The 72,089-nt window shown below is 36.4% G+C and overlaps 2 protein-coding genes and 2 long non-coding RNA genes across 4 annotated transcripts in view; all 4 read left to right on the top strand.

The window, feature by feature from the left end:
• The first annotated feature begins 32,741 nt into the window (after positions 1–32,741).
• LOC121329070 (thioredoxin reductase 1, cytoplasmic-like) lies at positions 32,742–48,152 on the top strand. Its single transcript, XM_041274376.1, has 16 exons — positions 32,742–33,097; positions 35,263–35,323; positions 38,620–38,729; positions 39,966–40,073; positions 40,395–40,467; positions 40,797–40,916; positions 41,071–41,213; positions 41,803–41,918; positions 42,905–43,130; positions 43,658–43,750; positions 44,082–44,158; positions 44,847–45,003; positions 45,461–45,568; positions 46,651–46,746; positions 46,972–47,106; positions 47,396–48,152. The coding sequence occupies exons 1-16, from the start codon at positions 32,981–32,983 to the stop codon at positions 47,456–47,458; spliced, it is 1,803 nt and encodes a 600-aa protein (XP_041130310.1). The 5' UTR covers positions 32,742–32,980; the 3' UTR covers positions 47,459–48,152.
• Positions 48,153–59,297: 11,145 nt separating this feature from the next.
• LOC121328707 lies at positions 59,298–60,221 on the top strand. Its single transcript, XR_005951713.1, has 3 exons — positions 59,298–59,446; positions 59,894–60,055; positions 60,147–60,221. It is a non-coding gene; the product is annotated as an uncharacterized LOC121328707 (long non-coding RNA).
• Positions 60,222–65,871: 5,650 nt separating this feature from the next.
• LOC121328237 lies at positions 65,872–69,789 on the top strand. The gene is made up of 5 exons (XM_041272795.1): positions 65,872–65,920; positions 66,540–66,593; positions 67,274–67,412; positions 68,111–68,247; positions 68,986–69,789. Exons 1-5 carry the CDS (start codon positions 65,906–65,908, stop codon positions 69,247–69,249), a joined length of 609 nt encoding a protein of 202 aa, XP_041128729.1. The 5' UTR covers positions 65,872–65,905; the 3' UTR covers positions 69,250–69,789.
• Positions 69,790–70,180: 391 nt separating this feature from the next.
• Positions 70,181–72,089, top strand: part of LOC121329391 — a 6,155-nt gene continuing 4,246 nt past the window's right edge. The window contains exons 1-2 of the long non-coding RNA XR_005951768.1: positions 70,181–71,072; positions 71,544–71,659. This is a non-coding gene — a long non-coding RNA (uncharacterized LOC121329391). The remainder of the gene's footprint in view (positions 71,073–71,543; positions 71,660–72,089) is intronic.

Below are 72,089 nucleotides of genomic sequence, written 5' to 3'. Positions count from 1 at the left end.
TCATAGAGGCTGTTCTGGGAAGGGAATTAAATATCACTGGGCCAGTGTTGCCCTGAGTGCTCGGCTTCTCAGCTCAGCACATACAAAGCACGTAACCGCCCCCAAAGCTTCCCACTTGCTCGGTCTGCGGTTCTTTGCTCAGACAAGGACCCAGTCCGGCGGCTGATGCCCGGTTAGGTGCGGTCGTTCGCGGCAAGGGTGGGTATTGGTCCCGAGCCCCCGCTTGACTTCCAGGAGCCCCGGCTACCTTCCCACTTTTTTTTTTTTAATATACTTTTATGTTTTGATCTTTGCTACTGTATAAACAGCACACTGGTATCAACACTTGTGTTTGAGGATCTGACCATGTATTCACTGATCAGTTGCTTCAGTAAAAATGAAATTCTCTGATAATAGTCATTTTATGGGGAGGCTATGATGGTGGTAGGTGTAAATGTAATAGTAGACAGGTTTTTTTTTTTTTTTATTGTATTATTTGTTGTGGTATTATCAGATTAGATTACATTATATTTTGTTTTGGTTTGATTTTAGCACATATATTGATCTATTTTGTTCTTTTTGAAATGATATATTCCTTGCTGTTCATCACGACCACCAGGTTAAAGTTTTTATCTTGGTGTGTTAAATAACAAATACCTACATTTATGTATTGATGGCACCCTCATGCTTATCATTTCACTCCACTTTTGTAATATCTACACCATAAGATTCAGAGCATAACAGGCACTGATTTTATGAGAATTGATGTCTATTATATACAGGTTATGCATTATAGTATTCCATATTATCTAATATAATCTGTTTGCTAGTGTCGTAAATAAGAGGTTCGTGTTATTCAAAGATTTAACTCAAGCCTCCTCAGTCAAGTACTGAGTGCACATTGTAGTAATGAAAATACGGTAATGTAGATAAATTGGTGTAAGGCTGCTGTATACAAATCCAGTGCTGTTCACCATTTAAATAGGCCCCATTTGTTTCTGATTTAATACTTTTATAAGAAGCACCTGAGCAAAGCTTTTATTTTTAACATGGGACAAAAAACACCTTTAAGGAATTTATATAAACTTCTGCAAACATATGTTCTCAAAGTGCAATATAATTTTGTAGCTTTATATTGAAAATATATATCAAGTTGAGCATGTCTCTATTTTTTTTTCTATTTTGAATGTGTCTCAAACTGTGGCGTACTTGCAATGTTATCAGCCTGTAAATGTGTCTATTTCTTTTGTATCTAATCTCTAGGGTTCAATATACAGCTATGGCCAAAAGTTTTGCATCATTTTGCTTCACAAAAGCGAATGAAACCTGCAGAATAATTTTACGTTGACTTATTGAATTACATACCACTTTGTAGTTTTCCATATACTTACAAAAAACTGACAAAAATAGAAAAATGTGACATTTTGAAATATAACATGAAGTACTGTACTACTATTATGGCTTCCGGTAGACATTGGCAATATAATTTTGTAGTCTGTTTGATTAGTTATATGTTACATAAAGGATCTAAATTATGTTCATATCATTTTTTTTTTTTATGTCTCACTTTAAATTCTAGGTGATGCAAAACTTTTGGCTATAGCTGTACATTACTCTCAAATGTGGAACATCTTTCAACTGACCCTGAACAAACACAGAATTATGTTTACTTGCTGTCTGTTATCTATTCATTTGTATTTGACATATTTTCCAGCCATGGTAATTCTATGTGCAACATCCTTGCAATAAGATAACTCCCAAAACCAGGCTCTTGAAGCAATGGGAGTCTGGGGCAGAAGTATTCTCACTCCTCACTGAACCATGTCATGGAGCACTGGCAACAGATTAGCAACAGAGAAATCAATTTGCTTTGAAAATCTTACCTCAAACAAGCAGCCCAAGAGGAAGAAGAAATGTAAGTGCTTGGCACAAATGAGCAAATCTAATCAGAACTACGGAACAGAAACTTGGCCATTGCAATGTGAATATTCTATAAATCCTTCTGATTAAGAAACAAGATCCCAGCAACTAGAAAATACTCGGTATCCTTTAATTGTTTTTGACCCTGGACACAATAAATAGACACCCATAGTCCTGCAAACTTGGTGTGAGCTGGTGTCAGCAGACTTCTATAATAGCCAATGGCAAGTGTCAGTGGATAACTAGGATGATATTTGTATGTAATACAGCCTTTGGGTCCCCATCCAAAAGCAGAAATTAAGCACAACCAGAATTTAGACCAGCTCCTGGTCGCATGACTTACCTAGCACTTTACCAGGTGATCCTTTTTGGAAGTTGATCATTTCTAAAATATTGACAAGCTTTAGGAATGGTTGTCTACAGCAAATATCTTATCTCTCCCAGAGATACTAACCACAGTCGGCCCTTATTTGGATCTTATGGACGCTTCTCCCAGGCCTGCAGTTCACCAGGTCAGCTGTGACACCAAGGCTGTGTGTTAGTTCCAATGACATACATTTACCCCTCAACTGCCAGAAATGACCAGCAGAGTCTGGGCCATGTAACACTCGTACAGGGAAGGGTATAATTGCCTCCCCGGTATCTAAGCTCAGGGAGTATCTTTCTGGGCCTAAGGATCACTGATAATGTAACTTACCTGTACCACAACAGTAACAAGGTTTGTATGCACCCAGAGAGGTCCTTATTCAGGCTGTTTATTGGGTTGATTTTAGTGTCACTTTGGGGGAGAGTTTGTGCTGGTCTGCCAATATATCAGATCTGTCAATTACTTTAAACAACATAGAGCTTAGAGTATTACAGCAGGACACTTCCTTTTAGAACAATTGACTAGGTAATTAAATAGGATCTGCTGAAAGGCTAGATGCATTGACATTGCATGCTGGTGTTTTATAAGCTCTACTGTAGATTATATTTTTCAAAAAGGGCTACCCCCCTTAGCATCGCTCCTTTCAGATAGTGTTAAGTTACAGCATAAGGTAGCAGGGCATAAAATACATAATGTTCCACCATTCTGACTTATAATTATCTCTCCTCAAATTGAGTTTCTTTGTCTAATATATTTTCGTCAAGGATCTAATTTGATGGCTTGGATTTTGAGCAGCATGAGAGTCAAGCCTTCCACCGTCAAGGAGTTTTGAACACCTCATCTTTCCTTTCCCTTGCACACAGAACATTATTGATTTTAACGCAGCAGTTGTGGAGTGGAGCTTTTTGTGTGTGGATTTTTTTTTTACAGTTTTACAGATGTGAGCAAAGTTGGGAGCTGCTTTTATGTTTCCATAAGAAGGTGGGTGATGTTGGGGGGGATTAGCAGTTATGCAAAACTGGATTAGGTATATGCACCTCCATATAAAACAGTATACGGAGGTGTACAAAATTGATGACATATTCAAGTTTTTTTTTTTTTTTTTAATTGTTGTTGTTCAAGAATTGTAATTCTACATAAATTCTGTGGCTGGTGTCATGATTATTAGACTAGAATGTTCATTCCCAGAGGTTCCAAAGTTCCCAGTTTGAAGATAAACTCTCATTCCTTTTGTTTCCAAGCAACATTTATTCCATAGCACTGATTGATCATGCTGACTGTGATGTCTTCAGCAGTGTGATCATCAATGCTGAAGTGATGAGCTACAGGAAATGCAGTGGTGTTAATGCGAATGCTTCTTAAGTGTTCTACAAAGTGGTCTGCTAAACATTTTTTAAATGCAAAATATTTCAAACATTTGTAAAAAATTATACGTTTTATATTATATATATATCATCTATATATTTATATATCTATACATGTGTGGTGTGTGACTTGTATCATACATAGTATTTACATAATGACCTGGATATTAATTCAATATACATAACTGACGGACCAGTATACAAGGTCCAGTTACAAAGGATAATGCTATTAAGCCCATTAAACCCAAAATTTAATATATTAATTTATCTTTGCCTGTGATAGTGCCCTGCAATGAAACTTCCTGATTGGTGGATGAACGCTCAATGGTCTCTAATATACTTGATTAATTTACAGGTACAGGTACACTAGTTAAATGTAGTTACACTGTAGTTACCATTTTACCACCTTGGCTTGGCTCTTTACAATAATATGCAGAATTGAAAAACCCACCACATTAGCAGGCCTTAGCAGTCCTATTACACAGAATTAGAAGTGGGAAATAAAAATGTCTGCAGTTTTGCTATGATTAGTGAATTACAAATCTCTGACCGTAAAAACAAGGAACACAAGGTTTGTGGATGGATATGTTAACTATATGCAACACTTTGAACAGACTCTTTAAATCACCTCACCTAAAAGTATGTGTTTATGCATATTAAGTGTTACTATAACCAGAGTGTGTTTTTCCAAAAACAGTATACATTTTGAAAAAAGCACATTTATTAGGAACCATTTGTTCTGACAGTGTACATAGGAAAATATTTCAAAACTACACTGATTATTTAGTTATTCTGTACAAAGTTAAATGATAAATGGAATGGAAAAGACAAAATACCACCCATTAAAATGCCTTGAAAGATATTTAATATTGAGGCACATACTGGCACAGTAATTAGTTTATAATATGCTCCTGGATCCAAGCTTACAATGACAGAGTAATATTCAGGTACACAGAAAGAATGTAAAAGCAAAGAAGGCATGATAAAAACACTGCATGTCTTAAAACATTTCCAACCGCAACAAGGATAAACAAGGACCAATTAAAAGATTAAATAGCCTAGCTGGTGAATACAGACTGCTCTTTTGCATTCAAATTGGTTTCTCAATTGCAATTTAGTTTCCTGTAGTTGACGACAACTTGTTTTGCTGTTCATGACTCCGGTCCACAGGGCTGTAAATGTGAAAACGTGTTGCACACAAGTAATGAGAGAAGAGCCTGACAATTGATTTTCTGGAATATTACCTCAAGGGCCAAAAGGTGTTGTGGAATAACTGTCTCTGATCTCTGTAGTTAATCTAATTTAACCAACCTTTTAAAAAGCAGATTTTTTGATTGATATCTGACATTTCATTTTTCAAGAACCGGTTAGGGGAGAGAAGAAGAGACGGAACAGATAATAATTATGGAAAAGCCTCAAATGTCTGTTCCACTAGCTTAGAATTTTTTTTTTTTTTTTTTCAGTTACGCAATGTGCCTTTCTAATTCCCCCTTGGCTCAAATGTCAATTTTCTGCTATACTTGTGCGACTGCCTATGAATTGCTTATGTTAATAAAACACACAAAATAGCTGAGCAATTAAGCAATTAAACTGTTTTCAATTTATTTTAAAAATAATGGCATTTTGCTCATTTCTTAGGCAAGATTCAAGGCAGAGTCTAGGCTAGTGATTGATATATATATATATATATATATATATATATATATATATATATATATATATATATATTTTTTCTCTTTGCAAAATGGAAACTGAACCATGTTTAATTGTTGGGTCATCTGCAAAATACATTTATGGACATGTTTAATTTATGCTGAGCTGCTTGCATTAATGTTTGTTTAATTTAAAGGGAATAAACGGTAACTTGAGAAGATAAATTAATGTAGATGGCTAGGTGATGCAACAGGTTAATTTACTAGCCTTTCATTGGTTTGTATCACTACAGGCCTAGAATTTAAATACTGTATGTTTGGTGATTTATGCTTAGGAAGCAGTGCACATTACAAAATCCACATACAAACTGGCACTAATTGGAATTTTCAGTTGAGAGAGGTCCAGAACTCTTACTGCAGGGAGTATTCAGGTCAGGGTTAAGATGCACTGGCCATCATTTAGAAATAGAGGAATATTGCTCTAAAAATAAAAAGGAAACATAGATAAGCATGACCGTTCCTGGAAATTAATAAAATAAGGGTATATCTAAAACAGTTGTATATCTAAAACTGTAAATGTGATGATCAGAACTATTCAGGTCCATTTGTTTAAACATTGGCAGATCTCACTATAAATACAGTGGAAATACATCAGTGATCATTCAGTTTTCTATGTTTTATGGTATTATTATTAAGATCAGCCTCTTTTTAGGGTACTCATTAAAAAATGGGCACCCTTATGCTATGATTGTGTCTGTCCCTCTTTCAAACTTAACATGGTAAACATGACAACTGCTTTTGACCCAATCTTCACCAGACTTTGAGCATGCCCTTTAGCCTCTGTGGAAAAGTGTCCGCCCCTGTGTGTATTTTGTGTTATCTGTTGTGTGCTAATGTTGGTGTATAGTCATTGGTACACGGGATATAAACGGGTCTGTGTAACACGAGTGTTTAAAATGTATATTTGTATTTAGGCACGAGGATTGCACAGCACTTCACGTGCAAGTAAAATGTAATATGTGAGCACGGGGAATTGCACTTTATTAATTCACATGCAGTTGTACCGCGACTACAATTTAATGATTGATTAGCAATCAAGTCTCGGTACAGCTGCATAAAAGCAACATGTTTTCACATACTCGGGGTTGTGTGTTCGGTGAGTGGAGAATGGGATTGGAGACAGGGGTAATGAGTATAAATAATAAAATAATAATCGTTAAAGAAGCTCACCATGTTTTGTTTAGTGATAGTCCGTTTTGTTTATCTCTTTTGTTTTGACGAATGTGCCTTGTCCTTGTGTTTTTGTTTGTTACCACCGTTTATTTTCTGTTCTGTTTATTTATTAAATGCTGAGCGAAAGCATTCTCTCAGCTTCACCAAACTCCACATCTCTCTTTGATTATTTTTCTGTTTCTGGTCGATCGTCACCCACTCCGGTCGTCTTTGTGACAGCCTCCTATAGATATTTCAGATTGCATTGGGCTGGAATCCGATAAATTCTTGATTTTATACAAATATTTTGAACCATTCAGTTGCTGTGCAATTATCACGTGATTATAAGTCCCTGTGTATGTGCATGCACTGGTTATTAAAACAGAACATTTAAATATTCCATAGCACTTCATAGCCTTAAAAAGCTCCCTGATTCTGACAAGAACCTTTCATTTTCCATGCTGAAAATATAAAATTGTGGATCAGATTTGACCATTATAATTAAACTAGCTATGATTAACACAAGAACATTCCTTTGTCCTTTTTTATTTCCAATTATAGAAGAATATATAATTCTACCAGGATGATAATGCTATAATTACATACATTTAAAAGTATAAAAAAGAAGAGAAAATCAGTGCAAAGCCCTAACAGCTTTTTAAAAAGTTTTGCTTTTACATTACAATCATCCACAATTATTATGCAAGTATGCAGTTATATATCTAACTTAAGTGCCAGTAAATTATTATAATCTACTAAATTTGGGATCATTTCCTAACGTCAATGTACAGTATTGCATCCCACCACTCCTGTTGTATTTTTGCTTTTTAAATCCCAATTGTATCTACTTTTTTTAAGTAAAAATGTGTTCCCCATACTCTGAATGTAGTACACAGAGGGTTGCATTTACTATGGGGTACATAGCAGTTTTGTAAAATTGTAAGAACAGTAAACATTGAATATGGAGATTTGCATAAAAATAATGCAATGTCATGGGTCCTGAGTGCATTACCTGGTAAAAGCATAGCCTCTTGGTGTACAGGGTGAGTTATGCATTCAGGAGAGCGCAGGTTTGAGTCCTGGCTGTGCGAAGTTGCCGGCCTTCACTGGAGATTCCAAAAGGAGCATTGCATTGGCTCCAGCGCTCTGAGGGATTAGGGAGGCTCAGGCGGACACCTGCAGGGCTGGCTTTTGTCCCCCAAAGGCCAGTAGCTCGCTGACCTTAACTCTCAAGTTCCTGGGTGTAAAAGAGAAAGATGGTTTGATCATTGGATAAGAGGAGGGGAAAAAATAATTGGACATTATAAATTGGGGAGAATATCAGAGGCAAAATAATTGCAATATTAGATGTTTATTTTAAACCTTACACATGTACAGTAAATACAACCCTCACTGGTTTTCTTGCTGAATTAATGTCATAACAGTTTGTCCTGATCATCCCTCCCTAGTTTTATTTGAGAGCAATAATATTGACATCAACCCGACTGCACGCAAAAGCCTAATGAAATGGAAGCTCCTTGCAATGTGTTAAAGTGCATGTTCAACTCATGAGTTTTAAATGATTCAAAGGCTGAGTATAACTCTTTCAAATTCCAATGTTACTATAGGTTCACATTCTGAGCTTTGGAGTACTATGGCTCTACACACTTCTTATTTATTCATATCTGGTTATATGCAACTCACATATTTGAGTCATCAGATGAAGAGTCATCAGGTATGTGACTTTTTTTCTCTAATAAATATTTACCTATGGAAATGTATCTGTAAGTATGGAATTGACTCTTGAAATTCTTAGCTATATAACAAAATCATTGTATTTGTTTTTGCTTTGTTTTTTGCAACTGCCCACCATAAAACAGCTGCAGAATACTTCTCAGAGGTTAAGACCCAAGTTTCAGGGCTATTTAGACATAATTTTATTTCAGCTATTTCTGTTGGTTGTGAAGTTGCTTTAAGCTTTCCCTCAGGACACTATCCAGGTTTGCTTGCAACAAGGAAGCAAAACGCCTCAGTGAGAATGCTCGCCACAATCAGCTATTTAGTTCTGCTGATGAAAGAGATGTGTGCAGCTGAGAGGAAAAAATAAATCAAAACCCTTCTTTATAATTATTTTAAGAGGACAAACAGCAAACCAGATGGATAACAAACCTATTTATTCTGCACAGTTTGTCTTGCAATGTAATAGGCTGTAGAGTGGTTGTGGGTACAGGAGTTCCATTAAAACATAATTTATTGCTTGCTTTATTCTTTTCTGTTAGCAGATGTCATAATTGCTGTTAAACGCTCATTATGGCCACAAATGACAAGGCCCTGCTCCTGTCCCCTAATGCTCAGGTAATTGAAGCTCATATTTTGACAAACCAAATGTAAATCACTAATCATCTGACAGACCTCTACAAACCATTCTCCAATTATTGCGATTCATTTTTCACAGGGTCAGAAAATAAAAGATTTCTTCTGGTACCCAACGAGTCTCGTTTAAACCAAGGGAGCAATTATTTAATTTGTTGCCAGTAAAAAGGAAAAACAAATCTATCACTTACACATTGCGGTTGCAAAAATGGATAGTCTTTGCTATTCTTAATGGTGTTTGCAATACAGTACCTATTATCATGGGGGAGGTCTCTGACACACATTGTACTTATATAAATAAGGTCCCAAAGCCGACATACAATTTAGAAATTGCTTTGTTTATTTTCGTAATTTCTCATCTCATGTTTTATTTTAAAAGAGTATTCAGGAGAAAACTACAAGATTATAAATGGAAAAACATTACCCTAATAGAAAAGTCTGGAAGTCAATTCCATGGTGTTATCTTTATTATGCTGGTGTATTAAACTAAAGAAACCATATCGGAAAAACATGAGCAAACCACAGCGACAGCAGCAATTGCAATTGGAACAAATATGCATTGTTCCTGATGCTGAAACATACAGGGACATTTAAAAAAACCAATTAGATTCTGTCCTATTAAATGAAATCTCTTTAGTATGAGCAATGGCCTCTTCTCGGGCTCCTATGTTTAGTAAAATCTGACCTCAAACTCCAAACAGATAAGATAATTAGGTCAGCTGAAACAGCAAGCCCACAGTCAGTAAAGATACGTATCTATCTGGTCACAACAAAAGGTGGCAATCCCAGTATGGCCACAGACCAAGATGTGATTGAGTTTGTTCAACCTGAGCCAAGTGACTAGTGGAGTAACAAGTAATTAATTTGCAAGCAAATTTGCTTCAATGTACAGATCCCTGGTTACTCTGAAAAGGTCACAGCGATATATTGTAAATAGCCCAAGATACCTCATTAAAAAATGAAGAATAGGGAACTTTGCCCAGCCAGGAACAAACCGACACCTCTGCATCCTCGTCACATTACCGGGCCCGCAATAGGATGAGTAAGCCAGGCTTCTAAAAAGGCTGCTCAGAAAGTGTGTAGCTTATGACTGCACATCATTAACCTTACCCCCTTTTACAGGTAGAACTGAATGCATTATAAGATTAGAAATTCAGTTTGTGCAGATAATACATAATCTGTCCTAACCTAACAAGAGTTATCAGTAACTGTTAATAAAAAAAATAAAAAAAACATTTTAAGGGAAACAGTTTTACCACATTTCACATAGAGTATAGTTAAATTAGCGGTAAAGTTATACTTTGGCATCCCAGCTGAACTTAGAGGGAAGATACGTTTGAGAGGACCTTTGAGGCCACAAGGGTGCTTAAAACTTCTTAGTATACAGTACAAAGCGAATCTACACAAGCAAGGAATAGATCAGTTAAAGAGTAAGTAGCGGCATTCCGAAAAATATATCATTTCACGTCCCCATGTGTTGCGATAACTGTTTAAATAACGGACCTGTCATTTCTATTTTTATTGTTAACATCCTGACAACATTTACACTTTAAGTCTATTTCAAAATGGCAGCTGTAGTGCACTGATAGTGTCAGGATTATTGCCCACATTGTCAAACAGATAACACAGCAATAACGAGCCATGATGTGGTACAGAACAGAAAAACCAGAGCACTTGTTTTTATGTTTTTTTTTTTTTGTTTGTTTGTTTGTTTTGTTTTTAATCGCTCTGTAATGAGTTAGAGGACATATCTCAAACCCCAGTACACTGGTGCGGCCATTTTAAAAACAGCTCTGAAACAGACCTTAAAGTTATAATTGTAAAAAGTTGTCAGGATGTTAACAATGAAAAGAAAAATTACTGGTACTTTATTTAAACAGTTGTAGCAACACCTGGAGACTTGTAACACTATATTTTTCATTGTAAATGTTAATGATTGAGTCAACGATTGACAGAAAACATAAAAACTGCAATACAAAGTCCAGAGTTGTTTATGTCTTTACTCACAAATTGCTTATGTTTGAGTTACCCACCCATGGTTTGTTCTGTTTATCCCACTTGTTTTAAACTAGTTACTTGTGAGCATAGATTTAACTGTAAGTTATTTTTGATTTTGTATAGTAAACATTGCTGTTGATGTGGGGAGCTCTGCATTCAAAGTGTGACGTAACTGTTATTGTGACATCCCTGCTACCAGCTAGCCACCGAAATATGAAAAATAAAGAAGCTTTGGAACACCCACATACTATAAATCGCAGCTAAGCATCCAAAACAGTTTATACAGTAACTACTTGTGATGGTGTAACGCCCACCCCTGGGTGTATTTTGAGTTATTTTGTATAGTGTGAGTTATGTAACACAAGTGATTTAAAATGTGTGTTGGTATGTGGGCACGGGGAAGTCACAATTCCTTCACATGCAGACTGTGCCAGGGCCAGATTAGTAATCAAGTCCCGGCACAGCTTCTTAAAAGGAGCACGAATTTCTCACTCAGGGTTGTGAGTTCAGTGTGAAGAGAACAGAAGAGAGACTCAGCAGTAAGCTTTATAAAAATAGAAAACAATTGCTAGGCATGCTGGTTTAAACTAGCATGATACTTGTTTTGTTTAGTGTTTGTAGTGATTTCTATATGTCTATTTGTTTGGGCCATTGTGCCATTTTCTTTTGGTAAAGAGTTTTGTTTGTTCAACCTTTTTATTTATAATAAACTTGTGCATCAGTGCTTCATCACTTATAATACTGTCCTGCATGTCCTGGTCTGACATCACGCTTCAGCTATCCTCACTACCACTTCTGGGTTTCTGGGGTTAAAAAGGTAGAGAGTCCATGTTGTAAACATCTTGTTAACATGTACATTGAATGTATGCAGTACTGTGGAGAGATCATGCTCCTCAATGCTCTCTTTGAAGTGATTTACCAGTTTTATTAACATCAGTCACATTTGCCAGTGCTCATTTCCACTCTGGACCTTGTACATTTAATGTGTTTCTTCTTCTTCTTCTTCTTCTTCTTCTTCTTCTTCTTCTTCTTCTTCTTCTTCTTCTTCTTCTTCTTCTTCTTCTTCTTCTTCTTCCTTGACACCTTGTTGTCAGACCAGAAGACAAACTCATTTTTTTGCTAATTAGCTGAGAAATAGCTTCCAATTGCCTTTAGTCTATGAAGAGGGGTTTAATGAGCTTTGTCTACATTTAGGTGTTATCACACAAAGACCAGGGCAGCATCAATAACATTGACTCACTGCACTGTCAGAACAAAGATGTTAACAAAGCCCCACAATATTAGATAGTAATGCCAAGATCATGGATTTTTTTTTTCTTTTTGTCTTTGTTTAACTTCACTACTTCTTCACTCCTGTTAATTAATGGGTTCTGTTGAAGGATCATTATTAAAACTTGATGTCAGTGCTAGCCAATTGGAAAATAATAATGTGATTTTTTTCTAAAAATAGAAAAGCTGCAGCAATATAAGGCAGACAAAGGTTGTTTGAAAGAAACTATATTATCATAATATTTAGTTTTAACTTCCCTTTGAAATGTTTTTATCCCGCTACTTTTGTTCAATAGCTCCTTTTATGTCTGTATATAGTTACGATAACATATACGTCTGTGTGACAAGTGAAGGTCCAAACAGCATTGTACTCCCAAAAACATCTGTGTTTATTAAAGGCAACAGAAAAGGTCCGCCCCTCTATCAGCGATGGTATTTATGGGGGGGGGGGGGGCGGACAGCTGGCTTGCAGGCCACAAACAAAAACAATAATAACAGCGGGTAATCCCCAATTCACAGTCCCTCACACGAAAGTGTGTTCTTCAATCCGTAGGGTGGTGGTGAGTGCTGGTGTCGTGAGGTGAGGGTAGTGCTCTGTTGTTTGGGCTGGCTCCGTGGCTGCAGCCCCTGGCTCCTTACTCCTCTACAAAACACAAAACAAACAGCACGTAACAAAACAAACAAACACTCCGGCCGTAAGTTACGTTCTCAGCACAAGGCGGCATACTGATGTAGCTGCTTCACCTTTGTACCGATAAACTCCTACCTGCAATCAACCCGTCGCCATGGTTTCTCCAATAGAGGGCCATCACGCAGCTGACGGCAATGGTATTCTCTCCGGGTATGTGCAACTATGCCCTCCCCTTAATATGGTCACCTTCTGGTTTCCACCTACCATCAAGACGGCCCTTCTAGAAAGCAGCGTACCACCACCCTTACACAGCGCCCTTTCTGCTTGGGAGGGAGATTTTCAACATTGATCCTTTCTCTCTTTATCAGTTTGTCACTCTGTTTCATCTATATCTTGTGACCTATGCATCGCTTTTTACTATTTCTTCTTTATATGTTATCTTGGCAATAAAATATTGTGCACTAGATGTTGATGTAGCTGCTTCACCTTTGTACCGACAAACTCCTACCTGCACTCAACCCGTCGCCATGGTTTCCAGACTCTTTGGGTAATCTAGCCTGCATTACATATATCAATATAAGGCAACTAGAACTGAAGAAAAGCTCCTGAGCTCCTTAACACGTACTTATCAAAAACAAAAAAAATGAGGGATCTCAATAAGAACCCACTAGGAATGATTGCAAACAGCATAAAAATTAGAAAATGTGAATTGAAGATGCTTACTCTATAGAGAAAGGGAAATGGGTATGAAAAATACACACCAAATTTATATCAAAGAACTTTTGACTTAAGGTAGGCAATAATACCTGACCCATTCCACACAATGGTAGTCCAATCAATTGGAAGGTTATTTTACCATTTCTTTATTCACAAAGCATTTACCATGGTGCTAACCCTTATAAATGTTTACCACAGTAAAAGCACAGCACAGTGTAATAAAGCATAGTCAAAACATGGTAAAGCATAGAGAGGTATGGTAAAGTATATTAGAAACATGACAAACCATGGTACAGTAAGGTAAATACTAAATTTTCCTTCATATTTTCAGTGGTAAACGTCACAGAAGTTAAATCATTTTTTGTAGATGAAGAAAACAAAATGTTGATGTCAAAGGTTCAAAAAGCTTTAAAAAGAACTCATAGGAGCTCTTACATACCCCAGGGTGCCCTGGTAAAGGTATTATTTTTATGCCTCCAGGAATTTCTATTTAATTAGGTGAAGTCTTATTTTCTGTCACAATGCTATTATTTAAGGATAAACACTTCATTTCCTGTCCAAGATCACTTCCTGCGCACCAGAAATTGTGTCTTTGGTCCTGCACACAAAATGAGAGGCTTATATTTGGTCGTATGTCTGTTGCATAGGATGTAAACTTATGTAGTTGTGACAGGTTAAATGGGCAAAGTTTGGGGAACACATGCACAATACACATGCTACAAAAACAACATTGGTTACTATCTCTTTAAAAGGCATATTATAGAAAAGCAGACTTATGGGTTAAAAATAAACTTTATTCCTTGTCTGTATTTAGATAATTGATTTCTGAGTGTAAACATGGTATTGACAAAGCTTGGATATAGTCAATGGCTAACCATTGAGTTAGACGTTTATACAAAAAAAAATGAGCAAGGGTATTTTGTATTGAGGGCTTTGTGTTGAGCTGACTGTGTGATCCATTAAATCCCTATTAAATGTTTTAAAGATAGAAGGTCAGCTTAAAGCACATTCATTACCGCACTTGTCTGCCATTAGAATTATTTTTAAACGTGTAATTTGGTTTCCATCTTAATAACAGAAACAGAGACAACTTTACTGGCCATTTGCCATTTTGTGATTAAAACAAAAAAAAGTGAGGCTGTGTTTTTTATTGGAATGGGGCAGCGAGACTATAATTTATGTTAACAGCGGGACATCATGTTTTTTTAGTTGGCTGTATGTGCGTTTTTGTTTGATGGACCCCTGCTGTAAGTTTCAAAGAAAAGTGTTTTTTAGAAAACGGAAAATGTATCTATTTTTCCAACGATTGGTCTATCTATCATTTCACAGTTCACTTTACTTCTATATCTTATCAGAATCAAAAATGTTCACAGAAGCAAATAGATAAAAACTGCATGCAGGCCAAAAAAGGGTTGTAGCAAGTACAGGGCCACTATTTTAATGTACTTTTAGAAAACAAAAAAGCAGTGTATGCATGTTTATGAACTTATAGTAAAATAAATGTACTAAAACTAAAACAGCAGATGAAAAATAACTAATGTTTCAACAAAACATAATGTTTGATGTATTTTGACTGATTGTTGTTTTTTAGGGTTTTTTTTTTTTTTTTTTTTTTTCGAATCCACAGCTTTAACAGGGATGCTTACCCTCTAAATCAAATCCTATTGCAGAGCTCAATATTTCATATATGGCCACCTGTCGGATAGGCCTGTATAAGAGTCATATATAAGAGTTGTGTGCAATTGTTCAGAAACATTATGAGACATCACAGTGGGTGACCCTGCACCCCTTATCGTAGTGGCTAAATCAACAAGCGTGTCCATTAATACAGTCTTCTGGGTGTTCCTGGAAAGCGCAACTCCAGTCACTGGCAGATCATGACATGCACAGAAATATTCAACACTGGATAAGAAATAAAAATGTGTCAAATCAATTGTGCATGCCAGAGACAGAATCGAAACAGAATTGTGCACGATAGAGACAAAACCGAGACAGAATTGTGCATGACAAAGACTTCCAATGCCATCGCAATCCCCATATCTCAATAAAATTGTGCAAGTTCGGGATTAACTTGAGCAACGCATTCACTATCCTCATGCTTACCTCTCTGCAGCAATTGTATAAAATGTTAATGACTGAAAAAATGAACATCCCACCTTCCAGCAGCTTGTACCACATTGTGGTGACTAATTAAATGGCCAGGCCATGTACATGTAGCTTGAACTAACTCATGATAAAAAAGCTTCAGAGCTCATTTTATACTTCTTCAGTGAACTGGCTTCTTCCTTTTTTCATTTTTCTTAAAGGATAAACGAACACTATTTAAAAAGGCAATCTATACACTTCAACAATTTCAGACAGGCAAGACTAGAAGCTGAAATGTCTACTTCAGACACCCAGTGCCTTATCATGTCACAACTATCACGTAATTAACATTAGATTACTGCATTGTAAAGTATTTATTAATAAATTAAGTCTATTAATAAATTCGAGTCATTACTAAATAAGTGATTGGTAATTTGTTAATGAAATTATAATTTTTTTATGAAGTTCTTATTAAATGTTCATTGGAGTTTATTTATAGCCCACTTTTAGCTTTGTTTCTAATATATAATGTAGTAAAATATTATGAGGGGGCAGAGTGGCTTATAGAAACCGGAGTTGTGCGAGCCAGTGTGTGGAAGTAAGTTTCCAAGCTTAACCTGCAGAATCAATACAGGTTCTGCATAATGTAATGTTTTATTTTAAAATCAGCTCCAATCACACTGAAACCAGCACATGTGATGAGTGCAGAGGATCTCTGTGCAGATATGTATAAATATAATTGCAAATTACTTTTGTGAAAATACTTCACAATTACAGTCAGATTATATTTTTGATTTTAAGCAACACTGGCAAGAATCCCTGAATAGTTAGGTGTGGGGTGGGGGGCAGATTATGTTAGACATTCACGTTTTTAAAATCTTTACTTTTACATTCAATTGGAAGCACCATCTTTTTGTTGAAAAAATAAATAAATATGCTCAGGAGGAAAAAAAAAACGGAAAGCTTCTCCTTTTTAATGGAGCTGGGTGTTTCCATAGCAACAGGATGTACTGAGAAGTGATGGAAGCCTTTGTAGTTATCTGTCTGATGTGTTTTATGTACATTTATTGATAGTATTTAAGTTTGTCATATAGTCAGCACACTATGATTGAATCTCTCTCTCTCTCTCTCTCTCTCTCTCTCTCTCTCTCTCTCTCTCTCTCTCTCTCTCTCTCTCTCTCTCTCTCTCTCTCGTAGGGACAGGTAGCCAGACATGGTGGTATTAATGTAATGGTAAATTATTATTATTATTATTATTATTATTATTTTTTATTTAGCACACACTTATATAAAAAAAAGTATATCAATTGCAGGCATTAAAAATACAAAACAAACACATATATACAAATAGCAATTTACAAATAAAAATTGAATAAGTGGATTTTTTAGAAGATGGCAAAATGCAGTAAAAAAAACTGAACAGTCCTGAGGATAACCAGTAGCTGGATCCACCACAGGGGGATAAGGAAGAGAAGGAACGAGCACGGGAGGAAGGAGAGCGAAGAGAAGGAACAAGCATGGGAGGAAGGAGAGTGAAGAGAAGGAGCAGCACAGGAGGAAGGAGAGTGAAGAGAAGGAGCAGCACAGGAGGAAGGAGGGTGAAGAAAAGGAGCGAACACAGGAAGGAGAGTGAAGAGAAGGAGCAGCATGGGGAGGAGCAGCAGTGATAGGTAGAGTGGGAAGCAGAGGCCTGAGAGCAGCAGGGGTGGGAGAATACCAGACATGCAGTAGAATTTTGTGTAAGTTGGTGAATAGCCAAAGCAGGGAGACCAGTGAGGTAAAAATAAAATAATCCAATCTAGAAAGAACAAGAGCTTGGACCAGGAGTTCAGTGGAATAAGTAGATAAAAAAGGGTGGATTCTATAGATGTTGCTAAAAAAGAAACAGCAAGTATGTGTTGAGAATAGGGGAGGGAAGGGTAGAATGAACAGACAGACAAGATTGATAACACAAACACAGACACAGTTAACAGTGAGTGATATTAGTGGTCGTGGTGCAGACAATTCTCCGTGAACAAAGGGAAAGTGCTGGTGTCCGGGTTTGATACTGGATGAATAGCGATAGCTCTGGATCGTGTTAGTAGTCTAGAAATGACAAACAGCAGTTTTTACTTTCACAGACAAACTAACACAACACTTCATTTTTGGTTTCGGTAAACAACACGGGCTCCTTATAGATTGAATCTAACCATTTACCAAGGAACAGATTACTTACACTACAAACCCTTATATACCCTCCCCCATGACCCTTAGGTTAATGAACGTATCCACTCCTCCAATCTACGGATGCCACGTTGTTTCTCGTCCGGGTCACTGAGTTTATGAACCGTAGCTCTGCCCCTTTTCTAGATGGCCAACTTCCACCTAACCCAAGTTGTCATGCCATTTAGTCCAGGGTACTCTGTTCCTTTTACACAGCGCCCTCACAGGTCGGGAGGGAGATCTATCACCAAGAATCATTCAATCTCTGTCAGTCTCCCTCACTAGTACTATAAATAGCCCTTGACAAAGTCTTCGGTGTCTATCCAGTTGGGCTATTTTCTCGTAAACTTAACCAGCCCCAGTTATCACTTAAAACTCTAGAAGAGACTACGACATGTCTGTATATATTTTGTTCACTTAATATGCTAAACAGAAATATGTTTGCCCAAAAGGGCAGTGTTCTTATATTTGGATACATCTTTAAATGGGAAAACACTGGATCAACAATAGGAAAGCTGAGCATTGGTTGACATTATAGAGCTGAAATAGTTGTAACATTAAGCTTCATATATCTTTGATTTTACATTTTAAAAGCATGAGTGAAAACATTCAACATACTTTTCCTTGTTTTTTGATGGAAGGTTTTGCTTATTGTAGCCTTTCAAGGAGAATTCTCTGCTAAGAAGTGTAAGCCATTTAGTCATGCGGTTTTTGTGAAGTGTCAGAGAGCACCATTCACCACTTCAGATTATCAGGCTCAAACCAGTAATTGAAGTTCTCACAGTAATTGCGTCACAGTCAAACTTTAGAGGGGCAACATTATGTTTTTTTTCTCCATTCAACACATGTCATTTCTCTGGGTAGAGAATCAATGGAAATGACAAAAATGGTGTTTCATGCATTGATTTAAACTACCTGCAATACATCCCAAAGGAGGCACTTTACCTTTAATATGCAACATTTTTCATAATCTTTCTTGTTTTTTTTTTATGAAACAGCTTACTGGATCTGTCTTTTGGGAGCTACTTTTAATTTGCACTTACTTGATGCTGGCCTTCATCCATCCTGTTTGAAGGTTTCCTATCATCCTCTATACTATAATATTTATCATTTAGGGTGCTTGTTTTTAATCTGCTTAGAAGCTTAGCCACAGAATATGTAGCCTGCTGGAATGCAAATGGTGTATTTCATCCCATTAATGCATTATGCATTGTTTAATGCATCTTTTGTGCTGCTTAGGGGAAAACATCATCACTTGTTGACAGCTCAGTGTAACTCAGAACTTCTTTCTCTCTAGCTGACAGAAAAGCTAAAAACTTGGCTTCTTACTGTCTTACCTCAAGTAAACATATAATGAGGCAATGCTATGAAAAGGAGCTAAACCATTTTTGGGGAGAGTTATAAGCCTGACATAACATTGGAAACATAGAAAACAAATGAAAGCTTGAGCCCATTGTATCACAGGTAAAAGTCAATGGGGATGATGTATCTAAATTGTCAGAGTCTAAAGTAACGCTTTAAAGGGGGCCACTCAGATTTTCAGAACACCGGCACTGGCAGCGTGCAAGTAGTTCCTGGTTCTATGTCAGCCCTGATTTCCTCCAGTAAATCCAAAATAGCACTGCTCCTTAGCTGGTATTGAGATATAATGTCATCCTCAGGGAGATCAAAAAGGCTAATGCAGACCTGTCACAGGAATAGTTGAGTGGTGACGTCAGGCCAGATGCAGGAACAAACACAGACGCAAGTGCTGCAGTGCAAACGTTGCTGTGGCGCTGTTTATTATCAAAACAATAACATAAAAGGTTTGAACAAAAACAAACACACAGAGTAAAAAAAAATAATCAAACAAAACAAAATCACGAACACTAAGGAATGTAAGCCAGGTGGGCAGTAGCCTTCACTGATCCTTGATTTCATAGTTTTTTTTTTGTTTTGCTCTCTTGCTCTCTTGCTCTCGATCTCTCCACTACTCTCCACACAGAGCGCAGAAAACTGCAGGCTTTTTACACAAGTGACCATCTCCCGATTAGCAACAATTAATTAATCAATTAATTAGTTTGGGAGATGGTCACCTTCTGCACACGGTTTTTATGATAAGGCTCTTAATCCCATCCATCCTACCCCAACAGCTGTAGCAGCCAAGCTGACTGCACACAGGCTGGCTACTCTGGCCAAGGCAATCCCGGCAGCTGAATGGTTTCCTTTCTTCGTGGCTGGCAGCTCACTCTTCTGGGGCTCCAGCCACATGATCTCTGGCAGGGAAACTACTGCGGGGGGAGCAGGTCTCCTGACCTCCCCAACCCCTCTTCATGGCCGGCAGCTCCCCTTTGTACAGCTCCAGCCACAGTATTTCCTGCTGCAATGCAGGTCTGACAGCAACCCCAGGTGAAGCGGAACTGGCAGCAACCCCAGGCAGTGCGGAGCAGCAGGCAACCCCATGCGATGCGGAGCAACAGGCAACCCCAGGCCATGCATGACAGACATCCTTGGACGGAGCAAGGCAGGCATCCCCGGGTGGTGACAAGAATGCATCCCCAAGCGATGGCAAACTCAGCTGCATCTCCTCTCCCTCAGGTGGTGGAGGTAGCTCCAGCCCCTCTGGTGTTGGAGGTGGAAGTGGCAAGCAGTCCTCCCATGGCAGTGTAGGCAGAACCTGCAGGTATTCACCCTCTGCTGGTGGAGGTGAGCACAGCTCCTTCTTGGGCTGTGGGTGCACCGGCTTCCCCCATCTAGGCGCTGGACACATCGGCTCCCCCCATCTGGGCGCTGGACTCTCAGGCTCCCCCCATCTGGGCACTGGATGCTCAGGCTCCCCTCGTCTGGGCGCTGGAGGCTCGGGCTCCCCCCAGGGAGCTGGAGGCTCAGGCTGCCCCCCCACTGGGCGCTGGACGCTCCCTCTCCTCCTCTGGTGATGGAGGTGGGAGCGGCAGGTAGTCTCCCTTGGAAGGTGGAGACTGGAACAACAGGCAGCCCTTCTCCAGCCATAGGAAGGTGCAGATTGTCACTTCTTCTGCCCGGGCGTGGTGCTCCCCCTCCTCTTCCTCCAGGAGGGTGGGGCAGCTGAACTCCCAGCGGCCCTTTTTCCTGCAGACAGGACACAGGTTCTCAGATTTGAGAACGCTGAGACAGGCTTCCCAGCTGCCCTCCAGTCGAACCTCCTTTCCAGGCCAGGGGTCATTGAGGATGGAATGGCACCTCTCCTCACAGAGTGGGCACCGACTCAATGACTCCACCAGGCGGCAGTATTCACCCCTGTGGCAGGGCGATTGCCCTGCACAATAGTAAATTAGTGTTGGTGCAATTTATATGTGGGATTGGGTTTATTGTGTATCATTTTGTAGTTGATTTGTTTGATTTGAATTATTGTTTACCGACGGGTGCTCGATTGAGACTTGCTGCCTGCTAGGCTTGGCTGAAGGGAAGGGCAGCAAGTGATTGGCTGAGCTGGTCCTCAATCAGCAGATTGGCGGGTCTTAACCGAGTGATCATCAGTTTAAAACCATCCACGGGATACTCGGTGATACAGAGGTCTGGAATCCCACTGGAGACTGCTGACTACTACATGGGTTAACCAGGGTCAGGGTTCCAGCATTCACACAAGAAGAAACTGCAGCCGTCGGCGGTTGTATCTACTTATATCTATATATATATATATATATCTATCATCTATTTATACCAGACTTAGGGTGACCTCTGAACGACTAGATGATGTATCCAATTGGTCCAGATATACATGGGTCGTAAGTGTCATTTCCAGACATATACAGCAATGAAGAAACTATAGTCGATCTTTCTATATATATATATATATATATATATATATATAGATATATATATTATATAGATATATATATATATAGATCTATATATATATATATATATATATATATATATATATATATTCTCCATCTTATCTCTATATTCATATATATAGATATCTATATATATCTATATATATATATATATATATATATATATGATATATATATAAGAGTCTATCTATATATATATATATATATATATATATATATATATATATATATATATATATATATATATATATATATATCTATATATATCTATATCTATATATATATATATATATATATCTATATCTATATCTATATCTATATATATATATATATCTATATCTATATCGATATCTATATATATATATCTATATATATATATATATATATATATATATATATATATATATATATATATATATATATACACACACACACACATTATGGGACAGTTGTACCCAGGGTACTGATATATGTTTTACTGTATTTTTTGTGGATATTCTGATCCCCACAAGCTGTACGAGTCCAAGGACCAGCATGGAAATGTCTTCACACAATGTGCATTGGAGTTTCATTTAGCCCTCATTGATAGCAATTGTGAATGCAACCAGCCAACCCCGCACTAACAACCCCCCTCCCCCCTGCTTAAAGTGATTGTGTCGGACAAAACAATACCAAATAACTTACCTGCCGTGCACTTCCATTTGTTAGGTTTGTTATACAAATGTACAATTTTGCAATAAACAGATGTTATAATATACATGTATTTTTAATTCAAGATATCTGCGACTACCCTAAGTCAGAGACATCTTTGTTTGCAATCCATGCTTTCAGATAGTGTTGCACTTCCTTGGTCATCTGAAGGGTGAAATTGTCCCCACCCCTTCAATGCCTTCTTTCCATTCATTAACCAACCAGCTGCATCCCATATAGAATGGACTGATGCTTTCGGTCAGTAACATGCTTTGAATCACAATACACTGTTGAGGTTCTTCCTGAGAGAAAGGCATGGCAACTGAAAATGTTCTGTACCCTAATGTAGTACCAGAGATCATGTTCTAAAATAAAAAGACATGCTTGCGAAAACTGCACATTTGAAGCCTAGCTACTGGGAAACTGATAAGATCCATGGATTATTTAGTAACAATCATTAAGATTTGACTTATTACTAAGAGTTCACACAACAGGCTTTGACGCTTAAGTTTGTAAACATTATGCTGGAGTTATTTAAAAACTTTTTTTTTTTTTTTTTCTGAATGCCCTTTTTTTGTCATGTATTGTAGCCTAAAATAAGTATTGCCTGAGCAAGATTTGTTTCAATAAGTATTCACTACCATAGGCAAGCTTGCTTAATATTCATGCTACCAAGGAGCACTTTGTTTTTATTTTTATTTTATCAAGTCTGCTTCAAAAAAATATAGCCCACTAATTAAATATACTGAAATTTTCTTTTAAATTAATATTTAAAAGCTTTTCATGTCGCTAGACTTTTAACTAAGGCAGATCCATTGTATGTTGTTTGCTTATCTTTTAATTACATTAGAAGTTTAAATATAAAAGTAGATTTGGGCTCATATTTTCCAGCCAGTAAGGCACACTCGCTCTCTTCAAACTAAGGCTAATGCACTATCAAAGCTTTTGGTCTATCATGCACACTTCAAGTAACTGATGCACAGGACTATCTGCACCTCGTCTATTAGACTGTCGTTTGGAATCTGGCGAGACTCTGTTTGTATGACACTTATAGATATACACTGACATTTTGGCAGATGGGCCTATTTATTTTTCCCCCCTAACTGACAGCAAATGATTGGACATAGTTTTTAGCAAGTGGAGAGGCCAGCTTCCTTCTGTATTCTGCAGAAGCTCTCCTATAATTTGCATGTCAGCCTCAAAACTTTAGACCACCGGCTTTGATTGCATGTCAGAAAATGATGTGTTTTTACTGCTTCATACAAAATCTGGGAGTTTCTCAGTGTAACCTGAATCATAAAAGTAGCTATTTCTTCTTATTTGTGTGTGCAGCCTTATCACTGGCATCTCTTTCATTGTGATGAAAATAGTTTGGTTTGCTTTTTACTTTCATAAATGATGTGCCAGCAAAGACCAGCCCTGCAGGTTCCCTCTTTCAACTCCCCAGGTGCCTGGCCAGTAGGCTCTGTTTAATTCCTTTTCAAGCAAAATTATGTTTTTTTTTTTGTTTGTTTTTCTTTTTTTTTTTTTTTTTTTTTTTTGTCAGTTGAGGCCAAAGAAATAAAATACTGTATTTATATTTATTAGACTTAAGTTTATTGAAAGAGAAAAGGGTAATTGCATTAACACTTTATAATCTAGGTTTTTTTTTTTATTTTTTTTTTTTAACGGAAGAGTATCCTGTACATTTGATACAATTATTGTTGCTTCAAGGGAAAACGAGGTAGGGTTAGGGCTTGGGTTAGTAGCTGTGTTGAGTTTGTTTGTAGATACTACTTGAGCCATGATGCTTGAGTCAATAACCTGCCACTGCAGTTAAATTCTGACTCTGTCAATTCTGACTCTATTAATTCTGACTCTATCAATGGCTCAGGCCATTTTAGCTTCCTCTGAGCTGTTGTATTGCTTTGCCATTGCAGGGCCACTATTCACGTTTACCAGGTTGTACAGTGTAGCACAGAGAAGTTCCACCAGGACTCATTTTCATGCTTCATATTCTTAAAATAAAAAGTATGATACTGTTTGAAATGCTGCCATGGTTTCTACCTTTATGTATTTAATGTAATCATATATTTTTAATCATCATCATATTTAATTATAAGGCCTCTATGTGCACCATCCTCATTACTATGCTCTTAGTTCTAATACAAGCCCTGATTACTGCTACACAGCAGCCATGTTCTAAGATGATTCAAACATATTACTCCCACTGCTACAGAAGCACGCAAAATAGAAAATCTCATGACACCTCCTATGAGTTGTGATTGTATAACTTTAGAACATTCTTTCGCTTGATTAGTTTTTTTTTTATATTATTATTATCTTAAAACTTTAATTTGAAACAAACAGGCCTAATCCAGTTAATTTGATTCAGTAGAAATACAGACACAAACCTGGGGTTACTCAGGTATTATTAGTGACCCACATATATATTGAAATCATCTGAATGCTTGAATCATAGGGGCTGTACTAAATTACATTGTATTTGTTCTTCTGTGTGTTAAGGCACTTGAACCTCAGGTCTGTCGTCTTCCTTCAGTTTCATTTTCTGACAGTTCCTGCTAAACCATAGAAATGTGTAAGATAGGCTAGGTCAGCCAAATAGTAGTAACAAGCAGAAAATAGAAATATTTCTCAGACCAGTTTTTTCAGGCTCCTTAAGAGCCTTTACTTCTGTAGGTAAAACTCATCTAAGTTAAGCTAAGTTAAAAGAAACAATTGTGGCAACCTTGTCCAGCACCAAGCAAATAGGCACAACTGTCAAAGCGGTGGCTGTCAAGGTTGCCCCAATTGTTTGTACTAACTTGGCTTGTGTTTCTGATGCAAGTTCAATCTGCTTTTATTGTGCCTGATAACTACCCAAACAAGGAAACAAACATAGATAATAGTATTAGCAATTAATGAATGCTCACATGTTTCCCGAGCAGCTCTCCTGGTAAAGGCACAGACACGTGTTGTGCAGAGTTTGTCATACAGTGCAGAACTGTCTGTTGTGAGCACTAATAACCTCAACCACTGTAAAGAAAGAGTCCATGTAAATTCTCTCCAATTGTCTTTCTTTTTTAGATTAATCAAATATCCACCGGATATAGGATTTTTACGGTTCAATTATAGAAAATGCATCCTGCACTTTGATTTTTGAAAGAAAAAAAATGCTTTTTTGTTTTTAATGTACAAAGTCAAAACTAAATCAAAAGTCTGTGAATTTGTAATCCTTTCAACTGATTTTTGAAATGCACTTATTACCAGGCAATGCTTCCAATAAAAGAAAAAAAATATGCAAATATTGTACAACAATCATCACTTTTTTATGCATGCCTTTGAACTTCTATGCATCTCAAGTATAACAATGTGCACAGAATATGCCTAAAACCCTGTCAAAATAAAAAGAACTACCTTTTTTTGTCATCAGAAAAGAATTACCTCAGGATTTAACAGAATAATAAACTGCCTTTTTTAATTTATTAAGATTGTATAATTTGCTTATGTTATTGCTTAGAAGGCAACCTTTGTTTTCTGAAGATTTGTTGGATTACAATGATATACTTATTCCACTAAAGTCATAAACCCTTTTGTAGGTAGCAGTCTATCACAATCTACAAAAGACAAGAGTGAATTAGATAAAGATTTTACCTACAAGTGAATATTTACTTCAGCTTAAATGGAACTACTAAAGGTTACATTTTCAGAAATTAGCTTGTCTATTGCCACATTCTTATTTTTTTCCATGTATCAAACCCTATGTATATCCGCTTTAAAATTATGCTAATTTGAAGGTAATTTTTCCCCCTTTTTTTTTAATGTGAGCATCATCTTATTATATGCATCATTCATAATGCTAAACATGCTGAAGTTGGTTAAAGATAGTGCTCACATTAAAAAAAAAAAAAAAAAAAAATTATACCAAGCAGGACAAATTTGCTTAAAATGAGCAAAATTGCACAGGAACTATTAAGAATTTGATACACATGGAACAAATCAGAATATGATAATACAGTTCATCTCTAATTATTGTATGATTGTTCCATTTTTATGTAGAAACCACCATTTAGTACAAATGAAATCCCCTTTTAATATATGTGTTGTAACCTGAGCTATCTATATCTTGGAAATGTAATTAACTTATGCTAGTAGCATATTTAAGCATACATATTTGGTTCCAAGAATGACATAGCGGTAAGCGGGTATGCAGAAGAAAGTTTTGGAGAATGTAGACAAACTGTGAACAAGACATTCTTTCTGATAAAACAGATCAAATAAAAGGCTAAATTTGAGTAGTAAACAGACTTCTTATCCTTCAGATGAGATGTAAAACCAAGGTCCTATTGTAAGGGCAGCAATTGTGATGCATGCAAAAAACACCCTTAAGATAGCATTATGTGTCACATGTGACCAACTAACCTTGTAACCACCCCATAAAATGACCCACAAGTATTAAAATAAGCACCTGCAACACTGAGGAAGTATAACAGTGTTGCACAGGCTTCAGTGCACAGTCCAGCACTAATAAGCTTCCCCACAATTTTCAGATTTTCTTTTTTTTTTTTTCTGGAAAAGTTAGTAAGCATGGCAAATAATGCAGAATAAAAGCCAAAACAACAATAGAGAATCATCTAGAACACACATAATAAGGTAGCAAGCAGGTACAAAATGTAATCTTAGGAAAATATAAAGTACCCATTTAAGTTATGTATTAATAATGCAATAACGTCTTGCATACACTAGCGTAATAATTACTTAATTTGTCTGTTATAGTTAGTGGGTTGTTAGGCTATTTTATAAATACATCATTCGTTTCCATGGTTAGAGGTCCTGTCTCCATAAGACGTCTGTCCTGCTTCTTGCTGCTTCATTTCTGAAAGTAGCTCATCCACAAATCTAATTGATCAAATTGAACAATTGCACTTAGCAGTTACCACAGCGACAACAGCAGTGACAACAAAAACAGGTTTGGAACAAATACTGTGCAGCATTCTGCCAAAAATAACTTATACAAATAAATACATAATGTATATGGCATCTCTTATTATTATAAGAGATGTCATTCATGCAGTTTGGGTGATGCAAAGCTGAACAAAATTATTTCTGTTGTAATAGGAGACATTCTACACACGACACAGTAACTTATTATACATTACTAAACAAAGATTGTGCAGATAACATGCACTAGAATTCTGGCAAATCCAGTATGCTGATTGGTTGATTAATCATACTTGATTTATAATTTACAATAAGTTGATTTTTTTCTCTTTAACAAGTAAAGGGGATATTTTTCTTGCCTAACTCTAAAAAAAACCCTACTTAAAACTAGAAGAAACACATTTGCGCATGTGTGGGCTTGGTCCCAATGATCTACAGAACTGAGCTCTTACACATCAGTGTGACCAATGAGAAAAAGTATATGGAACACTATACTGTAGTTTGGGATTTTCATGAGGGTGAACTGAGACTTCATGATAGAGTTTGCGACCCTATGTTTCTGTCTCCACCATGTGTAATGCCCCAATATCTCTATCCTTTAGACCTGCTTCTCTTCTCTTTTGCATGCTCCCCTATACTTTTTCTAGGCTTCACTATGTTTTACTAACGCTTATAAAATAATTGGTTCCTAAATTATAATATATTAGCCCAATTCTAAAGTTAACACAATGTATATTTAATAGCATCTCCCGTGCACACGCTTTGGATTTGTGATTTATAATAAGTTAATGAGATAAATCATTTTGCACAGCCCATCTTTGCTCCGCAACATACTTGCCCAAACTGCATGAGAGAGGACACAATAAGAGATACTCTACACAAAGTCCAGTATTGACTTATATTGTATTTTGTATGCAACTTGTGCAGCAAAACTAAAAAAAAAAAAAAAAAAAGAAGAACACATACATTTTTCAGCCCGCACAATCCCCTAATCTCAATCAGATTCTGTATTGTGAGATGAACTTTGCACCCACCCAATTGTGAGTGGACCTGGAGGAATGCAAGCAAAAGGCAGAGGGACCTTTGAATGAGCAGCCATTCTTAATCAGATCTGAGGTGGCAATAAATGCAAGCTTCAACAGCAACTAAAACAGTGTAAAAAAAAACACATTAAAAATGTGATGCTGTGGTGCCCTCTGGTGTAATTTTAGTGAAATGCAACTATCTTGTTTCCAATAGGACATTTAACTGTCCTTCACCCCTTTATTTACCTTTAGCAATGAACAACACTTAAAGAGCAACTTACGTACAGATATGAAATATCACAATCACCCTAATAAAGTATTCTTCTTCTTGTTTAGATACTGCGAGCACAGCTTGTACACCAGAGTCTCACCATTAATGATTGTAAGAAATGCAAACAGTAAGAAAACCCACAAAGGACAAATGTAGTATTTCTTCAGTTCCACTAAGTGTTTCAGGGGGACTGGTTACTGGTTACACTCCTGAGTACCAGCTTCACTTAGAGGTATGAGAGCTGTACTGAAGACACAGGGTGCTTTCATTTTCAAAAGTCATTAGGTTGTATATCAAGGGGCATTGAATGTAGATGGAGGGAGTTGGAGAATAAAATCCTACCAAACTGGATTCACAGCATAGAAATGACAACATAAAATAGGAGGTAATAGTAAAAACTTTGTAATTATACCACACTGTAACACAGCTCAAAAATAGAATTCTATAATTATATTTTGTTGTTATATCCTTTTAACACCTAATGAAATGCCTTTAATTGGCACATTCTTGTGAAAATGTGCTAGTGTCATGCTATAAACTTGCTAACATGTCATCTGCAGATTCCTCTATAGACTCAAAGCAAGTGATAATGTGCATCGTCACTAAATGTATTAATAACAAAGCTGGCAGCATTGTTATTAGAAATGATACATGGTGGTGTTTGCTTTTACTTCTAAAGGTGATTATTAGGTGTAATAAAAAATAAAAACAAATTATTTTCTTAGCCAGAATAGTTTTCTTGCCACAACACTGTATGCCTATTTTTTAACTGACCCTAATATATCTAACTGCAATTGGCATGTCAATCAACAGGTGAAGCAGGGGGTTAGATAAAGACAGGAAACAAGACCTTGAAGGGGTAGGCACATGACCTGAAAGCAAGGCTTGCAAACAGAGTTCTTAACCTAGTGCAGTATGGTGTTGATTACTTTTAGTGTATTTTATCACATTCAAAAAAGGTAGCTCAGTATATTTGGGGTCTAGGTGATAGTTAGAGGAAGGAACATGTTTTTTAACACCTCATGGTTAATACATCATTATAAAACCTGCTCTAATAAAAAGGAAGCATTGCTGGCATAAACTGCTGTTGATATTAATATAGTACATTTACTGAGCTGAAGCAATAGTGATGCGTGTCTCGCGTGATGATGTCAGCAAAATGCTCCAGACCAATATTTAAGAATTCTTGAATAACTTTTAAAACAGCTCCATTTATGCATGCACAGCCACCAGGAGTAAATAACCTTTGTTGATTTCCTAAGCTGACCTGATGTTGTTTGTGGAAAGGCACAAGCTTATGAGCTGCAAAGAAACGTAAATGCATTCAGAAGTGTGGCACAAAAGGCCAATATCGATGTCCCAATTACATTGAATACATTTCACTGAGACAGAGGTGGCATTTACCAATTACTGTTTCTGCTACCCAGGGGTTAGAGATTGAAATGTTTTCTGTTCTATGAGCCAAGATTTGGAAATTGTATAAATACTATTTTTAACCACAGTTTTGCACTGAAGCAGTTTGACAGTAATTAATGTTTTAAAACGTTCTATATAAAAATGCAAAATTAATGGAAATCAAACATAAAAAGCATTTTGAATCCACAGTGTCAAACATTGAAGCCTGCCTCACTTTAACCCTAAATGAGAACTTTAAAGTTCTGATTTTTTTTTTTTTTTTTTTTTGGTATTTGCATTTTGTATCTAATGACTATTGTAGTTTTCCGATATGAGACTGTCAGTGTGGTTACAGGTCTTTGTTATGAAAGCTTGGCTGTGATTTCTCTTCAGGTATTTTGATTAAGATTGCACCATGGAAAAATGGGCAAGTGGTTTATTACAAACATTAGGAAAATATTTTTCATACAGGCATATAGATGTTTGATCCCAGGCCAGATTTAGATGTCTTGTGAGGCCGGAGTTTCACAGCTGTATCAGGTATAGCTCAGATGAAAGGGTCAAGGTGTACCTCAGGTGGCATCTCAGAAATAAAGAGTATAGGCCAAGCCTCACAGGGAAAGAGACCAGAGGCCAAGAAGGTATTCTGTGTGTCGGTTTTTTCTAGAAATGCAAGTATGTTTCATAGAATAAACCCAACTTGTCTCTGTGCCTTATTAGAATTGTATTTTAAAAGGCCCTATACTTTAAACCTCCAACTTTGTGTGCTTGCTATTAACACTGACATCAAACTGAACAGTTTGTTTTGGAAAGCCATAGAACTGCACCCCTAGTGGCCAGGAAAGGAATTAAAAACGGGCATTAGTGCTGAAAAATTCAAACAAATTGCCTTCCCTAGCTCAAACTGAGAGGTCTGAATCATCAGACTAATTTAATGAGTTAATTCTTCAAAGCATGCATAAGATCATGTGGTACACTTTTCTTCGAATGTGTTTACCTGCTTTTCAGAAAGTGCAAGATAATAATTACACTGTGTTGGCCTTTGCCAAAAAACCCACAAATGATATATAGGCCTACGCGTAGTGGACAAAAAAATGGAAACACCAATGTAAAGTCACTTAATAGGGCGTTGGGCCTCCACGTGTGGCCAGTACGGCCTGTATGCGCCGTGGCATAGAGTCTACCAGCCTCTAGAATTCTGCAGGAGGGATGCGGCACCATTCTTCCATGAGAAAGTCAATCAACTCATGCCTGGTTGATTGAGGTGGAAAACGCTGTCTCAGGCGTCATTCCAGAATATCCCATAAGTGCTCAATTGGGTTCAGATCTGGTGACTGAGAAAACCATGACATATGGATAACACCAGTATCATGCTCATCAAACCATTGTGTGATCACATGTGCTCTGTGGATGCGGGCATTGGCATCCTGGAAGACACCCCTCCTCCCTTCCGGCAGGAAAGAAATGCTGCAACATGGGGTGAAGACGATCACTCAGTACCATTAAGTAGTGATTAGCATTGACATCGTCATCTAAGGGAATGAACGCACCCAAACCATGCCAGGAAAATGCACCCCAAAACATTACGGAACCACCAGAACCCTTCACTCAAGGGTTCTCTACAACTCTACAACCAAGCATTCATGGCTGTAGAGTTCTTTAGGTTGGCACCACATGTACAGTCGTCCATTTGTCGAGAACACGGTGAAGGATGATTCATCTGACCATATCACATTTCTCCACTGCTCGGGAGTCCATTGTCTGTGTTATTTGAATCACTGGACTCGCAAATGTGCACTGCCAGGTGTGATGAGAGGTTTGTGCACTGCAACCCGAATATAGTATCCTGCCCTGTGGAGTTCTCGGTGGACCGTTTTTGATGAAACTGGCTGCTCGTGCCCCAGGTTGAAATTTGCAGTCAATTGATCTGCAGTTGCTCACCTGTTTTGCCTTGCACTTCGAATTAATGCATGGATATCACGATCCTGGAGTATGCACTTCCGCCCACTGTTGACCTTTGCTGATGATGTCCTTCCCTCAGCGTTCCATGCCGACATCACCTTAGACACCGTTGCTCGTTGACGCAAGTTGACCTGTCTTGGTCACTGAAGCTCCTGAAGCTTTTAAATCTTGAGACTTAAGTGTGTTGTGTTAATGGTTGTTCATATTAAGAAAGTACACACCTGTAAGTAAGCAGTAACACTCAATTGTGTTATCTGTACTAACGCCCAATTGTGGTGTCTGAATATGGCTGTAAGTTATATAAGTAAAAATTAATATATTTTTTGTTTAAAAGCATCGTAAAATTGTGGTAATGCCTATAGAAGCACGGTCAATATGTATCTTTCTTCAGCCCTGATGTAAAACTACCAGCAGCTCTTTTTGTGGTTTCTATGGGCAGTGGAATGTGTACTGCTTTTAGCCACTCGAAACATGTTGTTTGCATCTTATTGTAATTAATAAACTGTATAACTGTAATGTAAAGCTAACTGAGCACGTGCACGACATGGTAAAGCATTCGGAAACATACACTGCACTGTCTGCACTGGTAGCTCCCGCAGCTTGCTTCAAATGTGCAGAATTACATCCTGCAATGTGTTATCAAGACCACTAGGGGATGCTTGTGTTTCAAGAAAAAGAAAACTGGCAGAGAAAACGTTATTCTGCGCATTAATTGCGCAGATGGTAGTCTTCCAAGGTGCCTGTGAGACTTTAATGTATACCATTCCTGAATTAAAACATCATACAGAACCAGTCGTTATTATAACAATGCACTCAACACATCTGCTATACGTTTTCTTAAAAGATGAACGAGACATTTAATACACAATATTTTCAGGCAGTTCTTTGGTGCCCCTGGACCCACTTTCTAGATGTTCTGCACCTCGACACTAAAGCAAGAGCGTTTCGCGGGGTTGTTGCTGGGTGGGTGCTGAATATAGCGCAAGTAGAGTAGAGTAGAGTAGAGTAGAGTAGAGTGGGGTTTGTTGAGAAAAACACCGGTCACTCCGTTTCAGACATACCAACAATTGTCAGTCTGCCACCTATTTGGTGTTCAACTTACTGTCGGTTCTGTGCCGTGTTTTAGTTAAAACCCGGAGTGGGAACACACCACCATGCCTCCAACGGGATGCGGTTCGGGGCGGGATGAGATGAAAACCCAGATCCAGGCATTGATCGAGTCGAACCAGGTCTTGATCTTCAGCAAAAGCTACTGCCCATTTTGTGTTAAAGTAAGTATTTTTTTTTCTTATTATTTAATTCAAAACCAGTAGAGCCCATGTATTACTTTCCTTAGGTGCGCTTATCTTAGATCAGAATGTCTGTGTCGTAATGCAAAAGAAATACGAGACGCCGTGCAAGGGAGCAACTGCTGTTCTCACTGAATTCCCTGCGATTTTAGGAGAGCTGGTCTGAAGGAAATGGCAGTACCGTGTTAGAGGAGGATACGTTGTTTTTTTTGACTATCTGCACAGTCTAACTAGCCGACAGAATGATTCAGGAAATATAGGTGCTGGCAGTGTCTGTTGCATTATAACCCGTCTAAATATGTAGACTATAGAAATTTGGTCTTACAGTGTTAGAGTTAATTTACAGTGTGAAATTCAGTTGTAAAAATAAATTATATTGAGGGAAGCCGGTCTTGCAATGGTAACTGCCTCGTATTATCGGAAAATGTGTTTATAAATTCATGTGTTTATTGAATGCCTACAGTAAGAGAATAATGCAGTTTACGCATTTCTGCATGGCTCTCCTACTGTCGACATTAAACAAAGTAATTGGAGAAAAGACTGAATATGTCTTACTATTTTTATGTTTTGTTCAGTTCGGCTTGGATCTGAACAAATTTCTATCAGAGCTTCAGTTTCTCTCCTATTGTCCAGATTTCCAAAGTGAAAAACGGCCTTTTTTTTTTTTTCAATTCACTATTAGCAATTGTGAAGCTGTTAAAATAACAGTATATAATAACACAATAGTAGTTAAAAAAATAATTTATTGCAGATCATAACAACTCATTATTTGCTTTATATTGTCATTCTAGTTGACATGTTAAATGTACAAAAAGCCAGATTAAAAAGTAGATCACATTTCCATTTAAACATATGATATAGACATAATCAGAATGATTAAACAAATAATCCATACGATTTGTTTCTTTTATTTTAATGGCGCTAACACAACCTAATAAGTTAGGTGTTAACTTGCAGAGCACACTGCTACTGTTTTGTACATAAAAAAAAAATAAATAAATAAAAATACAATAGCAAAACCGGGACGATTAACACACAATTTTACTGTTTAAGGCTGAAAACTGTGGCAATCCCAGCATTTCCGGGATGTCTGGTAAAACTAATGTAGTTCACAGACATTTTTAGTTTTTTGCTCTACAAGTTTCCTCAGACTGAACTAAACTACGTATATATGTTTACTTCGTAGTCAGGTTACCTTGTATAGTTTGTTTCCTTTGTGCAAAATTATCAAGTCCAACTGTTGTGCACATTCTCATTTAGCGGACTCGGTACGGTTAATTTCCCAAGTGGACTTCATTGTTCACACTTCACACCAAACGTACCATACCAAGTGTGGACCAAACCCTCTGAACACACCCTAATAACAACTTATAATAATATAATATAATAATATATAATATAATAATAACCCTTTTTTTTTTTTTTTTGCCTAAATCTAAAGTTTCTACCACACTGTAGTGTTGTGTACCAGGTCTGTGATTGTGTTTTGTCATATCACAATGACACAAACAATTTCTCAACTAGCGTGTAGTATCATATAAAGAGATTCAGAGTAAATCATGTGATGGAAAACACCTTATCACAGACTTGTTTTACAATGTAGTTATTTTTTTTGGTAATTTTAAACTTGAGATGGAAGTGGAGAATGTAGACTCTTGATGCAGTTGAATGCATAGTAAATTTAGGTTGACTAGGCTATAGAGTGTGAAGTCACTATAAAAGCACCACCAGTTAAATGGCAATGATTAAAAGTACAGTAGAGTAATTAACATAACATGATGCACTTTAATGTGTTAGAAGAAAATATGTTGCTTGTAGAAACCATGTCCATATTTCAGTTTGGACGGACACAACAGTTTCTGTTTTGATGTCCAAGAAATATAACAATTGCAGTGTAGGAAGGATAATTAAGCTTCAAACAGCAACACAATCAATTTATCTCTCCTTCAATTACTTGGGTTTACCTTTCATTTCTGAAGCTTATTGTACGTCATGCTTGTTGTTCGTTTAGGGGATTATAATAGGAGGATATTGTTTAGAAAACTATTGTTGGATGCAGTACATTTTTACTTAATAAAATTTAGTACTTCAAGTGCTTTAAAGTCTTGGCACATTTTAGTGATACCTGGTGTCTTTGATTCTTACAGGTAAAAGACCTTTTCAAAGAGTTAAATGTGGCTGTTCATGCTGTGGAGCTTGATTTAATAGGTAAGTAATAAAACTAGTTGCATTATTAAAATGCAAAACTGCTAGCTGGAATTTAAGGTGTGTGCTGCTGATCTGCTCAGGTGTGGTAAAGTGTGAAACCAGTGCACACCCATGAGGATGCCCCTCAATCTCGGAATACATTAATCTGGTTTATTTGTTGTGTAAAGAAGTGCATGGTAGGATTAACAGTTGAATATGAAGGTAACAAAACAAGGCAATTGTGTATTGAATTATATATAATTAAAATCTGAAATCTCTGTAGGAGTCTGTGATAAATTGTGTAATTTCAAGGCTACAGTGTGACAGGCGCAGCAGAGAAATTTAATGAATACTAAACCTAATTTACTTTAAAGCAAACTTTTGCTGGGATAAATTTGTTATTCATGTTCAGATATTTTTGAAAATGTAAATGAATATTCTTTCATTTTGAATTACCTTGAAAACAAGTGTAATTTGTACCATATTATAGTAAAAAAATTGCCCACGTAAAAATAAATGGATAACAGTACCATCATTATCCTTTTTAAGAAAGCAGAGAAATACTTGTCTGTACAGTAGATTGTGTGGTATTTGACAAAGGTCATTTATGCATTGGTTTAACTTGCATGATGTATTTTTCATAGTCATTTATAGATTCTGTTACATGAACAAATACAAACCACAAATTACATTTCAAGCAGTGTTTGTTGGAATATTCTACAGTATATTTGTTATCTACTATTTCAAGAATATGGTGCATGATTTGTTATTGCTTTGTAAAGGCAATCTTAAAATAGCACAAAGGTCATTTTTATATGTATGCCTGAGTGCATTTAAGTCTGTATTATACCTTTAGTGAAAGGTTGACCTCCAGTCTTACAATGCAGTTTAATGTTTTTCATTTGAGCACCCACAACCTTTGCCATGGGTAACAAGAAAATAGCTGAATCATTCTCATGAAACTTGGCCTCTTTCCATCTCTCCTGTAACAGCTGTTTAGAGAGAACATAATCTGTGGTTGAAAGGAACAGCCTGTATATCAGGTTACATGGTAGTATAAACTGATAATGTTGTATTGTATGTTCAAAACAGCAACATGTTGCATGTTAGTGGTTATTTTATTTATATATAGATAGATAGCGAGAGAGATAGAGATAGAAATAGATATAGATGGGACTGTGACAGGGTCTTGCTCGTGTCGTGTGTGGGGGGCCGCTGATTAAGCATACAGAGAGACAACTGGGGTGGAGTTGAAATGCCGGCACAGACGCTCAGGATTTATAAATAAACAAACAGAAAGCAAAAGTAAGTAAAGGTGGTCATGTGATGTTACCAGCAATGGTAACGCACAGGGGACTGATACAGCAAGCTGTACAATAATGCAAAATAAAACACAGTACAAAAAACTATGAATAAAAGGTGCTGTGAAAAAACAGCTAGCGCTACTCCCCTAAACAGCCTAAATGGAGGTCCTGCTGGAATCCAATTCTCTCTATACTAAGCTGCTGAAACTAAGCTCTGTTCCTACCCCGCCCCGGTATACACACGACCGCAAGCGGACACAGTTTTGTCTTGCGTGAATGCTGGAACCCTGACCCTGGTTAACCCATGCAGTAGTCAGCAGTCTCCAGCGGGATTCCAGGCCTCTGTACCGCCCTGTCTCATGGCCTTGCAGCGACCTCCCGCGGACGGTTTTAAACTGACAATTAAGGACCAGCACAGCCAGTCACTTCCAAGCACAGCCAAGCCCTTCTCCCTCCACTAAGTGTAGCAGGCAGCAAGTCCTTGCCTAAAAACAGTGTGCTTTGATTAATTGTTTTATCACTGCACCTGGCCATTATTGTAAATTAGTGCCAGGTGCAGTGTATTTAAAGAAAGTAGTCAGTCTCTTTGAGGCTGCTGCTGGGTGTTTCAACTTTTATAAACTGTTTTTGTTTTCAGCCAGTATACAGCTTAGTTATCCAGCTTATTTAGAAAAGGTTCCTGGTGAATGTTTAGTTAGTGCTTCGAAGGAGCTAGGTGTTTGTTTTGTTTAGATTTATATTGTATCATTAAAAGTGCATGTCAACGCTTATTCTCTCAAATTCTGGGTGTTTGGAAGGGAAAAGAACCCAAGTGAGCCTATGTGGCGAGTCGCAGGTTTACTCTAATGTATGTTATGTATGTATTTTTTTTAAATGAACATTTTAATTAAGTCCCAGAGTAATGCTGATTAGTGAGTTTGCTTCAGCCTGATAGGGTAAATGCTTCATACATCATTTTAATTGAAACAAGGGGAAATGTAATATATCAATTTAATTAGCTTCCAGACAGCTTTCTTACACATTGGAGGCAGTTGTGTATTGCCGTTTCTCCTTGTTTGTTATGCTGGTAAGATTTTAAAGGGAATGTATAACCTTGTGGCAAGTTTGCCCCGCCCCTGTGTGTATTTCAGTTTTATATGTTGTGTGTTAATGTTGGTGTATAGTCATTGGTATATGGGATATAATATGGGTTATGCGCACAGGTATTTAAAATGTCTATTTGTATTTAGGTATGAGGAATGCACAGCACTTCACGTGCAGGTAAACTGTAATATGTGAGCACGGGGAATTGCACTTTATTAATTCACGGGCAGTTGTACCAAGACTCCAATTGAATGACTGATTAGCAATCAAGTCTTGTTACAGTTGCATAAAAGCAGTATGTTTTCACTCACTCTGGGTTGTGTGTTCGGTGAGTGGAGAATGGGATTGGAGACAGAGGTAATAATAGTGATAGTAAATAATATCAGCTCACTGTTGTCTGTGTAGTCCGTTTTGTTTGTCTCTATTTTGGCTAAAGTGCCGTGCCCTGTGTTTTGTTTGTTTTAGAACCTTTATTTTCTCTCTGTGTTCATTTATTAAATGCTGAGTGCAAGCAAGTGCTCAGCTTCACCAAAACTCTTGTTGGTTCCTGGTTCTGGTCTGACGTCACCCACTGCAGTCGTCTTTGTGACAAACCTCCATGAATATAATTGTTTTAAGTCATAACATGCACTATACCTGTTTTCTTCTAGTTACTGTGGTGTCCATCTGTGCATAGAAATTACTGAAGTGATATTTTTACAATAATAACATAAAATCTCTGAGCAAAGTAAGTTTTTTTTTATTTCAGAAGTGTAAGCAAATTTGGACTTATGCAACACAACTGAAAAAAGTACCTCATGTGAGAAATCTCCACAACTGTCATGTGTTTCTTCATTCTAACCCACTCTTAATGTTCAGCAAGAGTAAGGTTGCAAAATATTGTGTAACAGACAAGCCACTTAAACCTTTTTGTTTCCCCTTTATTTTCAGATGAGGGATCAAACTTTCAGGATATACTGTTGGAAATAACTGGCCAAAAAACAGTCCCAAATGTGTTTGTGAATAAAACACACGTAGGGGGATGTGACAAGACTTTACAGGTAACAGCTTGTCAATATTTCTCCTTCCAATCAAGATCATTACCTTAAAACCCAGGGCCATTATCTGTAGTTGATGCTTTTATTGACATACAGAGCAAGATTTAATAAGATTTTCTCTGTAGCAGTCCTAACCAATGTTATAAAACTTGCTGCATTTTACCTGTACATTTCTTCTGTACACAATCTTTTTTGGTTCTTTGCTTGAATTTTATACTTCAATTTGTAATATGCAAGTATTGGATGAAACGCAGCAATCAAACCACATGACCTACAGCAGCAAGAGTACCAGGATGCAACAGTTAAGATGTCTAGGTGTTACCTTTTGCGGTGATCCCATACATACAGGGTTAATATCAAGGCCCAGTGGAGGCTAGGGTACATTTGTTTTCCAATGATTTTGTTTAAATGGAAATAGGAGAAAAATTATAGAATATGCTGGTGGATCCAGCATGTGTATCATTTTCATTTGCTAACTGGATATTTCGGCAAGAAAAAATTGTATGGGGATCTAAAATCAAACTAATGAAAAGATCACAAATAAGCCTTCCCACTCAATGGGATGTCTTGGATTAATGCAGTTATCGCTCAAGGCCATTGCAAGAGTATGACAAATAAATGGTTATTCCTAATTTTGAGCTGTTGAGTTGTGTGCAGCAAGTGCTTTCTAAAAATAACTATTACATTTACATGTGTAGTGAGCCACAGAAAAGAGAACAGATTTATCTGAAATATCCAGTTTTCAGAAACTGTTTTGTTCACCTTCGTTTCTGCATCATCTGAGTTTGAAGCTTAATTTTAAATTTGCATTTGCGATCAGTAGTTTTACAACTCTGCATTTTATGCAAATGCATTTCTCCTTTCTTCAAAAAGCTATGTATGTTTGTCCAAGAAGCATCAGATAGTAATCTAAACAAGTTCTGTTTTTGTACATGTTACACTTTTCTAATGCATATCAAAACTAACCACATTTAAAGTTTTTTTTTTTTTTTTTTTAGTACTATACAATTAGTTTAACTACCTTCTCTTCAAATACGCAATGTTGTATTCCTGTTGATTTTGTAAATGTCTTGCAAAACAAAGAATCAAATATTGCATTAAAAAAAAAAAAAGTTTTAAATGTTGCTCTGTTTAAGACTACTTTAACAAAATATGTAGAAAAAATATTAGCTTATTAGGAATATTTTCTATACTATGCAATCCAAAAAAATTGGGCTTTACCAGTCTTTATATTCATAGGCTCACAAGGATGGAATGCTGCAGAAACTCTTGGATGGATCCAATGAAACCTACGAGTATGACCTCATTGTCATTGGAGGAGGCTCTGGAGGTCTTGCTTGTTCCAAGGTATAGAGTGTAAGACAACATTCAGCAAAAAAAAAAGCAGCAGTTCACAGAACTACAGTTGCAAGGCTTTCATTTATTTTGTAAAAACATGCCATGCTGGTTGCAAATGTGTTTGTAAAACAACTTTATGATCGTATCATTATAGTAGCTGGCTATTACTTTATGCGCACTGATTCTATTTAGCTTTACAATGTGTACCAAGGATTTTTAAAATTAAACAAGCTATCATTAACAACAACAAAAGAATAAGATTTGTGCCTGATTTTGAAATCACTGTTCGCGTTGTCTTGGCCTCACCTTTGGGTTTATGTTGTTTTATAGGAAGCAGCAACATTGGGAAAGAAAGTCTTAGTGCTTGATTATGTTGTTCCCACACCGAAAGGAACGACTTGGGGTAAGAATTTTTTATTTTTTTTCCACTTAATTGAAAAGCATGCCAATGCAGCTTTAACCCTATTTTAAAAATCCAGGCCTTGTATATAGAAAATATAAAAAATGATTATGAATTATTGCAACAGAAAGAAGATAATATAATTAAATGAAGACTGTGCTTTTAGCCAATGATTCTTGTCTGGTGACAAGTTCACTTTCTATTGTGACATTTTGATAAATCTAAGATCTTCACCATTAATGCATAGGACTTGCATAGTGGTTAATAATGAAAGCCTTAAACAATAGTTTTTTAGACTTGATAGTGATCAGTGTTTGTTTATTTTACACCAGGATTGGGTGGTACATGTGTCAACGTCGGCTGTATTCCTAAGAAGCTGATGCATCAGGCTGCACTTCTGGGAACAGCACTTAAAGACTCTCGTAATTTTGGCTGGGAATATGAAGAAAAAGGTTGGTGGGTTTGTAGTCAAATGGGTAAAAACGCATTACAGCAAGGAAGTGTTTAATTATTGTACAGACTAGTTTTACACAGTTAATTGTTTTATAAGTCTCAGATTTTGCACTTTCTTCAAAATAGGACTGATGTTTTCTTTGTTTATTTCAGTGAAGCACAATTGGCAGACGATGGTAGAATCTATCTCGAATTACATTGGCTCCTTGAACTGGGGTTACCGAGTAGAATTAAGAGATAAGAATGTAACATATATGAACTCTTATGCTGAGTTTGTGGAACCACATAAGATAAAGGTAACAATTTTATAAACGTTAAGTCCAAATGTTTCTGCAACAATTAACTGTTTACAGTAGTACAGATCTATCTTCACGTAAGTGAAGCAAGACTAGTAGGTAAGACATGAGAGTAATCTTTAGACTTGTTCCATTTAGTTTTTGGGCTGTTTGATAAGCTGCCTGTATCAACTGTGAAGTACATTGGGTGTTAAAACCATAAAGATTAGTGTGATTGCAGTAAGTAAAAAAAAAAGGTTTCCAAGTTCTGAGCCTTGTTCAGTATATGTATGTAATCGATACCGGCAATAAAGTTTGGTTATTTGTAAGGATCTGCTATCAACAAGTGATAGATAATCAATTTTCTGTGGCCACAAATGTTTTTTATAAACAGAACTATTGATCCACAAGGCAGACTGTTGACAAATTACAAGAAGACCTTTGCTAACATTACGTAAGGTGTCAATGGCACACTAAGATAAAATAACCAAACATTAAAATTGTATCTTACAATAGTGAACTAGAATGTTGTGAATTGTGTGTATTCTGTGTAATTTAGTATATTCAGAGTCAATAGTATCTAGTTGTTAACTAGAGGTGTTTTTTTCAGGCAACAAACAAACGAGGCAAAGAGAGTTTCCACACGGCGGCTGCGTTTGTACTGGCAACAGGAGAACGACCCAGATATTTGGGCATTCCAGGAGATAAAGAGTACTGTATTACCAGGTGAAGGACATTTTTGCTTATTGCAAGTTGGTAATGATGTATCTTAGTAACAGCTGTAAACCAAAAATATAAGGAAGGTTAAAATCTAAAAAAAAATGGGGCTACATTGTACCATATTTATTAGAAGTACAGTGAAAGCAGGTAGTGGGTGTAACTGGGGGATTCATTGACATGCCGCTGAGGTGCATCCATTTATTTAACACACTTGTGCTGCCACTAGGGTACCAGCAACAGTAGGCTTAATGTCAGATTTTATAAAGAAAAAGAAAAAAAAACTAAAAATAAGTTTGCCACACAATCCTGCTCCAGGAACCTATTTCACTACGCAAACCCTCTCTATACTGTTTGGGATCAACATCCCCCAAATGAACCTACTGCTGTTGCTCCTGACAAAGTTGTTGTGATGGTCCTTGCTAAGCAGAGCCTTCACAGGCACCATCTTGCAGTTGAAGGGTTCCATAGTAGTTTATCTTGCGGAACAGACGCTCTCCTCCGATGTCAACAAAGCTCCCTACATTGACATAAACATTGACCCATGGTATCCTTTGCGTAGCATGGTTATGCAGTTGCCTCCACCTGTGGGGCAGACGCCTTTTGAGCTGTTCACAGCCTCCCTGGCCACGCCACCTATCCAATTGAGACCTCCTGTTCAGCTCATTGCCGGGGGAGCCTAACTAAATTGGTTGCCTAGCAATGCATCTCATGTTCTGCCTCCCAGCTGCACAAATTTGCGCACGAACCAGTGACAGGGCTGTCCTTGTCACATGGGGATTTAACTTTTTCATGTTTGATGGCTTTAATCTAATATTTATAAAATTGCAGAGGATACATGTTCCAGACACATTTGTTCTGAACAGAACCCACTGACATGAGTGTCATTTTAATGACAAGCAGGTCTGGTTGATTAGTATGAATTAATATACTGGCACTTTGGTTACAGAAGAGTAATTCATGAGACTTAATTTGTTTCTGGTTTCTGTTTGCAGTGATGACCTGTTCTCTCTACCCTACTGTCCTGGAAAGACGCTGGTGATTGGCGCATCCTACGTCGCCCTAGAATGCGCTGGTTTTCTTGCTGGAATTGGTTTGGATGTCACTGTAATGGTGCGTTCCATCCTTCTCAGAGGATTTGACCAAGAGATGGCAGAAAGAGCTGGAACTTACATGGAAGATCATGGTGTCAAGTTTATCAGGCCATTTGTACCTATGAAGGTAGGGTGCTTTCTTTTAATTTGTAATGAGGGGGTTGTGAATCTTTTAAATTTACAGATTTGGTTTTGGTTTTGTATTGAAGTACCATTGAATCACTGCATATAGTGGAATGATACAACATAGTCCTGATTTTAAAGTGAAGAAATAAGAAAAATAAAAGCATAAAGCAACTCAATAGAAGCTTTGGATAAATAAAATATGCCATGGCCCAATTTTAAATCTAGGATTTATATTTACTGGTTAGCCTGATCTCTTTGACTTCCCTTGTGGCTTGTTGAGTCATAGCCAATCCTCTAGATACAGCTAGAGTCTGATATTTATCTACCTACTGTCAATGTAGATTACAGTATAATTAAGCATGAGAATGTGAGTGAAATGGCTTCATGGAGATCTCAAACATAAGCAAAACCACATGCAACAACACATTCAGACTCAACTTCAGTACTACTGAAATATCCTAATGTGTTGACTTGCAAGTCATGCAAAATAGATTTGGAGCTAACTTTAACCTCTATTCTTTGGAATAGATTGAACAGTTGGAGGAAGGAACCCCTGGAAAGCTGAAAGTGACTGCCAAGTCAACAGAAAGTGGTGAAATGATTGAGGGGGAATATAACACTGTAAGCATATGCTTTCTTTTTGTGTTGTAGACCAACAAGACATGCTTCTGGTAAAGCATCTCTTAAAGAACATTTTATATGTAGAACAGTAATCTAATAATTCCTGTGGTAATTGTTTTGTACCAGCCTGCTACACTGCACTGTAATCCATATATGTCTATGATATTTGTGTACATCTTATTTTGCAGTTTTAGTAAATGTTCTGATACAGCTGTAGCATCAATTCAAATCTAAGCATTGATTAGCAATAAAAAACACATTTGGTATAAGGGTACAATTTGGTAGTTATTTGATACTCTCTCTTTATATTAACGTCCGTATTTTCTTATAGGTCTTGATAGCTGTTGGTCGTGATGCTTGTACTGGAAAAATAGGTCTAGACAAAGTTGGTGTTGAAATCAATGAAAAGTAAGTTTCATTTTTGTGTTTTCTCTTGAACAGGATTTCTTTTTTTCTTTATCTCTTCCTTTGGGAAATTTGCTTCTAATCATAATGATTCAGCAGAATGTACTGCCTGCAAGGTTTGACAGGGATTGCTGAAAGTTAATGATTGGCTAAAAGTTAGTGTATTCTGAAACTTGAAACTAATACAATTCAGCTGATGTTATCTGGACTTGAAGTACCAAGGTAACCAAAGCAGTGATAATTCATATACCACAAGACTTGTTCCCTAGCTTTTTTTTTTTTTTTTTACATTAACAATAAATGCATGCTAGGCTGGACTTGCCTGCAAGCACACTAATATTGATTAAATAATGATACTCTTAATCTAAAACAAACCATTCTGTCAGAGCTACAGTTGAGTAAAAAAAAGGAAATATGACATTTTAAATGCTTTTGGGTAATACAAGAAATGTGGTCACTACTTTCCTTACTGCCTACCAAGGTAAAATATTTTCCTGTTGCTATCAGCATTTGCACTGTCAAAGTAAACAGAGCAGTGCATGGCATGTTATTTGCGCTGCATACTTCCCCTTTGTGCTGCATAATCGGCAAGCAAATACCTGGGCACAATTCTTGTTCAAGTATTCTTTTGTTCAAAAAGTATTTAAATATGTAAGCATGTTACATTTTCAATATGCATTTGTTTTCTTAGGAATGGTAAAGTTCCGGTAAATGATGAGGAACAAACCAATGTGCCGTACATTTACGCAATTGGGGATATCCTTGAAGGAAAGTGGGAGCTTACCCCTGTTGCCATTCAGGCAGGAAAGCTTCTGGCAAGAAGGCTATTTGGCGGCAGCTCTTTGAAGGTGAATGCCTTAACACAGCTTTATTGAAGGCCACAATCATAGTGCTTTGTAATTTGTTTTGAGTTAGTGTAGCTTTTAAATTGCCACTTGTGATGGTTGCTGTTTATTCTGTAAAGGGAGAGATTCATGTTCAGCAGTTTCTAATAAACTAATCTTTTTGCTTGTGTAATGAAATAAAATAATTGTTAACTTCAGTCTACAGCAATTTAAAGTGTGCTATGATATTTATCAAAGGTGATCTCAACTTGCCAGTGAATGACATGTTTTAATTATAGTAAATCAAAATATAGTAACTCTTGCCTGAACATGAGTTTGGGAGTTGTCCAAAATTATAATTTACATTAAACATACACAACGTTCCCTTGAAGACCCCACCAAAGTGTACATATGTATGCTTAGTGTAATAGGGATCATCCAAAATGATCATCAGTTTAATTACCTTGTTTCTAAACTTTAGTGTGATTACATCAATGTTCCAACCACCGTCTTTACCCCTTTGGAATATGGGTGCTGTGGATTATCAGAAGAAAAAGCCATTGAATTGTATGGAGAAGAAAATATTGAGGTATGGACTTCCAAGGAAAAAAATAAGGCTTTTCAATTGACACTGGGTGGGGTGGGGTGACTAAATGCTGCTTGAACATCTTGCCATGTGGATTTACCATCTTCCATACCCTTAACCTCCTAGCAATTTCCATGTTAATTGTGTTTTTTTTTTTTTTTTTTAAATTTAGTCGTTTCCAATTTTTTTACCCCGGTTTTCTCCCCAATTTAGTTTGCCCAATTGTCTGTATCCTCGGCTCACCTCTCGCAACCCCCCCGCCAACTCAGAACAGAGGCTGGATCACGCGTCCTCTGAAACGTGCTCCTGCCAATCTGTCATTTTTCGCTCTGCGGATCCACAGTGAGGCCACCAGACCTATAGCGCTGGAGGACAACACAGATCTGGCGGCTCCACTGCAGAACCACAGACGCCCTATCGGCCACAGGGGTCACTGATGCGTGGTGAGCGGTGCAATCCCCTGCCTAGCCCGTGGACAATTGTGCGCCACCCCCTAGGAACTCCCAGTCACAGTCGGTTGTGACTTAGCCTGGACTCGAACCTGCGATCTTGTTGCCCAGATTATAGGGCACGTCCATGTGGAGCGTTTTTACTGGATGCGCCACTCGGGAGCCCCACTTTTGTTTTTTGCAGATTTTTCATTCTTATCCCTCAAATAAGCAGTTTGGTCAGTTTTCAAAACAATTTTTGCTATGTTTTTTAAATACACACTTTTTTATGAAAAACGGAAATACACTATTTCAATGCAACTTAAATAACAATGTGTTTACAACTGTAGCATTTTAATATAGATAGATGATTTTATAACTACTTAGCTGAAACAACAAAACCTTTATTTTACTGTAAAAGTACATACAGTATTTGATTGTTTTATGTGCCCCCTGAATTCAATTTCTTAACACTTGCTAAGTAACAACTTTTATTCTAGGAGCTGAAAATCATTTGGTTCTTGTGTTGTTTTTGTTATACAAATGCAAAATGCAGCTTCATGGGGTTCTTCCTAATACATATTCACCCACAGTATTATGTGCTATTGTTTTTATATCCTTAGTTTCAAATGCCCATTTTTGTTCATTTATGTTCAGGTGTACCACAGCTTGTTTTGGCCCCTGGAATGTACAGTCCCCAGCAGAGACAATAACAAATGTTATTCCAAGATTGTCTGCAACAAATTGGACAATGTAAGTACTTAAATATGAGAACGTTTGTGAACGGGTCTGTATGAGGGTTTGCTTAAAGTTTAGTAACAATGCATATTGGTGAGGGAAGTAGGAACCATCTTTAGGAGTTGAATGCATTAGACTGTGGGTAGCTTATTCGGCAGAAATCACCTGCCAACACCTGTTGGACTAACCATTTTAAACTGTTTGCTTCATTTTTGTTCAGTAATATTCTGTTCTCTTCAGGAGCGTGTTGTAGGATTCCATTACCTTGGACCCAATGCTGGTGAGGTCACACAAGGCTTTGGTGTAGCAATAAAATGCAGACTTACCAAAGAATTGCTTGAAAACACAATTGGCATTCATCCGACCTGTGCAGAGGTAGGGCCTTTCCTAATAAATGATCTGCTTCTACATTTAATACTTGTGTATAATCTATGAATTAGGAAGGCTAGTGGTGTATGCATGAGTGGATTGAGTGCATAGTTGAAAACAGCCATGTTAACATACAGTACACATTTAGTAAAGTAGTGAAAACTGTAAAATAAGTAATATTTAAATTCTGAACAATGTTAGTCAAGTTAATTTAACTCATACAGATACATATGTAAAAAAAGAGTCATCTATATGATTTCCATGGTGATGCTAACACTGACCTTTACTGTTGCAGATATTTACCACGTTGGGTATTACCAAACGGTCAGGTGCTGACATCACTCAAAAAGGTTGCTGAGGTTAAACCCTGCTGTGTCTAACATCTGCCCACTATCTGCAAATTCTCCACTGGCATGTGGTTGACTTTAAACTGCACTTGAATTCTCAGGTAATTTCAAGAAGCAACAAACAAAGTGACAACTTCAGATTGTGCAGGATCACCGAGTCAGTTACAGAGGAGAAGTGTTTCAGCAGGGCAGAGGGTTAAACAGCGGGGTTAACTTAGTAAACATTGACCCATGGTATGCTTAGAAATGCACAGAGTGCCTTTTTGACGTCTTGGCCTGGAACTCAATGTGGTGGGGTAAGACTGATGACTTCTGAGCAGCATTTGGGATTCTTCACGTCCAATCAGATGTCTGAGCTTTCTTCTGGGGGGACCTTCAATCGCACATAAGATTTGCCTTTCTTTTTTTTTTTATAAAAAAAATAAAAAATAAAAATCTAGTCTTTGGCAGAAATGAGACGTGTTTAATTTATTTTGGAGTTTAACAGTTCCAGTTCATTCTCACTACCTTATTGATTCCTACTGATAAGAAGCAGAAAGTGGCTTTTACATGTGTTACTGTCAAACATTCTGCTGAAGATACAATGCAGTTTTAATAGCATTTAAGGCTGCCACACGTGACGTGATGCGATTATTTTTTTAATTGTGTGAGAAGATACTTTCGCAGTGACATGACCATACACACCAGAAGTGACACAGAGGTGATGCGACAGGTTTGAAAACTGCCATGTCTATACAACTATTAAAAATTGCTATTGACAAAACTATGATCAAGACTGGTACATCTTCATCAATGTGATGTGGAAATTATGAGTGTCTTCTCTGACAGTATTTTAACATATGGCAATAAATCATACATATCAGGTTTATACAGTTCCTTCAAAATTGATTCCCATATATTGTCTTTCAAATCTTTTATCTTTCTAATTATGTAGGCTTTTGTCAAAACTCTGGGTAATTAACGGCAAGTATTTTTATCTCTGTCATTTTTGATACTGCTTCACCCTGCTGGACCATGAACATTAAAGCTGTTCTGATTTAGTTTATTTCTTAGTTGTAATTGCAAAAAATAGTATTCAATCCTATTTATTTCTCGTATCACTGGTGTCGCTCCCGTATCACCTGTCGTGTCGCCTGTGGTGTAAAGATACTTAACAACAAAAGTACAAGTTCTATTCATTTTGTCGCATTGTATCTGGTGGGTAGCAGCCTTGATATGAACTAGAATATATTTTGGCATTTTTCATGTAAGGATGTTCTTAAATTGTCTCCTGCTGGTGCCGTATACACTTACTTTCTTTTCATTAAGCCATTTTCTGTTGATTTACTTCCTTTAACATGCATACATGTCCTGTTTTCTGGCATATAAGGAATGACATTTATTTTGTTTCTACCAAAGAATTTACAGCTGATTCATTAAAAGTCAATACAACTAAGATTAGATGCCTGTAGTTGAATATTTCTAAATCATGTGTTAATGCTAATAGATAATATAGCTGTGTGGACATGGCCTTCTATACATGTTCAAATAAACATGTTTTAATTGCTTTGCTATGTTGTGTCAATAAATTGTCTCAAGGTAAATTATTATGAATGTTTGAAAAAATGTATCTTTTTAAAAAGTATTTGTTTATGACATGAATGCCTTGTTTTAAAAAGCTGTAATTGGTACAGTTTTTTATTAGCATCTTATCTTGAGCTCATTAAAGCTGGAAAGCCTGCAATTGTTTGAGTGTTTGTTTGAATAGACCTGTAACCGAACTTGTTTAGTTTGTGGCCAAAAACTATTTAAATTCTACTCAGTTTTAACTATTTCAACTCAAAAATATGAATTTATATTTATTAAGTAATTTTTATATAAGTAGTTAAGGACACTGTTTGGTAATCTGGAAATCTGCTATTATCTCAAACCATGGTGGTACTTTGTTTTTGTTCACAAACACTCCTTTCCAGAGGTTTGTATCACCAGTAGGAGGGAGGGGAGACAATTGGAAGCTTTTCCTGTGGACTCTTATTCACAAACTGTCTGATTTCATAAAGGTGTAAGATGCCAATACAGTGAAGTGCATAGTTTCCAAATAGAATGCTCTGTTCACAGCTGGTAGTCTGCAGAGGAAGTAACTTCTGCCTGATACATAAACATTCTCCAAGAGGGAATGTATTGCATCTCATCGACAATCACAATTTATTTACACACACACACAGTGGCTTGCAAAAGTATTCAGACCCTTGACCAATTCTCTCATATTACTGAATTACAAATGGTAGATTGAAATTTCGTTCTGTTCGATATTTTATTTTAAAACACTTAAACTCAAAATCAGTTATTATAAGGTGACATTGGTTTTATGTTGGGAAATATTAAAAAAAAAAAAGATATCTTGCTTGCATAAGTATTCAACCCCCACACATTAATATTTGGTGGAGCCAACTTTCGCTGCAATAACAGCTTTAAGTCTTTCGGGGTATGTATGTACCAGCTTTGTACACAGTGTCAGAGTGATTTTGGACCATTGGCAGATTTGCTCCAGGTTATTCAGGTTGGTTGGACGACGCTTGTGGACCGCAATTTTCAAATAGTGCCACAGATTCTCAATGGATTTGAGATCAGGACTTTGACTGGGCCACTGTAGGACATTCACCTTTTTGTCCTTGAGCCACTCCAATGATGCTTTGGCCTTGTGCTTGGGATCATTGTCCTGCTGAAAGGTGAATTTCCTCCCAAGCTTCAGTTTTTTAGCGGACTGAAGCAGATTCTCTTGCAGTATTTTCCTCCATCCATTCTTCCTTCAGTTGTAACAAGATGCCCAGACCCTGCTGATGAGAAGCATCCCCACAGCATGATGCTGCCACCACCATACTTCACTGTAGGGATGGTGTGTCTTGAGGCATGGGCAGTGTTAGGTTTGCGCCACACATAGCGCTTTGTTTTGGCCAAAAAGCTCTATCTTGGTCTCATCTGACCACAAAACCTTTTCCCACGTCGCTTGACTGTTCCAAGGGATATTCAAGGCCTTTGATATATTTTTTGATACCCATCCCCTGTGCCTTTCAACAACTTTGTCCCAGTGTTCTTTTGAAAGCGCCTTGGTGCTCATGCTTGAGTCCATGCTTTGAAGTGCACTACCCAGCAGAGGGAAACTACAAGAACTGCTGAACTTATCCTGAAATCGCGTGAATCATTACAATTTAACACAGGTAGAGGCCGTTTAACTTGATGTGTGATTTTGAAGGAGAATGGTTACACCTGAGCTAATTTAGGATTGCTATTACAAAAGGGGTGGATAATTAACTAATTAGCTAATTAACCAAGCTAATTCAGTTTTTATTTTTAATTAATTTTCTTCAAATTTCTAAGAATTTTTTTTTCACTTGGAGGTAGGGTGTAGATAAAAGAAAAAAAAAAGTATTTAAATGCATTTTAATTCCAGGCTATGCAACAAAAGGCAAAAAATTTGAAAGGTTGTGTATACTTTTTATAGTCGCTGTGTGTGTATATATAATATAAATAAATACTTGGGCAGTTAAATAAAAATGAGGAAAAAACAGTGATTTCTATCATTCCTAATTGTTTGAAAGATATAAATTAGAGATTGAGCTTTATAATAAAATAAATGATATAATCCGCATTAAATGAAAAATAACATGCAAAAACTAATTTCATACTTTGACAAGTATTTATGTAAAGCTGAATCTACTTTAATTTGTATATTTCAATAGAACAGTTAGAAATGATAGAAATCACTGTTCTAATTTTTATATAGTTGTATTTATTTTATTGAAGATAAATACAATTCCACTACTAATGTTCAACTCAACACCATACAAGGAGGAGGGGAGGGGGGGGAATCATGGCATCAGTAAATATAATAATTATAAGTAATAAAAACAGCAGCCATCATTAAAAAAAAAAAAATCCAGTTAACATAGCTAACTGCAGTAATCAGTATATTCTTGTATTACACTTTGAGAATAACTACAGCCGCTCTAGCATGCAGTAAATATTTAAAACATGTTTATGTTGACAAAGATTCCCAGAAAATGGTGTTGCTGTTGTGAAATGACATGTTTGTTTTTGATCCAGTAAGGTAAGATGAGCGTTTCCTGTTGCTAAGCAACTGAAAGACGCCCTGCTGCTTAAATTAAGGAACTACTTTTCGAAAACAAAAGGTAATACAATTACGTTTGTGTTCACATTAGGCTTTATCTGTGTACCTTGGGTCGAGTAAATATTGTTAGGGTAGTTTACTGAGTATAGAAAGATCGTGTTTTACTGGTAGTCAGATTCATTTATGTAAACTCAAGTCAAGTGTGAATGTGCATTGTATATGTTTGTTTTGAGCATACTGTGATGGACATTGCTGACTTTCATCTGTCAACTTCACATTTATATATTTATGAATGTGTTTATTTATTTGCAGTTGCGGAGGGTAAACAATTTATGTTACCATTACTTAAACGTGGATTTGGGTATATATATATATATACGTATATATATATATATATATATATATATATATACTATATTGTATATATAGCAAACTTAACATGATGTGTGGTGTTTGTTGTATCGTTTGCAAACTACAACAATAATGTACAAGAACTAGCAATAAACAATTACGTAATTACATGCGATTAGGATTTCTTAAAATGTTAATGCCTTTGTTGGAAAAATATTAAAAAAATTAATATCTTGTTGGATAAATGCAAGATAAATATTGCTTTTAAACGTTTTGTGTACATCTTTTTAAAAAGCTTTTCTTTCATATGCCTTCAATTTTGTACACTGTGTGTGTGTGTGTGTGTGTCCAAAACTCATCCCACAATTTTGGTGCACAACATTTTTATATTGGTTTTGAAAAATAGACCATATTAATTCTGAAATAGGTATACATGTTATTCATTTATAAATGGTAGTGTATTCTGTATCTTTCTCAACAGTGAAACTTGCAGGGGCCAGCATGGTTACAGTAGGGTACTCAGTGCAGTAAACAAGGGTTGTGTTTCTCCTCCTCAATCCTTAAGTTTTGTCATTTATTTTAATGATATCAACTGTGATATAACAACATTATTTACCGGAATGTTTAGTTGATGACAGTAACATGTTACTTACAATCTGTTATACTTAAGTACACCAGGTACTACAGTGCATAAAAACAAGTACAGCCGTTCATATTTCCATGTAATGATGAGACCTATGCTAATGACCTATAACGTGAACATTTCCTCTTTGATTACCTATTTAAAGTGGCAGTATTTTCATCGAGAGGCATATAAAAATCCAGATTCACCCAAATATTCAAAACCCCAGAAATGAATAAGACATACATAGGATGAAAATCAAGTCCAGTCGTTATATTCTGGGGCTAATGGAATGAGTGATATTCAGTGGGTTTGACTGCAATACCTGCCAAGGACGGAAATATGAGCTGTGTAAATTATGATGCTAGCACTGTAAATGAAGGGGTGGGACAGTGCCTTTCAGAACAGATATTTACCTATTAATCTTACATTTGTAGTCATGAGTGAAGACTTACAATAATCAAATAAGCTAATAAATAAAGGTCATGGATACTGCCACCAGCTGTATAATGGAGCATCAACTTAAAGACAGTATCAGCAAAGAGCAAAGGTATGTGTAGTACAATTCACAATTTAGTGACATCAATATGTCCTTCAGTTATGGATTCTATCACAAAGCTGTAACAGTCTGTTTTGTTTAATGAGCTGTTGTATCAATTACTCTTATTTAGGTATTTTACTGCCTCTTTGCCTTTTTTATGATTATTGCAATTACTTAAATACTGTGTTTTTTCATTCAAGTCTATGTTTAGTTCCTTTCACTTGAGTTCAGGAGCTGGTCGTCAGTTCTAGTTGCCTGTCATAGATATCTCTAACATATGTCCAAAGTGTCTCGATAGAAGTAAGAGCCAGCACTATCTTGATCTGCCGCTTTGGATCACCTTGCACTTGAGGGTTACCAATATAAAGAGACTGGCTGATCTAGACTACATCATTATGATAACAGGCAATTAAAACCAGAGAGCAGCTTCTGAACAACTAGTCGAAGCACCTAACAATGACAAAAAAAAACACATCAAAAATGATTCTGAATGTCATTAAAATATAGGGGAATGGTAAAAAGTTGTTACTGAGTTTATACTTTTTAATTGACAAGACAGCTTATTGATTCTAAGCTGGTTTGATAAAACTGCAGTCGTTTGATGTGTATTCATTATTGTAATCTAGTCCAGAGAGGACAGTGGAAAATGGAGACCACAGCCTTGATTTCAATACCACTCAGGGATCACAGGAGAACATGATGAAATCATTTAATTCACTTTCATTTGGCCTGCGTTTAATGAAGATGTACGATCAGCCCAAGCATCGCACTAATATAATGGGAGGTAAGAAGGATGAGTCATCATAATACCTCTCTAGTGTCTTTTCATCAGCGTAACTGTGCAGCTCGTATTTCCTAGTGGTTCTGTTACCACAGGCAACAGCAAGTTCAGATTGTAAATGGCAAAAATAATCTTCAGCTATTATGCAATACTATATATATATATATATATATATATATATATATATATATATATATATATATATATATGTGTATGTGTGTGTGTGTGTGTAAATAGGGAAAAAAAATGAAAAAAAAAAAATAAATTGTTATTTTATTACATTATTGTGTATTATTATTACTGAAAATGGACACACCTGTGTGACACACGAGATACTTATAAACAAAAAAAAGAGCAGAAAAGAGTAAAACCTTTGCAAATAAAAACATTTAATCAATTTAAGGCTGTTTAAATTAGTTTGAAATTGCATCAGGTCAATATGACCCAAAACATAACAGATGTACCTAAATTCTGAACATAATAGGAGGGTTACATTATATATAGGGGGTTACATATATATATATATATATATATATATATATATATATATATATATATATATATATATATATACACACACACACACACAATAAAAACAGAAGTCTGATCAACCAATAGCTCTCAAAGTTTGGTACCCTTTTAAATATATACATCAAGTACTATATCTTCAAGGTGTGGCTCAATACAATAAAATGATTTAAATGTTCTCTTTTTGTGCTTGTCAGTCACATATAACAGCAAAAATCAGAGATTGGTCATATTAGATTCCCGAGGCTGTTCCAGCTGGTATCTTCTTTCTGGCAGTGACTCAAGTAAGCATACATTAATTAATTTGTCTTTTACTTGGCTTCTTTTTTTGCCTTTAGCAGATACTGTACTTCTAAAATACTAACATAACAACCCACAATGACACAGCTCTTTGCCATCATGCAATCGAATAGTTTAAAGTGTCTTTTTCACTCTTGCACTAGAATGTATACTGCATTGCTGTATAGCTGTAGTTAACTAACTCTTTCTTGGTAGCATTCTAAGGCCAATTTTACCTAGCATTTCTAGGAGTCAATTTGATTAACCTATACTCCCCCAAAATAAGTTACAGCTGAATTTTAGTTGGATAATTTACAACATCAACTACCTATTCATACTTATTATTTATTTATTTGTTTGTTTGTTTATTTGGAAGATTCCATTATCCAAGTCGAGTTACTTATCCTGTGATTAATCCTAAAAAAAGTGGACAATGCAATCCAGGGGTGTTCATAGGTACTGTAAAATGTTCAAATAAAACCCAGCTTTCAATTTATTCTCTGTGTTTCCAATGTTTTGTAGGGATAGTAGCAGGTTTTGAGGAGAAAATCTTTATTGATGCATTGCTAATTGGATCAATGCCGATGGTTACAATAGAATTACTTCAAAAAAAAATGTGACTTTTTAATTCCCGATAAAATAAATGCACTTTTAATTTGTTAGAACCAGTTAACAGTGCTTTTATACCTTTTCCACAGTAAAGAGAGAAATTAATTTCCCAAAATATCAGTTCAGCGTTTTAAAAAAGATGATCTATTGCAAGAAATTTAATGTCTACTTTGGCCTTGGAAAGGATTATTCAGTGAAGGTAAGAATTCCTTCTATAAAATCTACACAGGTACATCAGCCATTGCCTTTAGACAGGATTAGTACTGTAATTCCACTTATTATGTGAGGACAGCTTCTACAAGGCACTTTGAATATTGTAAATGGTGCATTTTAAATACTGTTATTGTTTGCATCATACCATAATTTCTCCTTGGGGGGGGGGGGGGGGGGGGGGGGGGGGGGCGACTGTTTTAGCTACTTACCATTTTGACGTGCAGACAGACCCCCTTGCCTAAAATGATTCCAAATCAACCTGAAATATTGCATTTGTGCTTATAGGTTAATCTAATTATATATTAGTATCCTAATACTGGATAGTGTATTTGCAGTAATGCGTAATTCTTCCAAAAGGAAACAATATGTACCAACCCTGTGGATATCTAAAATTCTATAAACTTGCAACTGCTACACAAAACACAGAGAAGAGAAAATGTGCCATTATCAACGTGGTACAAGCTCTGAGAAAATGCAGATTTTTTTTTTTTTTTTTTATTTTCCACCAGACCATTGCTTTGAATACTCAGGGGTTATTCGATGTCTGCTGTTTGTTTATTGGTAAAAATCAAACCAATTAGACATGTTAGATATTAGATGTAGCTATTTCAAGCTGGGGAGAAAATAATTTGAAGTTTAAGTTTTGTGATTGTCTTACCAAATTTCACAGTTAAAAGTAATGTCAGTTGACAGGTATACATGCAACTCTTGACTTTTTTTTCTCAGGTTTATAACATGGATTTCTGTGAGATAGAGACTGCGGATGATGAAAACTCCCATCTGGTTATGACTATGATATTCAACCCAGTGACTGATGAGCTCATCACAGGAGGGCTTGATGGAATTAAGGTATTGGAAATTCAAGTAAATAAATTGTCATGAATGCTTTACTCCTACATTCCATGACGTATTATAACAATTGTCCATGATCAAATTTTGGCAAATGAGTCAAATCAGATATCCTCTTCTTAGTAATGTTAAAGGATGTGTGATGATCTGCTATGAATTAAAAAAAAATGCAAGCATGACATGACAATGCATGCACATTTTATTCAATAACTTCCAAGTTTCTTAAGGATCGATGAGTTTCTAAGCCATTAGCCCAAGCAATCACAAGCCAGAACTCATAAAGAAGCCGGACACCGTGACCTGATCATGTGAAGGTCACTATAAGATGACCAGTTTTCTTCTAGAAGCTGTATATCTAATAATTTAAGTTAACTTTAAGGTTAATATATAATTTTCAGGACATTGTTTGAGGGGGGGGGGGGTTACAACATGGTTTGCATACATACATTTTCTTGACCTACACTAAAACTTTTCTAGTAGTCCACTGTAGTTTTTAAATCATGTTTATTTGGACACAGTAATGGACATATAGAGTAATATATGCACAGTATTTGTACATTAAAAAAAAAAAATGTCTTTTAGTTTTGGAAGTACAGAAAAAAAACTGTCAACAGGTTTTCCAAAATTGCAGCGATGTCAGATTACGGACTCTTTCTCAGGTAAGACTGATTGAATGAACAATAAAGAAAGAATGAATGAATTGTAATGCAACCATGAGCCCAAAGTGTAAATTTCTGAGTTGTTTGTGTAGTTTATTCCTACAGTTGGTCTTGATGCAGAACATTTTATGGGTTTGATTTAATCTAAAACTGTATTCATATATTATTGAATGTATGTGATCAATTATATAGCCATTTTTCTCAGAATTTATCAAGATGACGGGAAACATTCTAGAGAGGACTTTCTAGAACTCAGCTGCTATTCTTTTCTATAGCTAGCAATCAAGGTGAAAATGGTGCTTTTTACGTTTTGGTATTGGCATGTATGAGGTCATCTGGGCAGTAACAGTAAAAGTTTAATATGCACTGTATGACTTGAATAAAAAGGGACATTGCATCTGCAATAACACGCACACTAATTCTTAAATGCAGGGCAGAACAAATACACATTAGTGGGGGCTGGTGCACCAGTATTGACCTGGATGTGCCTATGCAGCAGCTGTATTGCTGCTCGGATCGGAGCCTCTTCTGTTATGATATGGATGGAAACCAGCTGCTGCATCTAACCAAAGCCCATAAGAGCAGCATCCTCTCTTGTATCTACTGCCCTTACATCAAAGTTCTGATTACATCATCTGTAGATGTAAAAAGTAGGTATTTCATTTTTTTTTTTTTTTTTTGCAATGCATTTTTCTAAATTCATTTGCTATTGGTCTGATGATAGATAGCAATATGTTATTTAATCAGATTGCTAGGAAGTACCTACTTTAATTACCCTTTAATTTTATTGATTTACCAAAGCAGCAAATTTGTCTAGCAGTGCTTGGTATTAAAGGTACATTTGAAGGGGTCCCCAGTAAAGGCACTGCTGGGGTGAATCATGTGATTGGAAGCTTGCCGATCTGGGATGGTGACCTATAGGGATCGCTGCATTGGCCTTTGCACTTCTGGGAGCTAGAGAGGAACACTGCCTGTGTTAGGTTCTTCTCACCACACCACAGCCGTCCCTGTGGGTCAGATGCCAGATGAGGGCAGGCAGAGATCAGTAAAGCAGAACCACCTATACCAGGGTTCAATAGCATAGCAACATCCACTGGTTCATCACATGAAAAACAGCAGGAATGTAGGTCAAAAGTGCATAATTGGGAACACTAACAGTATTTTACTGAAACTTCAATTGGAATTTTAAAGTATTTTTCTATATGTTTACAACATTTCTAAAAGTATGTTATGATGCTGAATGTGAATCGGTCTTGTTCATAAGACGTAAGAATGTTTTGTGCAATAGACGAATTGAGCATTAACTTTGTTGTTTTTAATCTGTTATGACATATATCATGGTAACCTTTGACTATCTGTTTATAGATAAACAGGAGCACATTTTTCAACCAGAAAGAAATTTAGAACATAAGCTATCCTCTCTTTTAACAGAACTATAGTATAATGCTTCACCCGTGTTTAGTTGCATTAGCTTGAGATGCTAAGGGGTTATTTATTAAGAGAAGATAGACTTGTTCTGCATTCTTTCACAGTAAAGGCTTGGAGTAGGAAAGGCTTTTTGATCCATGTGTTTCTTGGTCACCGCCGCCCTGTGACAAGTCTCCTGCGACACCCAGAAACAGAATCACTTTTCCTCTCTGGGTCTTTGGATGGGACAATCAGATTTTGGTCTTTGGATACCATGGAGCAGCTTTATTGGTAACCAGCATTTGAAAGTCACCAACATATTTTTGTGCAGCATAAATAATATAGCAATAAAAGATATAGCATGACAAAATGGTCCCACAAAGGGGAGACTATTTTGTAACTGTAATAATCACAATACTGTTTTTTATATGAATTTAACCTGATTCACCATCAAACACCCACGAACATGTACATATCATATTAAACTTTGTTGTTTTTGTTTTGTTATAGTGAGGGGGCAATGTGGCACTGCAGGTTTAAGTGCAATAGCATTTAACATATGGAGGCTTTGGTTTAACTTAGGTATAGAAAAATATTGTAAAATATGTTGAATGAACAGTATAAAGATGGGAAAAGCATTGTAAACGGAAAAATTACCATGACAGTTTACCATAGTAATAATTTATATGGTCTTTTAAAATAAGACAATTGGATCTCATATTTGCAGACAGAAAAAGTAGACTTGAGACATTCATCCTGGGCAATGTGGAGAGCTTAAAATGATGAGTGCTTGTCCCTTCAGTTGAATAAATACATACAAAGTGTAATTTCTGTTCCACCTGCAGCCTGTCTGTGTTTGAGGAGGGTATTCAGGAGTTGGCACTGACTGAGGATAAGCTCATGTACTGCTGGTCCACCAGGAGAATTCACCTGTATAATCTGAATCATTTTGTTGAGTTCTGGAGCCCACTGCACTACCAGGTGTCTTCACTCAGTCTCTGTAGGGCAAAGAGCAAGACCACCAGAGTGCTGGCATTAGGAGACGCAAATAGGTACGAGGCTAAAGGACACTGACTGTGCAAAGAAAACTGGGGGCTCTTAAAATTGTATTGCGAGCTGGGAAAAAGAATACTGTGAACTTGGGGTGAAACAATTACTATTTGTTAATGTTCTAAAATGTAATTTATATATTACTTGCTTATTACGTCCATCTGAAATAGCACGCTTCACAGTTACTTTCCTTTACAATTCAAACAGCTGAATACAAATAAAATAGTTTGCTACTAGTATACACTTTTAAACACATTACATTTTTTGTTAAGTTTGTTTTGCTGCTGCTCTGAAATTGAAGGGTGCGAATTGTGACTTTTCTCCTTCACTGTTCTATGCTACCCCTACTGGCAACTAAATTAAATTAAAAGAAAACCTGAAGTGAGTACATCCTTGTTAAGCAAGTCGCCCGTTCCATATTTGAAAATGCTCTGTGTTTTTATTTGTAGCATCCAGATCCTATCCAGGTTGGACGGTAGTAAGCTATGCATTGTGCCACCACCCCCCTTTGTCTCTCCAATTCAAAAAACACCCAACTTTGTGTACAGCAGAGAAATAGGCATAGTCGTTGTGCTTCTCAGCCCATGGGAGGTGTGGGTCTATACTGCCAGGTGAGTGCTCTACTGTACTTGTTTGTGTTGGTACACATTGTCTGTTCTATGATCTATACGATAATAATATGCCACACCTCCTTTTCTACAGAACTGATCCAGCCTGCAGAGTAGCATTGTGGAATATACGGGACTTACAACACCAAGCAGAAGTTTACGAAAGAAAACATGCAAAGCTGTGAGTCTTTACTAAATACTATCAGTACACACAAGTATGTCAGAGACACGGTGGCCACAAGCCAAATGAGCGCCTTATCCACATACTAACTGTAGTAACTGACATTGACTTTAAATGTGTTGATTGTGCAAAATGTGCAGAGAAGCATGATCTAAAGCTTAAACTAACTTTAATAAATTGTGTGACTAAACTTGATGTTGTTTATACAGTGCCCCCCTATTACATAAGCAGTACATTATTTATTTAGTTAATTATTCAAGTTATAACAGAAAATATGTGCTTAAGATATTGATTGAATAATGTCTTTGAATTTAGTTTATAGAATAGCTAATTGTTATAACTGTAAACTAAACAGAAGAATATTGTTATTTAAATGTGCCCCCTCTATAATTTTAAAAACATATGTGAAACTCAACTCACATAGACAAATGTTTCAGATAGCGCCTTCATAAGTGTCCCAGAGGAATACTTTTTTAGGCTAAAGGAGAGTTGGAGTGAGTTATTTTCTCATGGTTTAGACAAGGGGCTCTGCACTGACATACAATACATTAGTTACAGTACAACCTATTTGTACCTATTTCCAGGGTTGAAAGAAAGAGGTCAGTACTTCACTGCACTGTGAATGTGAGTTATGGAAAGTCACTGATATGGGAGTGCTCAGCTGTAGGCTGCCTGTCTTCTCCAGTGTGCTATTTGTCTGATGAAGGCATTGTGTGCCCAGACACGCAGGAATTCATTCTGTGTGGAATGCAGGTAAAAAACAAAACGACAGCAATGTGTAAGGTGTCTTTTAGAGTTATTATTATTATAAGAGATGTCATTTGGTGCATTTTGGGCAGTTAGGTCTATGCAAACTTATTTCTGTTTTTATAATGAGACACGATACACACAACTAATTAACTTATTATAAAACAGCAAAGATTACCATTAAACATAAAGCGTGGTTTTGTGTTGTTTTACTTTCAAATTCTGTCACATGTTCTATGCATGCAATGACATTGATACACAAGATACAATTTTGTCAAATCCTTAACAAGTACTTATCATAGTTTGGGAAAAAACAGTTCAAAATTAGGCCTACATATTTAAGCAGTAGTGTCTATGTTATGTGTACTGACAATACAACCCTCCCTCATTGGAGAACATTGGTCCTCACTCAAACATTGTGTGACATTAGTGACAGCTAGGCATTTATCATGCTGTTAAAGTTACAATAACTCCCTACTCTTCACGCTTTTAGGATGGAAGAATACTGTTTATGGACATAACCTTGTCAAACCTGAAGTACTGTGAGCTAAAGGCACACAAGGATCCTGTGAGTGATGATTTAGAAACGCCTGTCACCCCATTGCAACAAGCCTGATGTCATCTATTTCTGCTTATTTGTATCCATCTTTGTTTCACATTTGGTTTAGAAAAAAATACATTTCATAGATATGTTTACTTTTGTTTTAGAGTTGGCCATTAGTTGAGCACAGTTAGAAATGTCATTATCCTTCCTTATTTTAAACAGGTGGTGTCTTTGATGCATGACATCAATCACAATCAGTTGCTAAGTACATGCCAGGAATTACACAATAAACTGGTACAAATCTGGAGCTTGCCTCTCTTGGAACTGTTGTACCAGGTCCCCCTATGCAATGATGTGACTGCCTTCACAAGAATGGTAGGTAGAGACAAATAGAAAATTATACTACCCTTCCTAATTACAGTAGTATTTATAAGACAGGTATTTCTCTGCCAATAACACTAACAGGACATTTTCACAAGTAACCACAGAGTACATTTGAATGATGCTTATAGCAACTTTTAAATAGTAAAAAATACAGTAGTAGTACAGGTTATCTAGTTATAGATAATAAATCATGTTATCAATTAAATATAAGAAATTCCAATATAATTATATACTGGGTTTTCTCTGTTGTTGTTTAAACTTGTTCTGGATCAAAAGCAAGTCTTAAGGTCTGGCTGAGTGACATTTTCATTTGCAAAGCTTCAGAAATTTAATTAAAAAAAATATCGATTTGAGCAATTAGATAAAGAAAAAATAGCCTTGAGAAACCAGAGGAATACTGTTTTGCATTCAAGGCCAACGATTTCACATTGAAGATGCAAATGTACCTTTAAGAATGACTTGCAGTTTGCTTTCTGAATTGATAAGACTGCTATCCCTTGGGTATGCATGCAGGAAGTTTTGTTAAATGCATTTGTCCTCAAGGAAATAGTTATGTGAACCAGTGAATACATAAGAACTACAAGGGTTTATTTATTTATTTATTTATTTACTTTATTCATCACTAAAATTTTAATTTATTAACTGCTGTAACAGAAACAAAAAAATATTCTTAGTTAATCATAAACTGAATTCCAATGGATCTAAAGCAATAAAGTTACATTATCTTACATTTTTTGTTTGCACAACTCCCTGTTTGTGACTTCTAATACAAGTTATTGCATGTCATATTTAATATAGTAATACATTAAGTTTTGACACTTAGTTTGGGTGGTGGACTGCCCTTGCACACAATACAGTATGTCATTTAATAAATTAGAATTACCTACCAGCAAAGGTAACGTGGTGGGTTTGGAACATGTCTTGGTTGCACTCAAACTGATATGGAGACTAACATTTGTGATGAATTGTGTGTATAGGTTCTGTGATGTGAGCTAATGTCCACTGTTGGCTAAAATGAGACAACCAAACTTAATCTCACCTGAGACTTGAGGTGGATTTGAACTGAGGCCCACTTTAAAGGCTTGAAGGGCAACCCAACTGCACCACATTGTACCCTAAACATTTATTTTGTTATAAATACGTACTCTTAACACATGGTTGTGTATGGTTTTCAGATGGGGTCCTTGTTCCTGGGCCATAAATCTGGAGCTGTTGCCATTGTAGATATCTTGATAAACAGAGGACTTCCTGAGCAAGAGAGAAGGCCTCAACCAGGGCACAGTAAGACATTCCGCAGACATGTTTCAAAACATTCATTTAGGCTCAGTTATCCTAATGCTCTGGGGTTTTTACTTATTTGGTTTATTTAATTAGTTACTAAAGTATAATCTTTAAAAACATGCCAGCAGATTATCTCTTTAACCACCATGGGAATAATTACACTGTACAAAGGTGGGACATATAATTGTAAACATCTGCAGTATCATTATGAAATGGCTGTGCATCCTTCCTGAATAACCTTGTCATGTCTAATCAGTACTGTTCTGGCTGCTGTTGGTAGCCCAACAGTGTACAGGTGTATCTATTTTTGTGTCCATCTCTCTAAGTACCCAATCTCAATCACAATCTCTAATGATAATTTATATCTTAGTTCTTACAAAGGTAAACTTGTGGCCCTTTAGCCACCCATTAACATCCCATGTATTTAATTGTTTTAATATCCTAAACAATGGGTTTTTAGGAAGCCTGGTGTCCATTAAAAGATTGTCTGCATGTGTAATGCATGATTCTTATAAGGAATTCAGATACATTCTTTCAGTAGTACCAGACAAATCCTTGAAATACAGACATTTTAATGAATACATTTTTAGTGATGATTATTATTGATTATTATTATTGACATGATTACCTCAAAACCCACTTGGTAATACCAAGAGGTAGCTACAAGGGTGGAGATGGTAATCAAATGTAAAGAGAGGTAAGTTACATGACTGTTTATGTTTCTCTGATAAGGCGGAACTGGATGACGTAATGTCATTTTAAAGTGAATTTAAAGAACCTAATACACTGTATATAAAAACGGTATTTGATTGCCTAGTAAAGAGTTTTTACCACAAACTCACAAAGAAACACTGCCATTGTGATACAGGTATTGCATTACAACAGTTATTATTATGTTATCAATCTAAGATATTTTGTTTGCTATTTCTATTTCTGGACAAACAAAAAGATGAACTGTCAGGCACTTGATTAGAAGTTTTTTTTTTTTTTTTTTTTTAATGAACAGAACAAGATAAACCCAATGATGAGAATGATGACACAAGTTTAAAACAGGAACATCGTGGTCCAGTGTTAAGTGTGGACTCATGTCCATCCCTTAATCTCTTCATGAGCTGTGGGTAGGTGAAAAAACACACACTGGGTCTTATTCACAAAGATTGGACTCTTTACCAGTCTAAAACAGTTTCAGGAATACCACACTGTATTTAATTCATAAAAAAAAAAAAAAAAAAAAAATATTTGAAACCTTTCTTTTAAATAAAAAAAAAAAAAAAAAAATATATATATATATATATATATATATATATATATATATATATATATATATATATATATATATATATTTTAATGATATGAATTGAAGTTTGTACTTTATGTGAATAGGTCCTAATGAGCATAAATAGGGGGACATTGCCTTAATCTGACTATTGAGAAACCACACAGACTGCCCAAGCAAGAGGGCCTTCTCTAGGTCTATTTTATTTCCGAATTGTTCTTAATAAAAATTTAATTATAGCAATGCATACATACATACAGTGAAAAAAAATAAAAATCTGTTATGTAACAGAGTTTATTTAGAGAAAGTTTATGTTTGCATAACAATATATGTGTACCGCAGTTAATACCCTTCACATTAGTAATACCATACTGTAAATACACAACTTGTTAATTAGGACCCGTTGTTTCACAGTTATAATACAATAATGACATTGGATGTTAAAAACATTATGCTTAACTTAAAAACTGGAGAGAAAACAGAACACTGCTACAATAATAACATGTGGCTTTACATTATGCTACTTATGAACCATAACTCCAACCTAGTAGTAACTGACTGTTCTAACACTTGGAATTGAAACCACTTTTCTGCAAAATTCAGTACTTTAATGTCCATGATTTTGGATGAACATTGTGAAGAAACTGTAATAAAAGCAACTACAATGGAAAGAAACCCTTATAGTTTATATTTTGTTTTGTTTTCTATTCTTCAGATCCGACTACACCATTAAACTGTGGGATTTTCAAGAGACTCTGGTGCTGGTGGCTGATGTCCATCTTGACGACTCTCTCACCTCCGCCTGTTTCCTGAACAGCTCTGGGGATATCCTAGTGGCCTTTAAGAATCACCTTTTCTTACTGCCTCACCATAAGTTAATGCATGTGAATCTGATCGACGACATAACCTCTGAAACCTCAGCACAAGGTAAAAGGGCCTTTGAGCATTTCTGCTAAGAATGGAAATGCTGTACTGTATTTCTTTTTGAACAGCCTTGAATTGTCTCCTAAAAGGCCTGTAGTATTATTAAGAAAATAATTAATGTTAAGCATTACATTGTAACACTGTATAATTCAATTTAGGGAATCTCCATCAGACCACAAAGATGGAATTACAGAATTTGTGTTTTTTATGTTTTTATAAATGTGATTTTATGTATTTCAAAATCCACTTTGTTATATAGTAGGGAGATCAATATTGGTTCTACATGTAGTAGCGATACAAGTGTTACTGTGGAGTACATAATATAAAGTCTTTACAGTGATAATGATTTAGTTTATATTGTATTATCTTTCTTAAGAACTAAGTTCACCACAGAAAATGTACAGATCTGAGTAAAATACATATATTGCTCTTAATTGTCAAGAGTCCTTCATCTATGAAGATCCCATGCTGAAGCATGATTACAGGACAAGAGACCAAGAGACTGACATTTTAGACATGGAGTCATACCTGGTGAGATATGAATACCTACTGAACATGCACAACAGCATCTACCTCTTCAGTTTGATCACAAAATGCTAAATTGGATTTAGAACTGAAGACACATAATTAAAATCCAATGTTGAAATGAAAAGTGTCACCAACAGCTAACTACAGTAAACGTAATTCTGTCCATGTGCAGTATCTGACAAAGGCAGAGCCGAAAACTTGCAGCTATTAACAGTTCTCTGTTTACCAGTCACTCTTTATCTTCTACATATGCATTCATCCCAGACTCTTAATTTAAAAAATAGAACAAAAATAGAACAAAAAAATAATAGCTTCATCGACATATTGGAGTTACTTAAAACTGAGTTCTAATGCCACCTTGTGGTGTATTCTGCATACTAATATTCCACTTTGAAGAACTTCTGGGGCATGTTTACAAAGCTGTTAGACTTTCCTGTTTGTTTTACATTTTGTAACATTAACATAGATTGTTCTCCTTTGAAAAAAATACAGTAAACACCTGTCCCTCTGTTTCTTGGATTATGATTTTTCACATTATTATATGTTTGATATTATTTTCTAAATGGAAGCCATTGTAAAGTTGTAACAATCACCTTTTTGTTCCTGTCCAATGATCCTCTAGGTACCATACAAGGGCTATGACTTGACAGAGTTTAGTCGAGAAGAGGCTGATGATGTAAGGACAGCGTTATGTATTGTACTGCTACAAACCACAGCAAGTAGATAAGAATTTGTAACCTGTAAAGTCATGTGGTTTGAAAATATGTGGATTATTCTGAATTTTTAAGATGCCTTAAACTGTGTTTTAAACTTCCAACAAATATAATTCATTAGCATTAATTGTAAATTATAAATTTCAGATTTTCAGAACATTCCTGTACATCTTTATTTGCCATCTTGTCATCTTGTGCAGATTACCAACTGGCAAAAATTCCAGACATGGACTGTGTATTGTGTTATTTTCTTAACATGAAACATTCACACACACAGTGATAATGAGAAGCCACATTATAAAAATTTTTGTAGAGAGCTTTCTATCACTTTGTGCTGTGCCAACTGCGTAAGCAAATCAGCATTCATTATAATCATTCTCATGAGGTGATCTGAATAATAAGTAACATGAAAAGCTTATGCTAACTACAAAATACTAAAAGCACAACGAAGAGTTTTTATTAGGGTTTCAAATGCACCAGTTAAAACATGTGTCTTCTCTCTGAAAATGTATATTTGCAATTGCAGTGGCTTCAAAATGAATGAAAAGACTTTTTAGGAATCAAGTGTTGTTAGGAATCAATTTCTTTTTTATTTATTTATTTATTTATTTATTTATTTATTTATTTATTTATTTTTTCTTAGACTACAAGTCAGCTTTCATCTGGGAGGGTTCCATATGCTGCCTCTGCCACCTATTGGTCTCCTCGAGATTCGCAGGCATCCATCAGTGAATTTCTGATAACACCTGGTAGTTCCTACATGGATCTAGAGCTAGGGCTAAGTAAGAACTGCTCAATGGGAACAGCATGATTTGACACTAGAGTTATCTTGAGTTATCAAACTATTCTTAAAGCAAACATATTCTCTCTCTTACTCATTATTATTATCTGTGAGCATAACCCTATGCAAGCACACATTGATGTTACTTATTAATCAAACACTCATTTGGTTTTGTTTTCATTTACTTGCTAACTGGTGAAAGGTACAGACGCATCAGACATTTCTTTCTTACTGATCGCTAGGTTACATTTACAACACTGTATCATATCTGATTTATTTGGTTAACTGTTGTGCTGTGCATTTTAAATGTTTCCCGCCAATGATAAAAAAGGCAAGTTAAGTAAGTCTTTCCTGACAATTCTTTTTTTTTTCAGAGTATGTATGTATTCCATAATTAACCATACTGTATTTCTGCACCACTTTACAAATCCACAAAAACTGTGATTTACCATGCATTCACAGTAGTTTTACTGTGCTGTACTACAGTAAACCTTTATAAGGGATACATTGTATTGTATTGAAATGTATTGCATAGTTGGAGAGGACAAACTACTCATATTGTGTAGACATTATTAAGCTAGACTTTGGGATCCCCCCCCCAAACACACACACACACGAGCACACAATCCTATATGCAACTATCCAAACCCCTCCTCTTCTCCTTTACTTAGATTTATTTATTTATTTATTTATTTGCAGTGTATGAGCAAATGCAGTTGTCTCCCAAACCAGAGCACCCCGGCGAATCTGTCCTGGATAAACTCCAGATTGGAATCCCTCCTGAGCGTCTGTCACCAGCCCCCATTTCCCCCAAAGAGCCAGAGACAGAAGAACAGGTCAGGCATCTGGCATTCAGAAATAAAAATTGCAACAGTGACCCCCTTTTCAAACGGGAAACATTCAGTACATGACAGGAATTCCAGTTTCTGTTAAAATCTGCATGAGTGGCAACGGAGTGCTGTATAAAAATAACTTTATTAGACTGTTTTCAGTAGTGCAATATTACCAAGTAGTGCTACCTATTCTAGGTGTAGCAATGTTACGAATAACTTTAATACAGACTGATAGTAATATATAAGGACAGATGTTTTGACTGAAAGTATTTTGCATTGTCTTCCTTAGAATTTCTAAATTACTGTTTAAGTGATAGTGGCCGCTGATTTAGGCTCTACCGAGTGGTAGTTGACCACAACAGGGGTTATGCGCCTTGAGCTGAAGGCAAGGGGACTAATGAAAGTGGTAGAGTCTTCATTAAGAGGGCACTATAACAAAACATATTTTTTCATTATTTTCTTTAAAACAACACTTCACAACTTAAATGTACCTTAAACTTGTAAAGAATCGCCCGGTATGCTTCCTCTGAGAAAAATTAAAGGAAAATATTCCTGAAACTTTTCATAACAGATCACATACATAATGAGACGTATTTGTCACTGAATTTACAATGTTTTTTTTGTTTTTTGTTTTTTTTAGTTATTCAAATGTTCCACTGTTATAGTTGTGGGTGAAATATCTGTGATTCTGTGTGCAGTTTATTGTAAGGAATGGGTTTCTTTGAATGTTCCCTTTGGTAGGCGCCACGAGATAAACCAAAACCTTTACCAGAAGAACTAAAAGAGGAACCCAAAGCAAAGGCACCAAGAGTTAAGCAAAAATCTCCAGAGCCACAGATGGAGAAGGAGCACCTGTCACGCTTCAGCAGTATCAAAACTGTCTTTAGTTCCAAGCTGCCAGTGCTGGATTTGGGTATGGGATTTGCAAATCTGTTTCAAAACAAATACAGGTCATCATACACAAAGAACCATTTACATGCACCATACTGCATTCAGAATAGGTGACATTAATCTAGTCTGACATAGAGGTGCAGGAGGTTGGCTTTAGAAGTCAACAAATAAATTATTAAACTATGGAATCAATATAATATCTTCTTGTAATATATTGAGGAATCAAGGCTGTAGGATTATAGGACGCCGAACATCTGTGTACGGGGGGAAATCGGCACAAGTAGAAGCGAATGGACGTTCACTACCCTTTATTATTAATATACAAGTCAAAAATCCAGCTATATTTGTTTTATAACCATTACCAACCTTTGTTTAATCCATTGCCAATTTCATTGACAAGAGGGAAAAGGTTGATGAAGAGAATACTGTTAAGTGGCTGAAGTACACAGCCGATTGTGATGTCACCATTTTGAATTGACTTTGTAGTTGAATGGAATTCCAAGAGGTGCCTCGGGTCTGATTTTTTTAAAGGAAGTGACGTCAGCTTGTGCTGATGTGGAGAATACAGCACAGTAAAAACTGAAATTTGCTCGGTTGATGTAGTGACTTGCTGAAAGTCAATGTTCTTTTTGTTTCAGGCGATAAACGTACTGAAACACAAGTCACCACTCAAGAGGTATATTTTTTAACCTTTAATAAGGGGTGTATCTTTAACCTATAACATGACGTAATATTATTTGGTTTAAATTTTGCAAAATTTGTAATATGGTAAACTTTTATAGGGGTTGTAACATTAACAGTTGTTAGTGACACTTTGTGGCTTGATTACATGCAGTCTTACCTGTGATTGCAGTGTCACACTGCTGCTATCTCCACAAGTAAGACTGGATAGGTATGTAGGAATCGCTCAGTTAGAGTTTCTCATTGCTGTCAGCACGTTACTTATACTATACAGCCTCCCATTCCTTTCTGTTTGTCAGCTGAGGTTGTCCCATGTAATGCGCAACAATCTGTTGCTAAGGGAATCCTGGTAGCTCTGTATCAATCCGCCCCTTCCACATATAAAGATCGTAAAGTTAATCTCATAAATTACACATATAAAGTTAAAATGTACATTAAACACATACATGTGTGGGACATTTCTCAATCATGTATAAAAGGTTGTGCAGTGACTCGTCACTGAGTATGGAGCATTATCCCACTCACATTCCGGAGGTTATTAGCCTTCCAGCTCATTCGCTGGTAAGTTACACAATAAAGATTATCCCTGTTTTTCACCATTCCTGTCTAGACTGGATACATAGAGATTTCAATGGAAAAAAGCGTCCCAACAAAAACAAGAAAAGAGACCACCCTGGATTCAAAGGTCAGAGGTCATCAGGGAGCGAAGAGAAAGTCAAGAAAGGTACTGAAAATAGCAAGAATTATAGATGTGTGCTTTAAAAAGGACTTGTTATTTGACAATTCTATAAAAAAAAATTGTTTAGGCTATGCTGGCAGTTAATTGTTCATATTTAGAGTAAAGGCCCTTCATTAATTAATTAACAATGCAGACACTGTTGTACATGCATATTCTGAATATGAGTAGCCCTGCATACAATAAAACTGAGTTGAGCAGATGCTTGAGAATTCTAAATCTAAAAATGAGTGAGCGCAAGAAAGACATGGCAGAAATGCTTCATTCAGATGAGTCTAGTAGATCACCTACTACAGATACATACTTTTGCACAGTTTGAGAAGGCTTATTTACATTGGAGTCTCAGTGCAGCTGAGCCACTGGACACATTATGCAATTAAAAATAGTTTTAACACTTGTCTTTATTTTTTCTCAAAGTTTACCACAAGGAAGCCTGAAATTCTGTCGAAGAGTACAAAAGCAGAATTGAGAAGTCTACCTGTGGGTGAAAAAGCAATTTACCACCTTGATAAACAGTTGGGTAAGCAGACTCATGACTGTGGAGGATGTCTTGTCTTTCTCTCAAGCAGTATTATCTGTAGCTGGAGTTGATATAAAAATGAGGCTATTTTTCTTTCTTTCTAAGTAATAAATGTAACAGATTTTTTTTTTATTTATTTTTTTACTTTTTTATATTAATCGAGTGGAGAGACCAACAGCATAGTATCATACCATTTAACATTATGCTGCAAAACTCACCATTACTGCCTTTCTTATTGGAAGTTTTATCTGTTGGACGTTTAACTTCTTCACCAGTAGGGGGTAATGTGGTACAATGCATCACTTTATTGTTGAATTAAAGTATGACTACTGTATGTACAGTCAAACTTATGTATGTCACCTCAATAAACTAAAATGGGAACACCTGCGGTAGCACACACTGTTGTGTAAACAGGCTGTGCCTTGCTGATCTATTTGTAATGTCATTAACGGTAATGCAATGCTGTTTCAGATGTGAATATTCCTAAATGTAATGAATTACCGGTGCATGGCCTACTTTGTGATACTAAGACAGCTGTTCCTGAACCCAATGGTGTCTCTGAAGCTACTAAATATGCAAAACAAAAGGTACAATCTAGGGCAATAGTGGTATGTACAGATGTCACTCTTACATGTATCTGGAAAAACACTGACACAGTTGAGATGTAACTTGGTTAACACTATTTTGCATTCAGTGTTGTAAGTATTACATTCTGAGGATATATGGGGTTGTCTGTCTCTACATCTGTGTGCCTGTATGTAACACTTACATGTATCCTGAGAGCACATGTTTTTCCACATACTGTAAATATTTATTTTGACTAAGTCATCTACTACCGTTTGTATTGTTAATATACAGTACATGCAGATATACTCATTCTCTGATTAATTTGCCTTCTGCAGGTCAGTTGCATGAGATCCCTGCTTTAAATTTGAATAAATTAACCTTCTCTAGTAATTTTCCAACCAGTATTGGCCCTTTCAGGGCAGTGTTAAAGAGCCAGATCCAGGCTGAATT

The sequence above is a fragment of the Polyodon spathula genome, chromosome 16 (genome assembly GCF_017654505.1).
Source record: "Polyodon spathula isolate WHYD16114869_AA chromosome 16, ASM1765450v1, whole genome shotgun sequence".
Lineage (NCBI taxonomy): Eukaryota > Metazoa > Chordata > Actinopteri > Acipenseriformes > Polyodontidae > Polyodon > Polyodon spathula.
This window is presented reverse-complemented; position numbering and strand designations above follow the sequence as displayed.

Bases quoted from the DNA above. Each gene is read 5' to 3' on its own strand.
- LOC121329070 (XM_041274376.1), top strand. From the start codon at position 32,981: ATGCCTCCAACGGGATGCGGTTCGGGGCGGGATGAGATGAAAACCCAG. The intron at 35,324-38,619 runs GTAAGTAATAAA...CTTTATTTTCAG, and splicing joins TGTGGAGCTTGATTTAATAG to ATGAGGGATCAAACTTTCAG. The intron at 44,159-44,846 runs GTAAGTTTCATT...TTGTTTTCTTAG, and splicing joins GGTGTTGAAATCAATGAAAA to GAATGGTAAAGTTCCGGTAA.
- LOC121328237 (XM_041272795.1), top strand. The intron at 67,413-68,110 runs GTAAGAACTGCT...ATTTATTTGCAG, and splicing joins GGATCTAGAGCTAGGGCTAA to TGTATGAGCAAATGCAGTTG. The intron at 68,248-68,985 runs GTCAGGCATCTG...TCCCTTTGGTAG, and splicing joins AGCCAGAGACAGAAGAACAG to GCGCCACGAGATAAACCAAA.